Source organism: Amblyomma maculatum, chromosome 1 (assembly GCF_055883805.1).
Source record: "Amblyomma maculatum isolate TAMU_Amacu chromosome 1, ASM5588380v1, whole genome shotgun sequence".
Taxonomy (NCBI): Eukaryota; Metazoa; Arthropoda; class Arachnida; order Ixodida; family Ixodidae; genus Amblyomma; species Amblyomma maculatum.
Window position 1 is genome coordinate 407,484,274 of NC_139344.1, and position 72,089 is coordinate 407,556,362.

General features: G+C 45.6%; 2 protein-coding genes across 2 annotated transcripts; one reads left to right on the forward strand and one right to left on the reverse strand.

Moving 5' to 3' along the window:
* Positions 1–14,030: 14,030 nt before the first annotated feature.
* On the reverse strand, positions 14,031–30,726 carry LOC146208829 (uncharacterized). The gene is made up of 5 exons (XM_084587327.1): positions 30,444–30,726; positions 28,208–28,347; positions 24,722–24,798; positions 22,453–22,539; positions 14,031–14,220 (listed from the first exon to the last, which is right to left on the reverse strand). The coding sequence occupies exons 1-5, from the start codon at positions 30,540–30,542 to the stop codon at positions 14,102–14,104; spliced, it is 522 nt and encodes a 173-aa protein (XP_084443453.1). The 5' UTR covers positions 30,543–30,726; the 3' UTR covers positions 14,031–14,101.
* Positions 30,727–45,848: 15,122 nt separating this feature from the next.
* On the forward strand, positions 45,849–51,402 carry LOC146208830 (iris-like). The gene is made up of 4 exons (XM_084579413.1): positions 45,849–45,958; positions 46,652–47,057; positions 47,998–48,408; positions 51,010–51,402. The coding sequence occupies exons 1-4, from the start codon at positions 45,849–45,851 to the stop codon at positions 51,400–51,402; spliced, it is 1,320 nt and encodes a 439-aa protein (XP_084435539.1).
* Positions 51,403–72,089: the final 20,687 nt, after the last annotated feature.

The window sequence follows — 72,089 nt, forward strand, 5'->3', positions numbered from 1 at the left end:
AACTGGATTCCAAGGGAAGGAAAGCGTAGCAGCGGGCGGCAGAAAGTTAGGTGGGCGGATGAGATTAAGAAGTTCGCAGGGGTCAAGTGGATGCAGCTAGCACAGAACCGGGTGAAGTGAGAAATATGGGAGAGGCCTTCGCCCTGCAGTGGGTATAATCAGGCTGTTGCTGCTGATGATGATATTAGGCATAGCAGAGCTAAGCCATCTTTATTTTTTTTTTTTTAGACCAAACCTCGAAATCCGTCTGTTGTGGGAACAGTCAATGATGACACGGAGACACTTTCTTGAAAACAAAGGACGAAACTGTATCGAACGTTTACACTACATAGGGGGAGGTTAGGTACAGCACACACACACACACACATCTCTCTTCTTTCTGATTTACTTATTTATAGGAAGGGAAAGGCGCGGTAACTGTCTCACTTGTTTTCTGTGGACACCTCAACCGCGCTTTAAGGGAAGGGAGGAAGGTGGGAGTTAAAGTGCAAAGAGAGAAAGAAGAGCCGTAGTGGAGGGCTACGGAGTAATTTCGACCGCCTGGGGATCTTTAACGTGCGCTGACATCGCACAGCACACGACGCCTCTTCGTTTCGCCTCCATCGAAACGCAGCCGCCGAGGTCGGGATCGAACCCGGGTACTCCGGCACAGTAGTCGGGCGTCTTACCACTGCACCACACCGGCGGGGCAACTCTGTTCTTTCAGTTCTCGAAGCAATGTGAACGTGATCCGCAGACGAGTCTCTCTCGGCGCCGAGGCGAGATCCCACTTATGTTTCGACTTTATATATATGTTTAGGCAGCCCTACATGGATTTACTCAGCAGCCATGCGATCCACGATTCAAGTAGTTTGGGACCTTGAATGCCGTAGTGCACCGTTTTAATAACCCTCATTTTGGAAGAGAGCAAAAAGACTACCAGGCACCAGATCACAAGGTAAACAGCAGAGGGATCGGTTGTCGAAGCATCGTGTTACTCTAGCTAGAGGTTTCGTCAGCCGAGCAAGAGCCACCAACACCTGGGGAGACGCTCGAGATCGTATGGTCGCTTACCACGAGATCATTATGCACTACCGTGAACAACGTCTTACCTATCCCCCTCCACACAAGCCTCTCACTAAACTGCAGCAGGTGACGTGGCGCCAGCTGCAATCCCAACACCGATCCTCTCTCCTGCCTACTTCGCCTTTGTTCACCCTGGACTGTTCCCGCCAGAGTGCACCCTCTGCGGTGCTTCCAAAGCGGATTTTGCTCACATTCTTTATTCTTGCTCTGAGCATCTTCCACAATCCGAATGGCAACTCACAGACCTCGAGCGATGGGAGGCTGCTGTGTCCAGTTCTGACCCGGCAGTCGAACGGCAGCTGGTGGACTGGGCTTTGGAAGTCGCCGGGAAGCATCACCTGCCAGCCACGACACGCAATAAGAGCCATCCCATCACTAGGATGTTACAACTAAGGCTCGCCTTAATAAAGTTTGTCACCACTACCACCGGCTCGGCTCCCGCGCCACGCAGAGGATGAGGTAAATCCCTTGTACACAAGGCAGAAAGGCAGGGGCATAAGAGTAATACTCTGCACACAGTCATTTTAAAAGGCGATTAATTCGATAGCCCGGCCTCGGCGGCCACTTTTCGATGGAGGCGAAAAGCAAGGCGCCCGTGTGCTGTGCGATGTCAGTGCACGTTAAAGAACCCCAGGTGGTCGAAATTTCCGGAGTCCTCCACTACGGCGTCTCTCATAGCCTGGGTTGCTTTGGGACGTTAAACCCCACAAACCAACCAACCAACCTTTGAGATATTCAATTGCGATTGAACTCGACGGAGTTGTGCCGCTTCTACACGGCAAACCCACGACCTACTGTATATTGACTATAGAGGCTAGCCTCTATAATATTGACTAAACTCGAAGGCTAGGTATTGACATAATTCTGGTGTTTGGCGCCAAATTTTTGTGGCGCCACTATCGCTGCTTTCGGTTTTGCTCAAAGAACTAAAATCTATGAATCCAAAATCAAATATAACTGTTACCATTTTTCTTAGTAAATGCAAGTGTTTAGTTATTCAAAGACAACCTTATTTTTTTTAATGCGTTGACGTTCATACGGCTGTACTTTTTATTGTGTTTGCTTTTCTCGGCGGCGCATGTTACAGTGGTAGAGAGTACATAAATAAAGTGCCTTAAAAAGAGCAATGCTATTTTAAAATTACGGATAATAATATTTTACCGCGTAAACTGAAGACATAAAATAAAAATTACGACGGACTTCAGCCATTTAGCAACTAAAGCAGTGAAAGGGAAAAGCCTGAGAACTTCCTTGTCTAGCTTCCTGCCATCTGCAATCCCACACTTGAACGTGCGCCAAGGAACGCCACGCGACAGCAGCCCCATAGCGGGACACACTGTCCACAACAGCATGAGCCGTCAAAGGCTTTCGCCTTAACGCTTGTTCATGGTTTTGTATCGTAAACGCGCGAGAGTCGAAATTACTCCGTAGTCCCACACTACGGCTCCTCTTTCTCTCTTTCCACTTTCACTCCCACCTTCCTCCCTTCCCTTACGGCGCGGTTAAGGTGTCCACAGAAAACAAGTGAGACAGTTACCGCGCCTTTCCCTTCCTATAAATTAATCAATCTGTGCATGTGTGTGCGTGACGCTCCTCGGGTAAGCGCAGCAACATTGCGCGACGTTCGAAGGCCTTCGAGATCTCGATAAGAGTTCTGAGCTGTTCCGTTGCCTCGGTAAACTATTGGCTCAATGGCCATTGAAAACGCCTGTGTGGCAGCTTTCGAAGGCCTTCCAATCGATAAACAGTCGGGTCGAGGGCCTTCGAAATGCCCGTGTGACAGTAGTATAAATCACTGTACACGCTCGAACTTCAATCCCAGGAGAGAAGAAAACATAACACCGCCGTCGGGCGCAACAACCTTTGGTCCGTATCAACGTTACGTTGGTCCATATATCATGCGTTAGGACCGCACCTATTCCAACTGGCAATGCGTCGCATTCGAAGATTCATGGCTAATCGCCGTCAAAATAGGCTGTAACCGCTTGGCTTTTTTGGGCAGCTCTTTTGCCTTGTCAAAGGCACCCAGCTGCTGGTGGTCCCATTGCCATTTGTGTGGAGAGCTCGTAGAGCGGCGCCAGAGGATGCGTTCTTGAACTTGTGGCTTAAGTGACCAGTGACCGCGCACAGCTGGCACATCCGCCCCCATTGAGCGGCCGTTGTGGTGTGGGGCTCGCGGACTCCGAGGATGGCATCAATGTTTTCTGTCTTCGGCTGCACTCAGAGAGCTGATTCGGTGACCGAGCAAGTCAACTTTAGGAGGCTAAAATTTGGAATGTCTTGGGCACACTCCTCTTGGAACCGCTGCACAACTTTTCGAAGGATGGTGTAATATACGTATATGTTAGTTTTTTTTTTTTCAGCAGCAGAGATGTCGAGATAGACGCACGCCTGACAAACCTTGCAGTATTGCCTCCACGCACCTCTGAAACAGACGCCGATGCCGACGAAACACCAAATGGTAGTCGAGTAAAACAGAAAAGCTCCTGCGTGTTCACGGTTGCAGGTAGCTGATCATCTTTGTCCAGCCACGGAGCGGACGTGGTCCAGCAGAAGCTGGTTGTACGCGCCGTGGAGGTCGATCGTAGTCAGAACTTCACCATCGGATACTACGCAGTATGACAGGCTTGGTTAACTGTGACCTTGAAATCTCCATTATTCTGCCATTGTGTTTCACTACTGCAACTTTTGGTGCAGCACATTCGGAGTGGAGCATAGGTGTGAGGACGCCCCGCAATTTTACTAGCTGATTAATTGTCTCGGCTACTTTTGAATGTAGCGCGTACGACACTTGACACTCTTTGCAAATAAAACTTTGGGACAGGCGCTTCTTTTGGCTGAAGGTGGGCGAGCGGACATAAAATTCTGTTAACTAGGCCCGGACGTCAACGTTATGTACTGAACTTGAGGTACAAGGAAGAAGATTACTTATGAGAGCAAAAAAAAAAATGCGATATGTGGCACTATTGTTGCCGTACGCGCCGATAACGAGAGTGCCAAGCCAACCCATTTCCTAATCATCTGAAATACTGTATCTTACATTAAACCTCGTGCATCCTTATCAGCAGAGTGGTGCGCTGACGTAGGTACGCAATTGTTGAGATTTTTGTGCCTGTGTGCTGGCGTTGAGAGCACCAATACCTTTATCGCAGTTTTCTTTTTTTTAAGTTTGCGGGTAGATGTACTGTTAAAAGCAACATCACGTGCAGGGCAGCAAACGCTTAAATCCTGCAAATCGAGTACTTTGGGGGAAGACTGAACAAAGAAAATACCACTGCTCCCAATACCAGCTAAAAAAAATCGACTAACGTGCGCAGCAACCCTGCTGCATGATTCTACCGATAAGCAACTCGCTGCTATTGCAAGCTTTCGGACGTGTTGATTTTTATCGGTCACTCCCTCTACGGGAAATGGAATGTGCCCGGCACTTGCTATCTGTGAACATGGCAACAATAGAGCCATGTGGAGCAAATTTTCTCCTCTGGTCACGAGTCACTTGTGCTAATCTTTTTTAGTCGCAGCTGTACGTGCACGCCGGCTTCGGCTGGCACGTCGTACACTGGTATACATCGAGTACGTTGAGAGTTTTGATAAAGTCGCGGCCGGCCCTTTGCAACAAGGGGCAGTCAAGCTGCTTGCGACGGCACGCCCGCCTACAGAAACCTTCAGCCTTAACACTCCGCGCGCTGGAATAAGTTCCCCGATGAAGCAACTTAACTTTAACGGAGAGTTCAGGAGCTTGGCCAGGCAGCCCTATGTTTTGTGTATGTTTGCCACCTGATATATACGGGCGACCCTGTGTCCGCGGCCAAAACTCCGTCCCTCTTCAGCGTATATACGCACCAGTGGATTAACTGTACTGAAGGCTGCGGCGTAATCTGCCCAGCATGAACAGGTTCTCGGTATCGGCCTCGCAGACGCTGTTACCTGTCGGTCCCAACATACTAACGGTTTAAGGCACCAGCACTCTGAAGGTATATCAAGCAGCTATCTGCATGACGGAAGCAGGGCCCTCGCAAAGTACCCACGACGACGGTGCTTCTAGCATACAACAGTGCGGAAACGGCTTGTTTCTGCGCTGTCCCCATGGTCTTCAGACATGAAGCACGATCACAACCAGGCTCCTTTACTCGGTGTGCATTTCCATGTCACCGCGTACAAGTCTTCGTCTGACGTAACCCGGCCTATACCTTTTGTAGCGAGAGCTACATTGGCCACAATCTCGCCATTTCGCCGTGCATGTCCGAAGAGCGAAGAAAGAAGCGGGAGGTGGTAGCTGGCAGCTGACATGGCTGAGCACTAACTGGACATAGGGCTTCCTGACATTACGTTTGGCAGGAGCTGCCAACTCGGGCCTCTCCTTTCATACAGGAGGGTGATATCAGAATCTGCCTGCCAAAACTCTTGCATTCACTCCCTAGGCCACGCAGGCACGTTCGTACGGCTCTGTTAAAGCGGGGCTTTATATATATGCTGGCTGGATAGCTTACGCTATCACATCATCGCGAAGGTGGTAGTGAAAACAAAGAGAAAGGGGTGCTGTAGTGGAGGGCTTCGGACCACCGCGCGATAGAAGCTTTCGCGTTATCGCACTTTGGCGATCCAAAGTGCCTCCTATGGCATAAATAAAGCTGAAACCATACAGTAAACTACGTGCAAAAGCCATGTCTTTACTTTCAAACCGAACCTAAGCATAGCCATGCTGATCGCGTAACTCCAGGTTTAACCACAAGCTGAACAACAGCTAATTCTTTTCTTTCCCATTTGGCATTTCTGCTGCTACTATACTATTTATTTGGCTTCGCTTCTGGTCAGGCCAGCTTTCGCTAAAGCTGCCGACATACACTGGAGCTCTGCAACCCGCACGAACCCTATCTCATAGCATCCTGTCCAAACTGTCTCCAAAATTGCACATGTATATCTCCTGAGGCTTCTACGAAGCCTACTGCTGCAGAAGCACACCCTAGCTATGCCGAAGTTCGTTCACCGCTGGTGCACAGCGTCCGGCAGTCACGTCACCGTGTTGGTGCTCATAGCTGCGACGAGCAGAGCCCATTTCTTCTTATCGTCTGTAACGCCATGACGCTCGAATAACACCTGCAGACGCGCTTGATACGCTGGCCATTTGTTGACTGGCTCATCGAACGGCGGTGAGCATATGTAGTTGGTCATTCCGTTTTCGGGGGGGGGGGGGGGGGGGGGTCATGGAATATGCTATTCTCGTTGCCACGGAAGCGATCTGACGCCTACACTCGGGAATCCTAGCAAGGCAAAGACCAACTTTATTGCGTTCTGCATTTATTATCTGCCAAGGCGAGGGGAAGAGTATCCGGGGAAGAACAAAGGGATAGTGGCCGAGAGCTGTGGTGCGCTGACGCATAGCAATGGCGAAGTGCTCTTGAAATTCCCTCCTCAGACAACACACTTACGTCCCAGGGACATCCCAGGGATTCCGATTATGGGAGTTTCGGATGTCCTAGGGAAGTTCGGAAAAGACCCACAAAAATCTCCAATACATTCCAAATGAAACAAGAAGTGACGACGTCCCAAACAATACCGAGGTGGGGCGTGTTTGGAGTATTTTAGGAGCTTATTGGGACATTGCTTAGGAGATTTTTGTCTGGTTATTCTAGGCCCTGTCTTGTTGAGGCCTCGTAAGAAGCATGCAATTAATGAATCTCAGCTCATGTTGGTGTTATGAGCAGACTCAAGTTGCCATCTTTAATTTGTATAGGGGCAATTAGAGCAGGGATGGTTTGGGAAGAATTGGAGGCAGAGTTGAATTTCAATGGGAAAACCATTATGCTGGAGGGGACCATTCTCAAAATTTCTAGTTATAATTATTTTCTTTTGAACTAACAATTCAAAATTATAATCGCACAAAAACATTTTACCTACTCATAAACGCCCATGTGCAAAGCAGTATTCGGGGACGTTGAACACTGCATGCTGCAACCTGTACTATACAGGTTTTCTGCATATGCCTCTATACTGGGTGTTACATACTTGCATAGTAACCACACAGCGAAAACCTTGCGGTTCTTGAGAAATTACACACACAGAACTTACGCACATATTCACACTTTGCAAAGAACAGAGGAGTCACAATTTTGAGATCACCACACTTCTCAAGCACTTTAATATATACTCCACAACAAGGGTGTCTTGATATCTTGAGGGTGCAAGCTATACACTGCATATGGACAAAGCTATATAAAAATATCTCTTGAACAGTTATATATTTTGTTATCAGTACAGTTAACCAATGTCACATGTCACCATTTGTTAACTGAACCTCTTCATTTCTTTGTCGACAATGAAAATAAAGCCTTTAGTTAGAGCTGGGGCCGTATTACGGACCGCTCTATAATTGAGAGCGCTCTAAAACGCCCGCTCCTATTGGTCGCCGTCGCCATAATGAAAAGTTGCGTCACGGGATGCTGCGATTGCGTCGCGGAGGCGAAAAAACAGATGACGTCGCGCACCTAATTATGCCCGTGGTTTTAGACTAATTTTTTAGAGCGCGATGAGACGGTCTAAAACGTTTTAGAGCGAGTTAGAGAGCGAAAATGGCGGCGGCGTCCGCGGTGGAGTGGTGTGAGTGGTGGCTGCGGCGCTGAAGCGGCAACGCCGGCGCGAGCAACGACGAAGGGCGGTGTGTGAGAATGCGTTCTACTTGTTCGGCGAGTTGTTCCGACGCCCATTTCGACTTGAAAATGCGAAAGCGGAATGGTGGTGCGATGATTGCGCAGATGAATTGTGATGAAGCTCGCAGTCGACCGCTCTTGACGGTGCGGCTGTCATGCGTGCTTCGATCTTTTTTTTTTTTGCCTCCGGAGGATTTCGTCTCCACAGGTAGTCGGCCTCTCATAACTGACGGTGAGCAAGTGCGTGCGTCAAATGGCTGAACTCAACTACTGCGAAGTTGGCGCTGAAGGGTGGTTGGGCTCCGCAGTGCGCCCAAAGCAAAAGGCGAAGGCGACAAACAATGCAAAACGAATGAAAACGAGCGAGGTTGGTAGTGTACGCTCAACCGCGTTGCTTTTTCCCGTGCTCGTTCTAACTAAAGCATTTGTGTGTGGGACGTTCGTGTGAACATAAAAGTTTATTTTCTTGTGCTCCGCGATCGATCTTTCTTTTGTTTCTGTTTCCTAAAGAAAAATAAACAAAGCCCCGATTACACTGCTTTCGATATGATTTCTCCGCGCATTTAGGACCATCACACAGTACCTTGACATCAGACGATGCGCAAAAGCCGGCACTATGGCCGTGGAATCAGCTATTTTACTGAAAATCGCCATTTTTACGGTTTGTTTACCTCTGCCAGCGCAATCGCGGCAAAAGAAGCTACCCACGAGAGCGTTTAATTGCAAAATTGTAGCTGCTTCTTGATTTTTTTTATGACATTGAACTTTAAATGCGGCTTCTTGAAAATATAAAACTTTAGTTAATTTATTCACACGCTATATCTACAAAAAAGTTAGCAAACGGCTCCTTGACGTGCGAATAAACCTGTTGCCGTGAAAATAACCGGCCCGGGCGGCACCCTGGCGATCATTGGTTGATTCCGATTTTCGTCACGCGTTGACGTCTCGCCGAGACGTCACGGCGTCGTCATTTTGACGTCACGCTCTATAACTTTAGAGCGAGAACCGTAATTCGGCCCCTGATTTGTGTTCTTCGGAGAAGTTGGGCGCCACGTGCTAGTGGGCGCCACGTTTAACTGTTGCAATTGGCATATGCCCTTTTTGCGAACACGACTCCCCTTGAACCTTACCTCTCATATCATGGTAGGTTGCATGTAATGCAGCATATTTTGTGACCGCCTATTATATATATTTTCCAAATGAATCAATTCCTATGCATCAGCTAATGCAGTTATGAGCTTACATTCACTGTACATTTCCACTGAAAAACCACGATGAACAATCAATTGCAACCCCTCAGCATAGCCTCTTGGAAAAGCGCAACTGAAATCTAGCAACTGTTGTGTCATAGCAGGGATGGCGGCAATTTCTAGTTGTAGTGATGGTGCCTTTTGTTTTTGACATCAGGCGAATTTGTGTGGTTCTTTTTCACTAGCTTTCGTGCGACAGGGTGCATGATCTCTTACAACTGTCCTAGAATTTATTTAGCAAGATCTTATAAAAGGACAAGTAAATGGGACGTCCTACGGAGATCCTTCTTTGGAGCTCCGGACATAGCCCAGAAGGGAGCTCGCAGGGACGTCCTGTGGATTACCCTGTTAGGATGTGGGAGGTAGGGATTTAAACGGGACGTCCCGGGGAATTGGTGTTGTCGGGGTCATTAGGAGGCTTATAAAGAAAAGGCCGGACTTGAGCAGAAGCGTGCGTACAGGTGCAGTCTAAAGTAGATGGCAGGCGCGAGTGTGTGACAAAGTGTCGCAGCGCTTTCTAACGCCGGCTCTGATAATTATAGCTCGGTTGTCAGGAAGCGGTGCACGCTATCAGCAGACAGCATACGGTGATACGGTGATAACTTTCGGCAGCTCGAACGTATGCTTGTGGCATTTCAAATACGACATCACAGATTTCTAAGGCGCTACTTGCGACGTGTTTCAAGGGCAATTTGCGCCGTTTGAAAATAGAAGTTGGCGCATGCGGCCTCCGACATGCCCGCCAGAGAGTATAGCACCATAACAGTTTTAGTCACACGCCGGCGCGTGCGTCCTCCGGCATGCCGTAGGCCACGTGTGCCAGCTGCTGGTTATTTTAAAACGATGAGAGTCGCCTGTCAAACACATCCAAGGCATCGCCAGATAAAAATTAAAGAACACTGCAAAATCTGCATTGGAGTAATGCGACAGCACGGATGCTGCTGTTGGTTGCTTCTAGTTGCTTAATTCACATCTTGTTTGCCCATTTTAGTCTTTGGTAATTTCAAATTGCGCGCCAATCCCTCCTTGTGACCTTTTTCGGCTGTACTTCTGGTTGCGAGACGTCACATCCTCTACCTCACGTTAATCCACTTCTTTTACCCATTTTAGTCTGGTACTTTCAAATTGCGCGCCAATCCCTTCCTATGCCCTTTTTTCGGCTCTACTTCCGGTTGCGTGACTTCACATCCTTGACGTTATATCCACTATATCACCCTTATCTCTCCGCTTTCACTACCGCATTCCTCCCTTCCCTTACGCGCGGTTCAGGTGTCCACAGAACAAGTGTGGCAGATACTGCGCCTTTCCTTTCTTGTGAACCGGTTATTCTAATTAATTACCTAATTAACTTATTAGCCTAATTATTTTTCCGGCAACAACATTACGTCACCCTCTATCGATTGACACCGCTCATTAACCTATACCACTTCTCAATTACAACTGCTGCGGACACGGCCTGCAGAACACGGCCTGCGTACACGACACGGTCTGCGGGCGCGGTCTGTGGACACGGTCTGTGAAGGATAGCTGTTCCTGGCCCTACGGGGCTGGGACTGGTAGGTCAACGCCGCATGCGGCGGGGGCTAGCCAGCTACCGAATTTTTATCTGTTGTAGGCCGTCATTGCACCGGCTGTTGCGGCGCGCGTTTTTCTCTCCCTCTTCTTTTTCTTTCTTCTCTACGGTCTCTCTTCTGTCCGCACGCCAGGTGGTCGATATTACTCCGCAGCCCTCCACTACGGCTCCTCTTTCTTTCCACTTTCACTCCCACCTTCCTCCCTTCCCTTATGACGCGTTTGAGGTGTCAACAGAAAACAAGTGAGTCAGTTACCGCGCCTTTCCCTTCCTATAAATCAATCAATCAATCAATCAGGGAGCGGAGGTGGCTCAGCTACAAGCCAGTAGCAGGCCCGTGCATTTTCTTCTCCCACTTACTACAGCCGCAACAACAACATGGTATGCGGGCAGAAATCTGTGAACATAACGAAGTAATGCTTTTGCATTAAATAATTGGTGTTGCATTTGAAAAGCAAAAAAGTATCCCTTCGAGCTACCGAAAAAGATCGCCGTAAGCTCAAGATAAGATTCTGCTGATAGCGCGCGTCGTTTCCTGTCGACTGAGCTAATTAATCAGTTACCAGAGCCGGTGTTAGAAAGCGCTGCAACATGATTTGCAATGCTATCATGACTTCAATTTTCTTTTGACTGCACTTGTTCGTATCTTCTGCTCAGAAAGCGCCCACGTTTCAGTCAATTTGTCACCGTAAAATATGAAGTTATCGCTTCTGATCTGACCTTCAAATTCATCAAGGCGTTTCCGAAGCCAAACTGATCGGATCATTACTCGAATGACACTTTGCAGATTTGTGACGCAGAATCTGTTTTTCTCAATTCCTTTTTACCATAATCAAATCATAGTGCGTGACGTGTGTGCCTGCATTGCAAAGCTGTCATTGCGCGTGCTCATACTGCACGAAGCGCTTACAGTTGGTTCGGTCGAGAGACCGTCACTCCAAATATGAGAAAAATGTGCTGAAACAATTACGGATTTGGTTTGATTTATGAGGTTTAACGTCCCTAAGGGAATCCGGCTACGGAGACGCCGTAATGGCTGGCTGACGAAATTTCGGCCACCTGCGATTCTTTAACGTTGATGATGCCGTTATTAATGTTTAAGGTGGATGATGACACTTCAGAAGTATTAAAAAAGGGCATGACTTCTCTAGGTTACCTTGAATTATCTCAAAAGGCATGCCGTCGCAAATGTAAGCACGAATAGCAAAGATACCAAAAGATGGCAAGGTGCTAGTAGAGAGATTTAGCTTACCGTGATCCGCAATCCGCCACCGTGACCCTCTACCGCGCGTGGGCGGGGCGCAAAAGCTGATTGGTCTCGACGCGGCAGGTCTATGAGCCGACGTCTACCGACGTCCAGTATGTGGCGCCATCTATCGACGGCAAGGGAATCTGGGCATGCGCAGTGGAACGCGCGGTGGCGGATCGTGGTAAAGGATCGCGGATCACGGGAAGCTAAATCTCTCTAGTAATTCGGAAGTCCGGCTCTTTCGTTCACCCGTGACGACGATGGCTTGAAGTCTCCTAAAGTAATCAAAAGGAACCCTTTGTTATGTCACGAGGTGTGCTTACGCAAGAAAGCAGCAGTGCACGCAGGAGTGGCTGCAAGCAGTGCATGATGCCACTTAACGACATACGCATGCACCACCTTATTTTAAAAAAACGGAGAGGGCCAGTTCACATAACGCTGCCAAATCAAAGGTCCATTATTTTAGGCCTCCGGATTGGTCTTCCAAGCTATAGATATGTGAACTTGAACGCTTTAAATGATGTGAAGCCAAGGAAGCTGAAGGAAGAAAGAACTACCTCTGGCCCGCCTGTACTATTTTCGCCGTTTGATGACTATATATGTCAGGTCCATCTCCCTGCCTTGAGGACGTTGGACACAGAATCAAGGGCGCTGGGTGGCAAGGGCAATATAGGTGCTGTCTCTACCGTATGAGCGTTGCAGCTTGCGAGTGACGCACAGGTTATCGGTTCGTTTAGATCAGGGATATCGAAAACGCGGCTGGTCGAGCTGTGTGATGAGCCACTACCTCCAAAGCTTCCAGCTTTTGTTCCAAAAGCATGTGCTGTCATCATTAGTAAGCTTTCCCTACAGACTCATCTTCGGACTAAACTGAACTAAAAGGCCCCGTCTCCTGGCAGTGCGCGTTCTTTGTGGCAATGAAATGAGGCACTGGCGCCTCAGTCTTCTTGAAGCACGGGCGGACGTCAGCTACCTTCAATAGCGAGGTGCCAGGCTACCGACCCATCGAGCATGAGAAATCGTTAGAAAGCGGAGGTGGGTTGCAATGCTTAACGGAATAAGGATTCTTGGCAGAAGTCGTGATCAGATGGCACGTGAAATTCTTGAAGCTTTCTTGATGAAAAAGAAGGGAAGCACTTGTGTTACCGACTCTTCTGTATCCCTCCGCAGAAATGAAGTTTCCTTTCTTGATAGTTTTTTTGTGACGTTATTTTACTGTGCGACTTTTCAGAGCGGCAGTCTGTTGTTTAGGCGGGTTGTTAATTTTTTTTATTGGTTTTATCGTTTTTGTTTTTGTCGTTTTTTGGTTTATGACTGCTTTTGCTTCATTTGTTTGACTCTGCTTTTGCTAGGATTGTATTTTTTTTATTGTTGGTTTTAGGTTTCGGACTTCTTTTGCTTCATTTGTTTGACTCTGATTTTGCTAGGATTGTATTTTTTTATTGTTGGTTTTAGGTTTCGGACTGCTTTTGATTCTCTTGTTTGACTGCTTTTGCTACGATTGTTTGACATTGCTTTTGCTAAGAGACGGCCTTTGTTTTTCGTTTCTAATTTCTTTTATCAGAATCTGTTAGGTTATGTGCAGGGGTTAAAAGCTTCTGGTGTGTTATCCTGTTGCAGCCGCTTGTTTTACACGTGTTTCGTTCGGAGCGATAATTGTGATAAGTCTCATGCTTAAGCTGAATGTATAAATATGCCACTTTTACGGTTAATGACTAGTTCGTAGTGTGCGCATGTGGTGTCCCTTTCTTGTTCATGTCCTTGTTGCGCCGCCGTTCATTTCGTCATGCACCAACTCGCCCGAGAGGCGGTTATTCTGATATACCTACCCTCCCTTTCTCTGCAGGTGCACATTTTGTTTTCGTTTAAGGGCGCATTATTATGGTTATAACTGCTTTATCCTTTCAGAAGCCCTCTCCGAGCTATCCCATACGGCCGTCCAGAAGGGGCGATCGTCCGGCGTTTAGAGAGAATGGAGTACTTACCGCTTTTATTTTCCACGAAGAATAGGTACAGTGCAGTCTGGGAACGAGGCAATCTTGGCTGATTTCACAGATTTTTTTGTGATTTGTTTTCCTCCTTATTGCTAGTATTTATTTATTATTTCCTTTATATGTTCCTAATTTTGAGCTTATGGCCCACGAATATGAAATTTTCTCAATGCGGTCGAGATAAGGAACACGAGTTTGAGATTTAGCGTTTAAAATAAAGCAAAGCCTTCGGCAACAGCACTCACTTTTCTGCAGCTTTATTTTCGTCAAAATGGTCTCGCACATTTCTTCAATAGCTGTACTCTGCAGGCGTTAATGGTCCGATTTCACTTGCAGGCATCATCCGTGTAAAGCAGCACGATATCGCCACACTTCTCGTCGAACGCAGTGAAGCATTCTTCGGGAACAACAGCTTGTGGCTCCCGTGACACCCACAGCAAGCATACTGTTCAAAGAAGAAATAAGAACGAATTAGGGTCACGTCGGTAGGGTACATCCTTGTACGTTCATTCTTTTTTGCTATTCTTTTTAAGGCTTCACTTCCTGAAGGCCTCTGAATGCATGCGCAATTTTACTTTTTTGTTATTATTATTATTTTTTTTTTTTGCTTGCTGGAATTGCAATATGGGATAAAGCAGTATATGACTCGCTCGGGGAGTCGGCAGTGCGCGACGTTTCTGTCCATACTTTACCATTGATTTCTGGAAATTTATTTATTTGCCAGTGTTAGACGAAATACTTAGACTATGCCTGGGTAAAAGAAATCAGTAGGGAAAAAATCTACGATCGTATTAGTCTTCCCATTCTGCCACGCGGACTATACTTTGACGTCACAGTAGTTGCTGGGCTGATGAAATCGAAAAAGTAATGTAAAAATGCAACTATAGATTTTTTAGCTGTTCTATGCTGAAACCGCGTGGTGATTCACGTACAGTATCATTAACGAGAAGAAAAATGCAACTAAACTTTGTTGTCTTAGTTGTCATGCCTCGTTAATATGAACCCTTTGTTTCCAAATCAAAACTCTCCATAAGCATCTCATCCGTAATTACGAACCACGCTGAAAAAAATATATTTAAAAAACAAGCTATGACTAAAGTCTGCTCGCTTGTGTAGTGGTGGCCACTGACGTCGGAATCCGTTTTCTAACTGTGTGTTCTAGACACCTCGATTGAACTTGAAGAGTTTAGGGAGCTTCAAAGAAGTGCTCCAAAGAGATTTAAGTACATTGCATCTTCAAGTGATCATGCGGAGACGCTACGACACTGTGCAGTGCATGATATTGTTGCGAAGAAGATCCTGCCCGACCAACCGCAACTACCGCCGTCCCGCCCCCAGCCCGGATCTGAAGACAAAGCGCACAGACGGACTGACCAGAGACGAAATCGGAGCGAAGACCCGAACGACCCGAAGGACACGAACACGCAACCCCAGCCCAGCCACCCGACGCGACCTCGAGCCACCAGTTCCATGGATGCTTTGGCATATGATGGTTGAAGAGCTCAAGGGGAGGCGGATCACGCATGCATTATCGTGGTCATCTTCTTCATGGCGGGAAGCAAATCAACCTCTTCTATCTTTTCTTCAACATCCTCACCGACACGTCACCATCGTCTTCAACGAACCGATTGGGACGATCGCTCGGTAGCCCCGGGAAGTGCAGCGAAGAAGATCGGCAGTGGCACGAGAGGAGTTCTCCGCTAGGTCAGCCAATAAATCATCTTTCACCCCTGTCGCCATGTTGGGCCGTCTTCTTGCTTGTCGCAATGTAACAATATGTATGCACTGTATATCACACACACACACATATATATATATATATATATATATATATATATATATATATATATATATATATATATATATATATATATATATATATATATATATATATATATATATATATATATATATATATATAATGGTAAGCATGTTTTAATTGCTCGTCTCGTTTTCGTATATGCTGCCTTGTCTGTAGCAATAAATAATTTTGTTGCTAGTCGGGGCAAGTGTCGATCTCGCTCAACAGTTTCGTTGTTTTCGCGCTATTACATCTTTAACGTCAACTGAAACCAGTTTCGCCAGCGGTCGCGAGCCCGAAATGCACGTCTCTCGTTTCTAAACACGCAACGCAGAGACTAGGGAATTGGTTCTGTAATCGCTTTGTAGCAATAACAGGGCGATGCTGGCATAGTCCTGTTGAAAGGCGAGGGAACAGCCTTCTGTACCCGGGCAGCAATATCGTTTACAGTGGTCGTCGAGGCGACGCCGGGGCACAAGGATGCTGTACGAGACCGAGGTAGGACATTGGGCGCTCCCAATATACACCTTGGCCTGCTGGCTGTTCCTGGTGTGTCGTTCTTCACGGCCACGGCTATGACCCGAGCTAGCGGCAAAGCGTTTGGCTCTGAGAGCAGAGCCAAAGCCCCGTTAGAAACACCCACAAGGTGAAGCGGAGATCTTGCATGGTTGGTAGAGGGCACTCTTTATTATACCCACTATTACGTCGTAGATGTATACAGCAATGTCAACTTCGGATATTATGCGGCGTGCTGTCGCATGGCTAAGGAGGGTTTGGAAGATGTCTATGCGGGAGATGCGTGCCACCCTCCATTGCAATACCGCACAAGAACTAAGCATAGATTTCGGTTTTGTTGTTATTCCGGTTGCTAAACAAATAAAGAATTTTTTTTTTCCAAGCGAATAGAAGATGCCAGTTCACTTGAGCGTATTCGTCTGTACATATAACATCAAATCAAAATTTATGCTTATTCTTTTGGTGCACGTTTCATTTCCTGTTCAACGCTAGCATAGAATGCTTGTTAGTTGTGCACACGACACGGCGAATCACTAAGTGTGTACAAAATTTGCCACAAAGGAGTGAAATTGCATAAGCAACTAATGAATAATAATAATAATAATAATAATAATAATAATAATAATAATAATAATAATAATAATAATAATAATAATAATAATAATAATAATAATAATAATAATAATAATAATAATAATAATAATAATAACAACAACAATAACAATAATAATAATAATAATAATAATAATAATAATAATAATAATAATAATAATAATAATAATAATAATAATAATAATAATAATAATAATAATAACAACAATAACAATAATAATAATAATAATAATAATAATAATAATAATAATAATAATAATAATAATAATAATAATAATAATAATCAATCAATCAATCTTTATTTAATGTGCGCAGGAACAACCATGTGGTCTTTGTGCTGCAGCACAAAAAAAAATGAAAAAGCACAAACATGTTTACACACACAGAGAGAACACAAAAAAAAGAAATAAATAATACATGAAATGAAACTGAGACGAAAAGTATCACGGAAATTAAGCAAACAATGAGTATCATCACTTATATACACAGTGAGAGAATTTTTTAGCACACCAGGAAATAAAAAAAAAAAAGAACGGTAGGTAGAAGAGGAAAAAAAAAAAACAGATGACTGACATTGATTATAGTAATATAGAAATATACATAAAATAAACAACCATTCCAGGCGCAACAAGTGCATGGTACTTAAAACACAGGCTAGAAATACAGAATAATACAATAAAGAAGTAAAATTGAACAAGGGACAGTAAGATTCGAATATAAAGTTTAAAGTTGAAATATAAGCAAGAAACGGATAAAAAGTAGTTCAAGATACAGACAGCATTGAACAGGAGAAAAAGCAAAAAGTGAAGTAAATACAATTTAAGGCTAGAAAGTGGGAGTTATATGTGATAAAGTACTATTTAGAATACAACGCTACGAACATCCAATGTAAATGAACAGAGCGAGTTTTGGAAGATGTCAAGGTGAGGACAAAAAGAGTTAAATAACCACTGCATCCTGTCCAGAGGGGAGTGGGAATGAAGAGGAGAAACCTGAAATGGTCTGAATTCCCTCATGCTCTTTCGCGGAACGCGCAGTAGGATGTACTCTAAGAGCTGAGGGCACATAATGTGGCCATGAAGGAGTTTGTACAGAAATATGATATCAAGTCTGATACGACGGCAGTGAAGGGAAGGAAGATTCAGTTGGGCGCTCCTGGTGGAGCGAGAGGGGGAAGTTGCAAAAGGAAAGCGATAATGAAATATCCGTAAAAATTTTTTTTGTACTCTGTCAACCTTGTCCAAGTTCGATTTGCAAGTGCCATTCCAAACAACCGACGCATACTCCAAGACCGGGAGGCATATGGACAGGTACAGTTTTAGGAACGGAAGTGGAGTATGGAACTCTCTCGAAAGTCTGCAAACGAATCCGAGTGTGCGCATAGCCCGCTGAGCAATGCGTTTAGTGTGAGAGGAGAAGCTGAGGGTGCGGTCAAAAAGTACACCAAGGTCATTAATTTCATCAACCCTATCCAACAGCACAGAATTGACAGAATAATGGTAGAGAAAGCTATGTGTTTTACGAGTAAAGGACACAACCCTAGTTTTGGAAGAATTGAGGGTAAGTCGATTCATCGCACACCAATCAGAAAAAGCAGATATGTCCGATTGCAACAACACGCAATCTTGAAAAGAATGTATTACCTTGAATATTTTTATATCATCAGCATAAAGAAGAAACGAGGAGTTCTTTATCGCCGAGGAAACATCATTAATAAAAACGGAGAAGAGAAGCGGGCCTAGTACTGAACCTTGAGGAACTCCACTCGTTGCAGGGTAAACGAAAGAAGTCTGTCCATTGACACTGACAAAGCAGGAGCGATCAAGGAGATAGTTGCGTAGGAGGGCTACGAGAGAGACTTCAACGCCAGAGAGTAGAAGTTTTTCAAGAAGTAGTGAGTGAGTAACAACGTCGAAAGCTTTGCTCATATCACAGTACACAGTGTCAACCTGACCCCTCTGAAGGACTGCTGCAGAGGCATACGTCATAAACGTGACTAGGTTGGTGGAAGTAGAGCGACCCGACATGAAGCCATGTTGATTCGGTACTATGATATGTTTGAGATGGAAGGAAAGTACGCTGTGCAAAGCTAATTCGAAAAGCTTAGAGGTTGCACATAGAAGAGAAATCGGACGATAATTGGAAACATCAGTTTTGTTTCCAGACTTGAAGACAGATTATTCCAGATTATTATAATAATAATAATAATAATAATAATAATAATAATAATAATAATAATAATAATAATAATAATAATAATAATAATAATAATAATAATAATAATAATAATAATAATAATAATAATAATAATAATAATAACAGGAAACTAAAGACGGAGTATTTGTTACACTGTTCTGTGGACATCTGAACTGCGTTGTTAGGGAAGAGAAGAAGACGGGGGCGAAAGCCGAGAGAGAAGCCGTAGTTGAGGGCTACGTCCTAATTTCGACCACCGGGGGGGGGGGGGGGGGGGGGGGGGGGGGTCTTTAACTTGCACAGACAAAGCATAGCACACGGACACTTCTTTGTTTCGCCTCCATCGATACGCAACCGCCGGCGGTCATGTTTGAACCCGGTTACTCCGGCACACCGTAATCGGTCACCTTAACCGCTGTGTCATCGCGGCGGGGTTACTGAATAGAGCAGATATTAAAGATTAACTGCATCACTTTTCGAGAATTTTTGATATTCACGGATTCAAATTTACATAGGCTATAGGTTATGCACGCGAAGTATTTTTGCGCTAGCGTTCAAATTGATGGCGTAATCGACGATTAAACCTCGAGCTTCTCCTCATAGCAATGAAGATTTGGGGAGAAGCTTGGTGATGACGTCACGGACGGTAATATTTCTGATCGTGTCCTTCACCCTCGTCCTGCTGCACCTTTTCTGACGGAGCTAATCAACATATCTAGGGATTCGTTTTCGGCAGCCTTGTTTTTATTTCTTCAAGCCAAGTGTGTCTATGCAGGAAACGTACCTGTACAGTCAATGACGGCATCATGGGTCCCCACCCGTCGCTGTGTACTGCGGTGAAACCTGATAGCCGTCGCTGTTTTAATTGTTAATTGCGCCATTGTTTCAAACGCTAGCGCCAATATATTTCGCATGGTTTAAGTGCGAGCTATAATCATTCATCCGCTCAAAATTCATCGATATCTGAAACCGGGGCAGCTTCCCTTTAAAGCAATGGATACACTTATGATGAAGAATACATGCTATGAAGAAAAAAAATATAAATATATAACAATTGATTTGCATCAGTAGTGTCAAAATCTATTGACAGAATATCTACATGAAGGTAATGAAATCCTCGATCAAACAAAGTGCATTCGATATGAAATCGGTCATCAGCGATTGACCTGTAAAAACAAGTACAATTTGTTTACTGCTTTTGTCATTTTTTACTTCCTACAGCCTACACCAAGTTCATCAAATATCTGTGGCACGTATAAAATCACTTCACGTGTTGCCGTTATCTGTAACACATCAGGCCTTAACGTATTTTTCGGTATTTATTACAGCTAGGTTTTTTATACGCACTTTATAGGCATTTGTAAAAAAATGACGCGTGAGTGCTGCTTAACAAAACAGTTTCCGCATTTCCAGTATACCATGCAGGTCTTATCGCTCCTGCTTGTCAAACTGCTGCAAAGTACTACCTTAAGTTACTGTTCACTATTGTTTTAATTATGTGATTTATAGCTTCCAGTTTGTGTTCCGATCAAACGCCATATATTGTATTACCGCCTTTAATAATTAATTCAGCCAGTGCTTTATATATGGATCGACTTAAGTGCACTATCGCTTTACACCGTGGATTGTATATAATTACTGACACAGCTCTAAGAATATTGCAGATATGCTGCACATGGTTTCATGTTATATCCTTATCAATTATTCCTTTGGACTTTGCCATAGATTCAGATGGCATGTGACAGTGCATAGGTTACAGTGAAAGAAAAGCAAGAAAGGGACGCATTTAGAACTAGTTCGTGTCGGTCTCTAAAACAAATAAGCTTTGTTGTTGTTGTTTTTTGTCGATTTAGACATCTTGAATATTGTGCCAGCCAGTCTATGGAAACAGCGCGCTATGGAAACAATGACTGAACACCACGCCTCAGGTCTTTTAATTTTAGCGCGAGGCATGTAAGCAATTTTAGTTTGAGTGCACTTTGTATCAGGCTGGCGAAGTCTTTTCTCTTTCTGCCTGTCTCATCCGGGATGTCTCAGACGTATTAGTCCTCTCGAAAGACGAGCGCGAGAGTGCGGGTCCGTTCTGAGCTGTTGTAGCCGCGTTTCGATGGAGATGAAACGAATGGCGTCTTTGTACTGTACAATGTCAACGCAAAAAAAAATGTCTGATCGAACTCATTGCGCAGTCCTCCATTACGGTGCCCCGAATAGTGAATCCAAATTTGTGAAGTTAAAATCACGTGTACCGTGCTCCTTGTGATTAGCATAGTTTAATTGGTAGCTGTAAACTACCGAAAGTGTCTGGTGTTGATCTTCACGTAGTCATGGTGCTTTTCTGATCTTGGTGAGTTTTTCTGTAGAGCTTGTTTCTTCTGCAGTTTCAAATCGCGTTCCATTATTGAGGCCAATTGAAAGCTGGAAGCCAAAATTGTTATTACGTAATAACTTCGTTTCGTAGAGTTCATATATGACGTGATTAAAGCCTTTATATAGAGTGCTGTAGCTGTCATCGTCCAGGAGAGTCAATTTACTGTAGTTTTAACAAACGACAATTGTTCCGAATGCCAGGAACCGGGAGGAGTGCGGTTCGCTTGGGGCGTCTAGTACGTATAAGGACGTGAATGTGGTTTGTGTAATGGTCAAGACGTGTCCTATGTGGCATGTTCACATGGAAAGGATCACTATGTATAGTGGGCATATATTTGCGAATATACGTGTCCTATGTTGTCACATTTCTTCGTGGGAGTACATTGCAGGCATAAAATTTATAGCGGAGTGCTCGGTACCATGACATCATTGTGTATTTTCTAGACTGTAGGTACCACAGCACTCACTGTGAGTTTTCTAGACTACGACATCTAGAGTTGTTGTACGAGAAAGATAAAATCTTGTTACATGCCGTATGAATATTAGATACATATCTCTTGGTCCTTTCAGAAAAAAGAGAGTGTTTTTTTTTTTTCTTTTTCAGGAAATGATTGCATAGCTGTTTTCTTCACTTCGTTCGCGAACAGGGAAGTTATGAGAGGTTACTATGAGAACAGGATACGTTTGGCAGCTGTTTCGATCTTTAAGTCTACTGTTCTTTCACTGCATTCCTGTTCCATAACTACTTCTAAGATATCTCCGCGATGCGTTACACGGAGGTTGTAAGGCTTTTCTGGGAGAGAATGTAGCAATAAATTTGAAGTAAACAATGCTTCATGGCTTCTCAGTACAGCGAAAGACGAGCATTTTGAGCTCAAACGCTATCTTTCTAGATTGGTGTGGTCATCTCTACAATGCATCTTTGAAATATATTAGTGTGATGTTATCACTGTTGCCCGGGAGGGTTGTCCGTTCGTCAGTCGTTGGCGGCTCTCAATCGTGTCGAACGAATTGCTTCATTGTATACGCCTTGAACATTGCACTGGTTGTGTAAACTTCGATCACTGTTCTCCTGGACTTCGAACATGTCTTGCTCACTACACACCTAGGCATATATTTTGACCTAGTATACACCAAAAAAAAAGAAAAAGAAATCCGGTACAAAATTGAAGGCGAGTCACTCACTGTCCTCGGACATAAACTTCGTCTTCTCAATTAAGCAATTCTTGTAATCACTGTAAAGTGCCTGTGTCGGTACTGGTCCAAAAGTATCTGAAAAACAAGTAATAAAATTGTATCTAGCTTAAAGACATGGCGTGCGCGAGAAAAGAACGCAGGTTCCTTTCCCATTCCGCTTTCGTACATCGGGCTGTAATTCACATGGAAAAATTGTCGTTGTCAACTCTTGATAACGGAACTAATTGAAAAACGTGGGTATTTCTGTCACTGCTGATTTTGTATCGGGAGCGCTGTGTAAACACTGAGCGACACGCACAAATACAAATATCAATCGCTCAAGCACAAAAATATCTCAGGTGATCAGGAAGTGAAAATCGCGCCGCATTATCGAACAGTATGCACAGGATAGCGGCAAGGTGTATTCATTAAACGGAGTATGTTAGAAGCAAACGAGTGTTGGTAATAAACATTCTTTCTTTCTATTTCTTGTATCTGCACGATTGTACCTCAACAGACAGTTCCCGTTAATTTAGCGTTACGTAAACCTGGTTTTCAGCTAGCGAAAATAATCACACATCGCAGTGCATTGCTTGTTAAAAAAAGCAGCTTGAATTATTTTAGTTGTAATTAATAGCACCTGCTGACGTCTGTGACATTGGAGCATTATTTTTTTTTTCCGCCGCGTTAATGTCTTATTTAGCAAATTCATCTTGGGCGCGTACTCTGCAGACAAAAAAATTGGAAATAATTCAATAAAAGCAATCATAAATTAATTTGGAGCAATATTTCAAGTCTGTGAACACACTAAGCGGAGGACTAGGACCTCGTCGCATTGCAAGCAGGGAAGACACAACGGTGGGGCAGGACTTTGCATGTGGGCAAAAAAGCCCAACACACTGGTGCTTCCGTTTTCGGACTTTGATCAGGCTGCAGACCCGAGATTCACATCTTTGTAAAGATCATTAAACATCCACTTTTGCTTGCGTATCGTGTTGGCGTGATCAAACATGCAGCTTCTAGTCGCTCTCCACTCGAGCCCTTGCTAACTGCTCAGGAGTGAGTCTCAGCTTTAGAGATGTCTTTTTAAAGTTTTTACTACGTCCATAGATTTCTATTTTGGCTGGAAGAACTTAAACCAAGATATTTCCAACATATTCCGCACTGACATTTCACGTTTTTCGGGCTGTACTTAAAGACTACTTACAGTTCAGGGCTAGAAAGATTCAGCAAAGCCGTAAAAACGGTAACATACTCCCAATTCGAACCATTGATCAATTTGCTGTCGCCTTACTTATCAGATATGCTGGCCTTCTCGATTAGCTCAGTTTGTAGAGCGACTGCCTGGGAAAGACGGTGGTGTCGGGTTCGATCCCCGTACCAGGACCAAATTCGCTTTTTTATAAACGCATTTTATGGGAAAGCTGTAAATCTTTCCTTTGTTGCCGTGTGGCAGCGCTTGGGTGGCATGACAATAAGTAATTACTCCCTTACTACAAATCTACTCCACCTCGTTGATTCCTCTAAAATATTCGACTAACACCTAAACATGCATATTATATCTATTATAATCTAGAATTACCTTCTAATTGCTGACGCTACCTGCATAATACGTCGATGTGGGCAAACCGTCTGCATTCGGTTCCGCTTATTACACAACTTTGTAGCGTATGGAAGAAGGTACTTTGTGCCTATACAATCCGCAGCTTTAAAATTGACTGCAAAGCAGACGCGTCGGCTAAAGCAGGCGGAGGTTATTGCCAAGAACGCAAGTTATATCTCTCTGATGTTATACAAGCATTGCGCTATAAAAAAAAAAAAAAGTAAGATAGATTGCTTACTTTCTGAGCTTATCTTACCAAAGTGTAGCACGAAAAGCAAAAAGATTTTGATATAACGGATCTTTAAAACCAGAATAAATTATTGACTGAACTTGACTATAAGGCTTAGTTAAATGATTTGAGAGTGGCGTCCTCAGTTGTATTTTTTACGTGGAGGTAGCGGTGCTTAGCATCACGCTTACGCTCATCGTGCTGCACGGTTTTCAATCACGAGCCCCGTCGGAAAGGGCAGTTATTCCGTGACCCGCGATCATAGCGTTGTCTGCGTGTGGGTAACGTGCCCACTCTTGAGGGTCCCAAGAGGATTGCACCGGGTCGGGGCAACATGCGAACACCCTTTAGTGCATGCCATCCCTCTCATAATTAAAAAGATGAGGCAAGCTTTTCACATGTAATATGTGTTATTTACCCTTTATATACGAATAAATATCGCTTACCGGAATCAAGTCGTATGTAAAACACCCCCCTGTCCGGAGCTTCTTCGCTAATGAAGTAGTCGGCGAGGATGCCTTTCCTGTAGAAACAAAGTAGTACTTTTTAGGCACTATCTTTGTCATGTTAATAGAAAATACTCAGTAATATAGTATTTGCTACTTCCTTCTGTAGTGCGACTGTTGTTGCCATTGAGGCACTTTAACACAGCAAAAGTACTGATTGTGATCCTGCGTGAGTCAGCAGCCACTTTCGGGCGATGCCAGCGTCCTCTGAACAGGTGGGATGATTTATGAGTTTTAACTTCGCAAGGGGGAAACAGCGCAAGCTAAACACGGACAAAAAGGGGAGGACGAGACACACACAGCGCGATGAACCAACTAGCCCGCACCGTTTTGTTCGAGTTTGAACTTCCCAAAGCGACTCAGGCTATGAGAGACGCCGCAGGGGAGGACTCCAGAAATTCCGACTCCTTGGGGTTCCTTAGCGTGCTCTGACATCGCACAGTACGCGGGCGCCTTGTTTTTCGACTCCATTGAAAAGCGGGTGCCGCGGCCGGAATTCGATCCCGCATCCTTGAATACTTCTCAACAGGGTCTTGAAGCTACCCGCATTGATAAGTTATATATTGTGGGGCCAGAATCGCCCTTATTGATCGGAAAGATCGAAGAATAGGTCGTGGAGAGGGAAGAGGGTTCATTTTTTCAGAAGATGTGATCGCTGTAATTTTATTCCGTCCACTATTGCTGCCCCTCTTTCCAAGAATCATCACAAATCTGAGAAACAAAACTGATGTTGAGTTGGCTCAGGCTTAGTTTGTGAAGATAAGCATTCAGCAAACAAAAGGTAATAAGCGATGAAGGGCATGTTTGGTCTGCTTTCTTCCCCGTTTCTTTACTTCTCTTATATACAGCAGGGAATAAGCGGTGCAATATTTTAGATTCCCGATACTAATTTTTCCCCGCACGAAATCTCGCGTATCAGCCCGATAGATAGATTACAAAAAGTCAACAGTCATTGGCATAAAGGAAAGTACGGATGCTTGTTTAGTGTGTGTGTGTGTTGATGGATGCGAATTAATAATTAATCGGGGCGGCTATTGGTTACAAAGTAGAGGAACAAACAACCGCATGCATCCAATGGGATCCGAAGTCATGTGCACGATCTCCGAATTTCGCCTCTAGTGTTATAACACTGAATTACGGTCACTATGGCAAAGGCTGTTTAATATTTCACTTTCGTAGAAGTTTATGATACGTGTAACGATTCCTGGAGATTCTTCACTAGCGCCACCCTCCACCATAGCGGCGGACGTGGAGCGTCCTGTGATGCTTTGGAGTCAGTGGCTGTCTGCTCCTTTGTTGTATATCTCACAACGAAGCCCTGATTTTCCTTCAGTTTGTCTGCCCTGGCTAGACAGAAAGACAAAGTAGTCACAGTTTTTACACAATACCAAACAAAATTTATCACAATAATAACTTACAATGTGTTCCTAAGACATAATTTGCCAAGAAGTGGTTCCTGCACTACGTAAGGCATCGACAACATTATTCTTTTTATACCGAAAGGAGGCATGCGTTTAAACAACAACTTTTCGTAAAACATAACGCCATAAGCACTTCGCTAGCCCGTCTATTCAAGTGGTTTTTTATTGCAATAATCTCAGCAGGAGGGACTCGGCACTTCATATAAGGGCCATCCTCTTATAACAATTTCTCACAAACCTTGGGACCTGTGAGCGTTCCAAAAAGATAACACGCACCGTTTTCAAGGTGTCTGCCTTTTGTCATCCCGCGAACATGTTGTATGGTAATAAACTGATAAAAGATTTTGTGAATGTTTCTTGGAGTTAAACGCGCTTACACCACCAGGTACATTCAGTTCGCATCGAGTATTCCCTATGCCCCTTTATTCAAATTGAACAAGTGATCAAGCATTCGTTGCCTATTTCGGTAGCATGACAGTTTTGAGATTTGAATTACCTATCTAAGGCAGTCTTTTCTTTTCTCCTCAGTTATATATTTTTATTACAAGATCTTCCTTGAAAAAATTGGTTTCAGTGTGAATTTTTTCACCTGATGTTCTTAATTTATGACAGTCTAGTTGCTTCCTTGCGATGGAAGAACAGACAAAAAAGTGAGAAATGTAGCCGTTAAATGCATTTTTGCTTTAAAAAGATTTTATAACCACGACACTCCTCAGATATGTCGTGGCCTTTGGTGGGTCCTGGGAGTGCCCTCATGTAGAGGCGTAAATTATTTGTAGTCTCCGCATAAGGTATGAACGGGGTTGGTATGGTTGCCTCGGTAGAACCGAAGGATCGAGCGGAACCCCGGGGGAGGAACGCTCGGGCAGCTGCTTGAGCGGTCTCGTTCCCCTCCACCCCCTGGTGACCGGGCACCCATATAATCTGTTCTTTACTAGTAACCGATTCTGAACTGCTCGTACGTGCCAGGAGTGCCACCTTAGACGGCTCCAAACCAGATGTTGTCTAAATCCCGCCATACTAAAATACATGGACCCGACATTCACGGGTAGTGCAATTTATGCGGGCAGTATGCTGACCTATACCACACGGTGTGGGCTTGCCAGCAAAATACAAATATAGAAGTTATAAAACAGCCAACTAGGGAGGGCTGGGAGGCGGCCGTGTCCAGCGTAACCTGGTCCAGAGAGCTCGGGCAGTGGCGGCGGCCAATGCGGTCCTGGAATAGGGTCTGCCACGCAGCTCCACAACCATACGCACCTCCCTTTCCCAAATCATTTTAGTGTAAATAAAATTTTTCTCCTCCTCCTAACCACCGCAGCGATCTCGTGCATATGTGGACACTTCGTCTTCCTCACCTTCATCATTACGGACAATACCAGGCTCATCCGTTGTTGTTCTCTGCTACTTTGCTGGTAAGCTAACAACTCCAGAAAAGCGTTGGGCCCGAATTCGTTCCGGGACAAACCTTTCTTTAAGATCAAGCCTTTTCAAAGCTACAGAACCTGTGTAGCCATCTCGCTGCTATTTCCAGGATACGACTCTGTAGATCTTTTCTGATTAAAATCAGAGCCGCTTTGGAGCATTCTCCTGAACGCACTGTATGAAATCAACATGTCGCTATTACGCCTTCTGGCAAAAAAAGTGTAAGCATATAGCTTTAAAAAGAAGCTTTGAAATAATGAGCCGGAACGAGAGGCCTTCGATAATGATAAATCGGTCAATGTCCATCAAAACTTTGTCACACTCAGTAAATTCATAGATGAGTGGTAAGCTGAGTCCCATGAAGCACTCATGACCGCCGTCTAATGTGGAGAAATTAGCGGCATGATATCATCGTTGCTTAAATCTCTGCCAAGGTTACTTGTATAAATTATTCCAGTGAAAAAAGTGAGACAGCTCAGGCGTCAAGCCAGTTCGTTATTGCTTTTGGCGTTTGTACACTGCTTTCGTTTTTCGACGATGCGTTTCCACGGGAAAATGGGGTTCATAAATCTACACTCACGTCTGTCCTTTCAGGTACCAGGTGTATGTTGCTGTGCTCGCAGAGGCGTTCAGCGCTGTAACATCAGCTGTCACGCACTCCAGCAGTGGTGCATACCTTGTGGCTGCTAGTAGCACTACATGTGGCACTGAGCCGATAGCCTGCAGGAGAAAGCGAAATTATTGAATCACAAGTGAAAGAGGCTCTCCTTTCATTCCCTCCTCAATCATTTTGCTGTGAAGGCCTAGGCGCAGATAAAATTACTCAACCAAACAAGTTCTCACAATGTGATAAACTGAGAACATGAAGCTTACATGCCCAAGAGAGGCATGCAAAACAATCTGTTCTAGTTTGCTTCTTTCTTTTTTTTTTCTCCTGTGTTTTTCTATGTCCTGGTTGGCTCCGCGAATCTCTTCTAAAGCGCTCAGCCTGTCATGCTTGAAACGAAAGGATCTTGAACAGCTTTACAGCACAACATAGAGCGAGGTTCACGCCACCGAATTTATTTATATCCTCCAGAAAAATAAGGATGTGGGTCTTTTTGAGGGGCTGTTTGGTGCATGCTATGAAAAGGAACGGAAGCGCGAAGATGAGTGTGACATGGACGAGCGCTTACTTACATCTCTTTCTTGCGGTTGTTTGAGACGGTGATTCTTTGTGTATTATAAATAGCAGAAGATAGTAATATGAGCTTCAAGTATCAGCTAAATCAAGCATGAAAAAGAGCTTGACAGGAGAGCATGGTGGTGATAAACGAGGTAATGAAAGGAAGAGGAATTGTGTCCTCCTCTGCTGTTGTAAACAGTTCTGACGTCTTCGAGAACGCGTCTGCAGTAGATTATTTCTGGCAAAATGCTGAGAAGGAAGATAGGAGTGTCCTCTGTCTCGGTTAAATAATGACAGCACGTATGGTGCGCGATCAGTGCAAGTTAGAAGTAGACTGACAAATTCGCAAGTTCATATATGTGAAGTTTTCGTAAAAGCTAGCTGGTTTGCGATGGTGTCACAACCAGGTTTATTTTATTTTCAATCCAACAAACAAATGAAGCATACAGCTTTTTCATCATATTTAAAGCGTATCTATGTGAATCCTAGCGATGTTATGTGGGCCCTAGAAAACACAAGCTCACTAAGACATGTGCCTTATAGCTCTTTCAATGCATACATTTCAGCCTGCAGTTGTTTATCCTTCATTGTACGGAAGAATGAGTTACGTTTTTTAGTGGCACATCTGACAATGGCAGAAATGTTTGCGGCTAAGCCTTTTTTCGTAATGTGTGCATAGAAATATTTATTGCTCGTCACTTAAATATTGTTAGAGCACCGAGTGTAAGGAAATCAAATCGCGCAACTAAAATATTTTTGCGGGGCTTGACATCTGGCACCTGTAATTACAATTAGTAACCTTGCTATATGGCATATTTTAGCTAGTGCTATCTCACCACAAACTGATCGCTTCTGAGGAATAGTGGGGCTAGAATTACTACAGGCTCATGGCACATAACTATAAAAAAAATCAAATATACATAGGGTTGTCCCTGTCTTGTATTGTTGTGAATTATGATTTCACAAAAGAAAAAAAAAACTTGACGTATACTAATCGTTTATACGCACTTGTTATTCCCACCAGCTGCTTAAATACTGCCCTCTGTGATCGTTATTCTTTCTTATCGGGGTAAAGTCTCCCACACTGAAGTAACCATTTCTCCTGGCATTGTTACTGGCGTAAAATAAGTAGATAAGCGGCAAGCCGATGAATACAGGAGACAGAACATGACCGATGACGATGGTAGATGACGTTTAATGCATGTTCGCGGCGGGCCTAGCGCGAGCGCTCCTGCCCGCGCCACTGCCCGCTTCTTCTTCCTTGTCGTCCGTAACAATATTTAGGTCTGTTTCCGATTTTCCGTGTTATATGATGTGTGCTGGTGTACTGAGCAGCCGAAGCTCTTCGCTGTGTTCTTTTTCTTATGCTGGCGAATGGCTTCAAGTCTAAACCACATCACCTTGAATTTTCTCATTTCGACTTTTTCCTCATTTCAGGCCTGAGATTAGGTTAGACAATTTTCTTGTTCCAGAACGATCATGCCAAGAGCCAAAGAGGCGTCAGATCTCAATATAAAAGACTGACCCCTCTGAAAGCACAAGGCAGATGAAAAATTGTCTTTAACAGTGTTCAATACGCTTATTGAAGAACTTCTCTACAGCCCTCTCTGCTGCCTTTGACGAAGATCGATATAACAGACGGAACACTTACTTTGATGGCATCAATAGGTTCGTCGCTCTTGCTTTCACTTCCACAGGATGAAGGGAACGTGAATGCTCCGAAGAGCCACAAAAGGGCGATTAAGCGCATTATGTCCAGCGGCTCCTTGTACGCACTTCGTGACAGTGCTCTTTAATATAGCGAACCCGCTGAATAGAATTGTACGCCCATAACCAGAAAAATGAAATAAAGGCATTATAAAAAGGGAGGATGTGCTTTTCTCACTCGCCTTTCCATATGCAACGCGTATAGCGTGTACTGAAAACGCAGCGGATGTGCGGGTCGGGGGCACATATGTATGTACCCTTCAACGAGGCAAAAACACCGGCATGAACCTTCGCAGAATGAAGTTTCAACCCCCAACAGGATCGCTGCTGGCTGAACAGCTGGCGTCAAAAATTGTCGAGGCAATTGAGCAATGGACTCATAAAAAACGGTCTGACAGAGGACCGTAGGATGCGAGGCGACAAATCTCTGTTTCCAGTTCTGAATCTGGAGTTTTTGTCAAACGATAGCAACCAAAGGAGGTTGGACTCCGGGCCATGTAGTGAGGCCCTTGTAACGTCCGAGGGAGATCTATCTTGTGGGAGAGTGAAGACGGTACCTTCGAGAGATTTCGAGCGCTGGGTGTGCATAATGAGAGACACTGCGTGGCCCAGAAGCAAGCCCTGCAGTGCCGTGAAGTTTTGACAGAGAATGTAGTACATTTACTACCTTCCCACTGCGCCTTTGAGATTGATTCTGCCCCACGTTTCGGTTCGACTGCATCTTGGGCATCTGGAGGGTTTGGTGTGGGTGTATTGGTGACAGGCTCGTTGGCGGAGGCATCGGCTTCGTTTGCCACAGTACACGCCGCTGGATGAGAGGACAGGGAGTCTTTCCGAGCACTTTTCGAGTGGTGAAATCTGACACGCCGCACTGTTTCGAAAGAAGTATGACTATTGCTGACATTGCTTTGAAACACCTTCAATCCGCTTCCACGCGTTTCTCTCTTGAATCTGTTGCCGTGGTAATCTGGACGAGGTGCAGTGAAAATTGCTGGTGGATTAGCTACGGTTAAACCTAGCGTGCACGCGATAGTTTCATGCGCATCCCTCTCCTCGCGCTCCCTGCCGCAGCAATGGCCTAGCGCGCTGCGCGCTCCTCTTTATATCGTCATCATTATCATAATCATCAGCCGGACTATACCCCCTGCAGGACAAAGACCGCTCCTATATTTCTTCAATTATCCCGGTCCTGTGCTAGCTGTATCCACTTGACCCCTTCAAACGTCTTACTTCATCCACCCACCTAACTTTCTGCCGCCCCCTACTACCCTTCCCTTGCCTTGGAATCCAATTTGTTACCCTAAGCGACCATCGGTTGTCCTCTCTACGCACTCGGCCCTGCCCATGCCCATTCTTCTTCTTGATTTTGTCTAGAATGTTATTAACTCGAGTTTTTTCTCTGATCCACTCTGCACGCTTCCGATCTCTTAACTTTACACCTACCACTTTTCGTTCCAAAACCCTCTGCGTTGTCCTCAAGATAAGGAGAACCCTTCGTTAGCCTCCCCGTTTCAGCCCCATAGCTGAGTACAGGTAAGATACTTTCCTCTTGAGCGATACCAGTAAGCTGTTGTCATAATCTGCGAATACTTGCCAAATGCGCTCCATCTCAATCTTATTCTCCTAGTTATTGATCTTTCATGGCCTGTATCCGTGGATAATACCGTCCTAAGTAGACATATTCGCCTACCACCTCCAGTGTTTCGCGACCTATTGTGAACTGCTGCTCCTTCGCGAGGCTGTTGAATATTACTTTAGTCTTGTGCATATTGATTTTCAAGTCTCCCTTTCTGCTATTCCTGTCTGGTTCATCAATCATTATTGGCAGTTCATCCCCTGAGTATACTTAGCAAGGCAATGTGATCAGCGAATCGCAGATTACTGAGGTAGTCTTCATCAACCCTTATCCCTAACTGCTCCCATTCCAAGTCTCTGAATGCTTCCTCGAAGCAAACTGTGAATAGCAGTTGGAAGATCGTGTCTTCTTGCCTAACACTTTTTTCATGGGAATTTGGTTATATTTTCTTTATGCATAAGTATGGTTGCTGTGTACCCCACTATAGATATCTTCCACAACTTTCACATAGGAATCGCCTACACCCTTATTTCGCAATGCCCGTATGACTGCCGAGGTTTCTACCGAGTGAAATGTTTTTTCGTAATCACTGAATGAATGCCTCTTTATATGCTTGTCACAACGTGACCCCAATTATCACGTGAAAAAGAATTGTATGCCCACGTCATAGTTCGTCAATTTGACCTTTGATCTTGATCTTTGTTACCATGGGGTACAACGCCATAGCTACATGACACGTGTTTCGTGGTTTGACCTCTGGCTCACTTGAAGGTCATGTTCCTCTGCACGCAGCCTTGGCTTTACATCTTGTAGTGAAGAAAAATTCACTTGCGAATTTGGCACACGTAAAACTTCATGTTGAGCCAGAATAAAACATTTATGCAGCAGAATTGAATCCGCTGGGGTGCATATGAAGAAACAAAGAAACATCAAAATCTTTGGAACACTGAGCTGACAAATAAAGTCGTTAGAGGAGCTAGGGGCAATTTGAAGTTGGCCTCTATAGATATAGATTAAAGATGCTACTTTACCTGAAAACAGAGGTCAAGGTATTGAAAAAGGTAAAAAAGTTAACTACAGGCGTCGCCATCACCGCTGATTCTGTTTCGGTGTAGATGTTGCGTGGTTGAACTCAGGAAGGCGAAGAAAAAAATCGAAATGCTACGAGTCAATAAATCTTTTAGAGCCGGACGACCATCAAAGTATCCACCAGTTCAGAACAGGAAGAAAATAAAAAAATGAATGAGGTTTCTTGGTATCTGCCTGAGCCTGCAAACCTGCCGCTCTCACTGAAATGACGTCTATACCCTTTGCAGCGCAAAATGGTGGCTTTGTGCACATCATTCGTAGTGTTTGTCGGAAACGGCCAGAAATACTCGGGTTTTGCTCCGAATGTGCACGCGCCACTAGAATATATATATAGTTCAGCTTCCAAACAGAACTCCCACTGCATGCTTCTAAACGGATGTATCATCCTCTCAGAATTTATGCTCTCTTTCATTGCGAGGAGTGAACGGCAGGCGGCGTTTCTGAAGTGCGGATCAAAGGAAACAATTATTTCGGGTTGTCATGTTTGATCGGTGGCATGCACCTTATTTCCGGCACAGAAGGGCGATCTCGCTCACTGCAAAATTTTGTGCTGTCGGGAACAGGGTATTTGTCGTGTTTATACATGCCGAAATGAAGTGACGTAGTTTGCTTGGCAAAGTGATAGCATGGCCAGCAAACCAATTTCTGTTCAACGGTTTTTGAAAAACAGAATAAATTATTGCCTAAACTTCATTAAGCCTTAGTAAAAAGATTCGGGAGAACCGTCATCTGCCGTCTGTTTTAGGTGGGCGTAGCGGTTCTAATAATTTATGCATAGAAATGACAGAAATCGCAGAAAAAATTGCACCGTCTCAAAATGATATCAGCATCGTTAACAGACAGATAAAAATACATTGCAGACACACGTTCAGTTTAGCGCTACACGATTTGCCAACTTTTTTCCCTAGGGCTATGACTGAGTGTACCGGGCTGCGGAATGAGCTAGTGAACTTGTCAGTGTCAGAATCTTCTGTATCAACCGTCGTTCCTTACTAGTGATTGCTGCGCATCTTTTATTTGCGACCCTTTTGTAAAGTGACATTTTGTTAATAAGTATCGATTTTCGGCGCATAACTTTATTGGTGTTAATTCTCTGTGACTGCTGCGTATCTTTCCTACCTTTTAGAAGTTCCAATTTGCTAATAAGTGCTTATTGTTCAGTGTATCCTGTTTTTGGTGTTTTGCATTTCATTGATTTTTCTTTTCTCACCACAGTACGACATTGATCTGCAACGAATAGAACTTTTATCATATTGTAGCCACCCCTCTCTTAGCGGACGGAATATTTCTAGCGGTGCTGAATAAATAAATAGAAAACAAATAGATTATCAAACAAAAATAAATACATGACACTAGAAGCGCGAGGAAAAAGGTGTCTAAAGGACACACTCACATATGTGAGTTCGTGTAAGGGATCTTGCCGTTATAACGCCGCGAAGATCTCTGATTTTCCACATGGCACACATATGGCATTCGATGGAACACATGGCACACATGGCACACATGGCACACGAGACACATGGCATTCTTTCATTCTTTTCGACCCATCGAGGTGGCTCATGGGCTTTTGCGCTCAGCTCTTGTGCACTAAGTTGTGTGTTGGAATCAAGGTCGCAGAGACTGCATTGCGACAGCTAAAAATGTGGTTGTCAACAGACATCAATGAGGCTAAGTTGGTCAAAATTATTCTCTTTTCTCTGGCTTGCGCCTTACGTACAAGAGTATAATAGTAATAGTAATAATGATGGGAATAAATTTATTTATACCAAATTTTTTTTCTGTTTTTCACTCAGCAGATCCCCCAGCCCCACTGCATTGTTGCCAAAGGCTTGCAGTGATGAGGCGGTGGTCCTGCGATATTTCAAGCCTTTCCGGAAGCTAAAGCTCTATATAGGAGCTTTCAAACTAGGGTTATGTTACTCATGACACACAAATCAGGAGTCTGGAACAGATGCCATCTGTGACTGCTACTGACGAAATTTTAGCTTGTCTTATTGGCATGAATTCAGTCATAATTTTTAGTTCTTTCGGCTGGCCTGGTCACACTTGGCTGACATTGGTGCCGGTACGTAACAATTATACGCACCTCTATGTTCGTTCTTACAATCAAGAAAATGTGATAAGCTTTTTGCAGATAATATGTGTTATTTAGCCTTTATGTACGAATATCGCTTACAGGAATATACTAGTGTGTAAAACACACCCCTGTCAGGAGCCTATTTGCCAATGAAGTAGCTGATGGGGATGCCTTTCCAGTACCTTTTAGACAGTATCCTATAGTTGTAAAGGTGGACTCCTGGAATGGTTAACTTGTGGCATCCCCGAGACTGTGGACCATATATTATTGGTGCGCCCAGTGTATGCGCGTGAAAGAAATATGATAGCCATTTCCTTGAAGTGTTTGGACAAAAGGCCTCATCAGCTTGACAGCTCTTTGCCGTCGTTTTATGCGCCACTGGACTTGATTCCGCTTGTAAAGCAAACTGCCGTGCCTGTATATATCTTCATTTACCTTCTCCCATATCATCATCCATCATGATTCTCTTTCTTCTCCCCTTCCCCAGAGCAGACCAGATTTTAATCATTCTGGCCAACCTTTCTGCCTTTCCTGTCAATAAATTCATCTATCTGTCTCTCTAGGCATTATCTTTGTCATCCTAATAGAAAACAGTCAATGGCATTGTTTTTGCTACTTTCGTCCGTCATGCGCCTGTTGTTCGTATCGAGGCACCTTAGCCACCGTTTGGTCGATGGCATTTAATTTATTCCCTGCAGAGAAGGGCACGTAAATAGTGCATGCCGAGCGACAGTTCTATCCGTACAGACAGGGTGAATCCTTCCACCCGCCTCTTTACTTTGATCGCTATACAGGCCTCTGTTCATGAGTTGCTGCTTAGCTTGCCTGCAAATATTCTTAGAGTTTATCTTTAGAGCGAAATTCTACTAATCCATTTTTGCCATGATGAAGATAAAGAGTTCGTCAACGCTTCGGCGATGTCATCAGGCTGCGTGCAATCATCCAACAGAGCTTTCCGCTCTATATAGTTAGGTTTAGAAGAGTTAAACTCCACCAATTTATTTCCCTAGATTGAAGATAACGGAGAAAAGACTAGAAAGAAAAGAAAGAAATAAGCATTTACAAATTTCAGGAAGAAGCATCATGATGAAAACACAATCGATGTTCAGAAAGTTGTACGGTATATCAAGTCTCATAGCAGTGTGAAAGCACACTTTGCTTCCAGTGTGAAGACTTGAGGGCAGGATAGCAAAGTTGCCTTTGAATTAACTTAATTCGTGGCGGTGCGTAGTTGCGGCGCACGCCCCAATCTGGCTACTAAGAGGAAGCATGAAAGCGAGATAGGAGTCGCACGCCATGACATGGCAGCCTAGCGTTCGAAAAATAAATAAAAAGATTTTTTTTTATTGTATGGGTTTATCCTAAGTGTGGTTTAACGTTCCACTGCAAATCATTAATATGACAGACGCCGTAGCGAATGATTCTCGAGCAATTTCCGGCAGTTGGAGATCTTTTACCTTTTACGTGTACCGACATCGTACAGCACGTGGACACCGTTCGCGTTTTTTCTCCATTAAAAAAAAAAAAAAAAAAAAAAAAAAAAAACGGAACGAAAAATTAATTTGCGCATTTTGCTGTCGTGTTATCTCCAGGGCTGGAGTATCTTTTGAGGTAAAACAAGCAACACGCGTCCCGCACGGCAGAAGTAAACCTCTTCGTTATTACAAGCGACATATACATACCAGGTGTCCTATAGGAATGCTACTAAGCCGTTAGGAATAAAATAACACCATCTTTGGGCTTTGGGGAGTCGCTTTGGATAGTCTGGAGCATTTTCGTTACTGTGCGAGATTAATCGGGAAGACATAATTTGCAAACTTTAAATTTTTACCGTCAATAACGCTTTGCCATTAAATAGTTTTTAGATCGTCTTCTATTACAGCGGGCTATATGTTTGCGTCACAGTACAATATGCCATGTACATTTTTCCTCACATTACCGTTCCTAGATACCATCTTTGTGCAGCATATACGTTCTCCTTATGTGATGAGGCGAAGGCGTTGAAGTTACCATTCGGACAGTAGGTCATTGAGCTAGTTTGTCTGCAAACATGATAAAAAACGCAGTTTAACAGACAACTGATGCACCGAAGAAAGACACAAACACAAAGCGGGTTGGGGACGATGCTACATTGGCAACTGAATTATTAAACATGCGCACCTTCTCTCTTCACTTCGTCTCACTACAGCTAACTTCTTTCTTCAGTGCTCTGTTAGTGAGCGTATGAATTCCATCTCCTTCTTCAAAAAGTATATTGGCCAGACTGGGAGATGTGTGAATGTCAGCATCAAAGAACACGCCGCCGCTATATCGGAGAAGTCTGCCACTAACCATGCGGTGCACTGCAAGACTGCAAGAAACAAATATGTCCAGCTGACCTTCATAACGTTGGAGTTTTGAAAAAGAAGGATAAGTTGACTCGAGTAATTTTGAAAGCCTGATCGATCAAAGTGTCGGTGAACAATTGGCTAGTACGCCTTAGGTTTCCTTATTGAAGGATTGAAGGAGAAGGTGGAATCCCAACGCATATTGGCAGGATAGTGACGGCAAAAGTGTGTGTGTGTGTGTGTGTGTGTGTGTGTGTGTGTGTGTGTGTGTGTGTGTGTGTGTGTGTGTGTGTGTGTGTGTGTGTGTGTGTGTGTGTGTGTGTGTGTGTGTGTGTGTGTGTGTGTGTGTGTGTGTGTGTGTGTGTGTGTGTGTGTGTGTGTGTGTGTGTGTGTGTGTGTGTGTGTGTGTGTGTGTGTGTGTGTGTGTGTGTGTGTGTGTGTGTGTGTGTGTGTGTGTGTGTGTGTGTGTGTGTGTGTGTGTGTGTGTGTGTGTGTGTGTGTGTGTGTGTGTGTGTGTGTGTGTGTGTGTGTGTGTGTGTGTGTGTGTGTGTGTGTGTGTGTGTGTGTGTGTGTGTGTGTGTGTGTGTGTGTGTGTGTGTGTGTGTGTGTGTGTGTGTGTGTGTGTGTGTGTGTGTGTGTGTGTGTGTGTGTGTGTGTGTGTGTGTGTGTGTGTGTGTGTGTGTGTGTGTGTGTGTGTGTGTGTGTGTGTGTGTTCTATGTATCGCTGTGTTCAGCTGTGTTTTTAAAAACACCACATGTACCATCCGGAGATTTGTCTTCGCGAAACAAACACGCTCATTTCTTCAGGGTACTCATTCTGGGGTTCTAAAAACGTATGTGATGCGTCCAGATCGTCCACGCTGTAAGCCCTGTCACGCAACATGGCTGCTCCACGACGAAACTCGAGCGTTGACTCCTTACTAACAATTTCAGAATAGGGTGACCTATTGGTTAAGAGTATAGAGGAATAGAGGGGCGCGAGTGTGCATGCCCTGAATACTGCGCTGAAAACGCGAAAGGCGTGGCTAATTGCTGTGAGTGTTCCCTTATGAACTTCGACTAATTTTTAAAAGTGCTCAACGGGCAGTAATTTTCATTACGCGTCCGTCTACGTAGGTTAAGCGCACAGACGATTATCAGCTCATTTTGAGTTTGAAGGCCTCGACATCCGCTAGCATCCGCTTGGTAACCGACGCCATGTTGAGAAGTGCGAGCAGAGCGGTGATTAACCGGTCTTAAAGAACGTATCTAGCAACGGCCAGTGTGAGCATACGCGGTCGTAAGCTAGGTAAACGGATTTACAGCAGCTATGCGCACTGCGATAATACGACGGTGTGACTAGTTTGAACGCGGCTCTAGATAGCCAGTGCACCGACTCCGACAAGCCGAAATGCTCCATGCTCGATTTTGCTACAGAACGCAGCTTCGAGCTCATAGAAGAAGGAAAGAAGCTCTATTTTCTCCAAGTTTGAGCTGTACCCTCCCCCTTAGCTTCGATTTTTCTGCCCTCCTGGCAGAAACACTGCTTCACCTACGTGTCACGTGGCAATGCTGGCGGAGAGCGAAAGCGACTGTGGCAACTGGATGGGCATGAGCTCACGATATTCTGACTTTGCGCGTCGTCTGCAATCTGCGAAACGCACATGTGATTGCGGTCGAGCGTGCGCAGACCTGTCTCTTTTATAACATATTGCTTCAATGACTCGACGGATGTAGCATCAGGGTCAAATGAAACGCGAACAAGACAGTTAACACCAACAGCAAAATCGGGAGGCCTTGTCTATCGGAAGCTGGGCTGTGTTTTATAACGCATAGACAAACACTGCCGTAGTGCTCCGAACGTATATAGGGTTTAGTTTTTTGTGTGTAATTTTTTCTCCGGAAAGTCAGACCTTGTTTCGAAGGTTCACTTCTCCTAAATTACAAACAAATGAGAATTCAGCCAACACATTTTCTCTTTCCTGTAAGCTAGGAGGCAGCGACATGTGTTTATCATTAAAAAGGCATATAATTTATTTTTACTTTATTTGCCATAACTTGATGCATGATATTAAGACATGGTTGGTTGTGGGCTCATGGCCACATGCTTCACATGTAAGATTTTTGAGCTTCGTGAGATGTGCACGCGCAGATCGGAGGTGACATAGGTTTACTTTGATAAGTAATCTTGATTAATATATGACATAAATCCGTGCAGTGTGTTTTTATTTGTTCCACGAAGCCACTTATTTTACTCTCAGATTACTACATCAATTTTTGTGAGGCATATTTGGGTGTCTGATTGCAACATCATGGCCACGTGTGGCACATTCATCAGCTCTCTCGATCCCGTTGATTCTTACGTGCCGATTGGCCCAGCAGAAGTTTATGACCTGCCTCTGTAAATTTTTGAGATGATTTTGTAAGCTAATTTCATAATTTTGTAATACTTCTTAACACATTTCTGTTATGGGCTGGACTGCATTTTTGGATTGCAGATTCTCGATTGCAGATTTTACCTCACGGTTATGGCAAAAAGCAGGCCGAAAATACTGGAGGCCTACGCTGGTACAGCGGCGATGACCAGCAGGCCGATGAGCCTGTCGAGGCGAGAACCGCAATGAGTGACTGTACAACTGAAAAGCTAAAAGCGCGAATGATACGCTTCCATACGAACAACGATGTTCTTTGGGTATTTAGGGGAGGACTACACACATTCTCAGCCTGCGGCTTTAATTTTCCCTCATATCGGAGCTTGCACATCCGTCGGTTCGAGGTAAGCATGAACCGATCGAATGGCCTCCACGGAGCTCTCATCATACACGACCGAAAGATATGGGCTGCCGCAATTCGGTTTCGTTACATGGTAGAAAATCGCGTTTGCTAGGAGTTAATCTGCAGTTCAATGCTGCTTCCGAGAGACTTGTACTAAGCTGTCTACCAACGAAAGACATTTCTGATCGTAAGTGTCGAGGAATGACAAGAAGTCATTGCTGTCGTAAGAAAGATGATTTCATCAGTGTAAGAGTCCATCACGAATTGTGAAGGGAGCAGGCTGGCGGCGGATTGCGGGAGACGTCGAAATTGCCAAAGGACGCTAAAGAAAGCCGAAAAAGGGCTCAATCCAGGGATCTTTGGGCCACTCGACTGCCATATCGGTGAAAGACAAAAACATGTACCCAAAAACCCTTTCAAGTGGTAGCGGGGAGCGAAACTATGCATCAGCGTCAATATGCTTCTTTTCAGAGCAATACACCACACGCATATCATATTTTTGAAGCCGTAAGACCCAGCAAGGCGGATCCTTAAGGGAGGACAGCCAACACAGGTAATGGTGGTCCGATACGACTTCGAATAGTCAGTCTTTCCCTATGGCCCAAACTATAGGTAGGGATTCCTGCTCAGTAACTGAGTAGTTTAGCTCCGGCTTCGTGAAGGCGTGGCTCCCGTATGCTACAACATAGTTAGCAAACCCTACATTGCGTTGCGCTAGAACAGCATTGGTATTTGTGACGCTGGCATCAGTGTGGACATCAGTAGGAGCATCGAGGCCAAACGCTGCAATATGGGCGGCAAGGTAAGCACACAGTCTGCACAGTATGCTGAACACTTCGTGACATGCAGAAAACCAGCCGGAGAAGTCATTGCTTCCACGAGGGAGGGTTGTCAAGGGTGTGATGATGGAAGCAAAATTGCGGATATGAAGCGTCGGAAGTCAAACCAGATGGCAATGAAACATAGATGTTACTTCATCGTAGATGGTTTTGGCAATACAGTGACAGCACGAAGTTTAGCTGGGTCGGGAAGCACGCTGTCCTTAAAGAGAACATGACCTCAAATTGTCAATTGGCAGGCGGCGGAACGACATTTCATTAAATTCAGTAGGAGGCCAACTGCAGCAAGACAATGAAACATATGTCTCAATCGAGCAAGATGTGCCGCGAAATCAGGCGAGAAAATAACAATGTCGTCCAAGTAGCACAAGCAGGTTTTCCACTTGGGGTCGCTCAATATAACGTCCATCATGCGCTCTATCGCGACAGGTGCATTACGAAGTCCGAATGGCATGTTGTTTGAATTCGTACAGTTTGTCGTCACGAAAGCTGTCTTGGCACGGTCAGCATCGGCCAGCGAGACTTGCCAGGATGCCTAAAGATGAGAAAAAGTCAGCTATATGCAAACAATCAAGTACGTAGTCAAACTTGAGCAAGGGATAGACGTCCTTGCTGGTGATTTTATTCAAGCGCCGTTAGTCAACGCACAATAGGATTGAGTCGTCTTTTTTTTTTTTGGTGACGAAAACGACGGGAGAGGCCTAAATAAATGAATGTTGAATGACGCCACGTTTAAGCATGTCGGCCACCAGCTCGTTGATGATGTCACGTTCGGTCGCGGAGACGCGATACGGTCGTTTGTTCAGGGCCGAGCGTGTACCAGTATCAATACGATGGGTGCAGCCGATGTGCGGCACAAATGATGATGTCAGAAATCAAATGAACGCAACGGCCAGGCAGGCAAATAAGGTGGGTCCGTTGAGTCGGCGTGAGCTTGTCTTCAATTCAGCTGACGAAGAATACGCAGATACCCGTAAGTGGCAAGGGGAATCATCGCAGTTGTCTCATTCTACCATCGAGGCGAAAGGCTGGACGCCTCCCAGACATTCGCCTCAAAGAAAAGAGTAGGGGCAACTGAAGGGACTGTAACGGCCATCGCTATGCAGATAGCTTCACCAGTAAGCACGGCAAATGGCAGAGGTAGAAAGTCTCGATGTGTGAAAGTCCTCGGAAGGCGTGAAGGTGAATGGCTCGTCTGAAAGGGAGTCAAAGGAAGCAGACAGAAGGACGGCAGAGCATGGCTGGATTGAAACACCATCAGCCACAGTTAGTTTTGCGCACGTGTTATAGGTCATCTTCTTTTCAAGATCTTAAATTTGTCCTCCCGTAAACTTTAAGCGAGCAGAAAAAATGAGTACGATATATTTCGCGTCACTCTGGTTTCTAAGGAAACCACGAAATTTGAGATATTACCCTATTATAAGCCATATTGAATGTGTTCTGGATATTTGATCAAACCTGTAGGTTTACTGTGATCCGTTATTTGGGTTTTCTCTATTATTCACGCAATACAGCTCTGCAGCATCAAGACTTGAGAAAAGCCTTTTAGGGCTTCCGGGGGAGGGGCTGGCGGGGACGTTTATTATAAATACCAGGGCATCCTTCGCTGTTCCTGTTGGGTGTGTTGTGGGGGAGGGGGGGGGGGGGGGCTGGGGTGGATGGCCCTGCTCTAGGCTTACTCTGTGTGGGCTGGGCAGGCGCTGAAGGCCGTTACTCTACCCCACTCCGTCGCACCTCATCGGCGAAATGTGTTTTGCTGTGCAGGTGAATTCACCTTGCGTAAGCGCAAACCGTCTGCTTGATTAATGAAATAACTATGTTACGTAGTCTTGTGCTGATAATTTTTCTCTTTTTTCTTCAGGGCGGACATTACCTAGGTAGAATATTCCCGCTCGTCTCCTTCGCAGTCTGTGTTGTATGGCTCAGAGTCCCATTTGCCTGAGTGATAATCCTTTTATGCGCATTTAGCCCAGTTTAGGTGGCCACATCTGCTCGGTTCACTGTGCTCACATTTCGGACATTTAATTTTCGTAGGTTCGCCATGTACGAACGAGACTTGTTTTCTATAGACCTCCTCTGTTAGTTCTGACAGTCTACTTATTTTAAAAAGAGAAAGAGGACAAAGTATTTGGTGGATATTTCCATGTTGCCTTTCCAGGCCGGTAGTCGCGGAGATGGCCGGCATTACCGCCCCTTTTCGGTGTTAGACGTACACGGCTGCGCAACCAGATTGGGATCTGGTCGTCCAGAAAATGGTGAAGAGTGCCGAGAGATGCTCCCGCGCCCTGTCACCGAAGCATTTTACCAAGCCTACAGGGATGATATCTAGGCTTTGAGCTGTGGGCACAAATATGCCAGCGAGGGCCCGGTCGATGGCCATCTTCGGTACCTCCCACCTGCCGCCATATTGGGTGGAGGTATACGTGTGATGAGGTGGCATTGTGGAGCCGACATGTGGAGAGAGATCGGGATCATAAATCTTCTCACCGGGCTGCGTGGCGAGTCCGGCTACATCCAAGACCTCCTCGCCTGTGTTCTCGTCGATTAGCGTTTGCGCAGGGTGAGCGCCGCCACACATACCCAAAACTTTCTTGGCCCGTTTCTTCCAGCCTTGACCAGTGCCTGGAGAAATTGGTGGTCGCTAGCCGTCATTTCGGTCTGCACAAGCAGTTGCATTTCTTTTCTACCTGATATATTCATCTCTGGCCATCTGGGAAGCATCGGGGGAAAGGCGCTTCACTGCTCTTCAGTGAAGGCGGTTGGCAGTTCTCCGCGCCTCCAGGGCAGCCCGCACCTTATCATCCCACCACCTCTTCAATCGATGCGCAGGTCGGCGACTGGCCGATAGCTCGTGTGCCCACATGATGGGACGCAGCTCTTAAACCTACGCCTCGTACGAAACCGGTGGTGCACTAGAGTCACTCGATAATATTCAAAGTACCGCGAAGGTCTCATCGCGTGCTGGCAACCATGACCGGCGAGGCCATGAAGCTTCCGACTGCTCGAGGCGCGCCTCTGGCGCGGCGGCTATATTGAAGTCAAACGTAGAGGAATTTTCGAATCAACATAGACATCTGCATTAATTGCCTTGAAGAGCACCGCAGCTACTGTGGAAGCAGCAGAATTTGAGAACTGTGAACGGTAAGCTTGTATGGAAGGCTGAGCGGCGGTCTACGTACATTTGGATCATTCCAGTCTTACCGAAAAGGTCTATCGATTAATCCGACACCTTGTTATTCTATTCTGTCGGGATTTTCATGGTATTGTAATCACTCGCATTTTCTAGTCTTCCTCGATTATCACCGTAAATGATCACATTGAGTGATTCTCTATGGCGATGAAGATGCCAACAAACTGTACGTCGTCGCACATGCGCGCGTACACTTACGCAAGCTAGCTCGTGCTTACTGGGTAAACGTCTTTATTGACGCAATAAAATCATTATCAGTAATCATTATCACTCATCACTAAGCATTATTACTAGTTCTCAGTCAGATGCATTCATTAAAGTCGTCGTTTGACGTACTGGTCGTTTCGTAGTCATAATGAGTCATGCCTAGTCATTGTAGTCATTACCACTCATAGCTAAGCATTTTTATTCAGTTCCTATCAGTTGCGGTTGTTTCAAGTCTCCGTATTACATATTGGTCATTTCGTTGTCATGATGAGTCATACCTAGTCACTGACAACTTCGACTTGCGGTTCGCAGTTTATTTCTTGGCACGTGTGCAATGTTCACTCTGTTTTCTGCAGATGCGGAAATAATTCCCGATGATCTGAAGCCCCTGGGGAATCGCAGCGCATTTTACCTTTTTGCTGTCAGATGTCGTGCTCCTCGCGTGTGCTCGACTTTTTTCGTCACTTTGCTGATAAAATTTCTGTGCTAATTGTGGCACTCAAAATTCATTTATATCGTCTTCATTTCACTGCTAAGGCTGATCGGGTCGGCGTGGCGATAAAGCTTTAATCTCGAACAGATACGTTATAGGTTTGGTTCGGTTTGGTTTGGTTTGTAGGGTTTAACCCAAAGCGACTCAGGCTATGAGAAACGTAGTAGTGGAGGGCTCGGGGAAATTTCGACCACCTTAGGTTCTTGAATGTTCACTGACATTGCACAGCACACGGGCGACTGGCTTTTCGCCTCCATCGAAGATTACAGGCTTCAACCTATCCGCCCTGACGGCGGCCTGGAGTCGTTGAACCCGGGCGACGTGTTCGGGCGGTCGGATTACACGTAACAGTAGTAGCAGCAGATACATTTGTACCTTGGCTGGGTCGGAACAGATTTTTTTTGCACGGTTGACTAGCGATGCAGCCACTGGACGCTTATTGTGAACAAGAAACCGTATGGGACCTAGACCCGAAGCGTGTCTTTTTTTTTTCGTTTTTTGACTCCGCCAGTGGCCCAATCTTATTATGTTAGTACGGTACCAAACATTTCCCGGAGAGGCTAAAGTTCCGCGCCTACCACTGCCCGACTCTTCCACGGATTCCGTTGATAATGCAGACTGGGATAAAAAAAAAAAAAAGATATTGTCCAATGAGGTACACTTCATAAATTTATTATTTATTCACTCCAATGAGGCAGTGATTCATCTTTTCTCCTGTCCTGGCAGGGGAATGCCAAGGGCGTCGAGGAAGAAGACAGTCCACGCTCACGAGCCTCGGCGGCCCCCATTATTCCGCCATGGAGAAAGGAGCCAGCCAGCCCCGAAGTCCTCGCGGCGTCCAGTCCTGCGCTTCTGGGACGCAGAGGAGTGCAGCCCAGGCTTCTTCCGATGGACAGCAGAATGTCACGTGAGTATCCCACTTCCCTTCGGCGAACTGCCTTCGTGTCTTCAGCAGAGTCTACTTGGGTTGAGTCCTTACCATCGTATTTGAATGCGATATAGCTGCTAATCGCGTCGTTAGAAGGCGCTACTTTTAATTTTAACAATACTTGGCAGCTCATTCTCACAAGCCTCATTGTACTTCAGCAAAGAAAGTTTTTCGTTCTCTGCTCCAGAAGCGACCTGCTGAACGCGTGTCCGGTGCCCGCGTTGTCAGTGCCTAATGGTCCGATGTCGATGCGATACTGCACTTTCCGCATTGGGTTACATATCTGTTAATATTTTCTTACCAGCCGTGCGTGTATTCGTTGGGCGCACTATGCGCGCTGCTTGTTGAAACGATTAAATTTGAAGGTGATGAACTTCTCGCTAAGCAACAGATGCAATAACAAACCACCTGACATACAGGGCGCTCGACAACTGCGTCCAAGAATGCGGGACAGAATCCCGACCGCGGCTGCCGCTTTTTGATGGAGGCGAAAAGCAAGGCACCCGTGTGCTATGAGAGTTCAGTGTAAGTTAAAGAACTCCAGGTGGTCGAAATTTTCAGAGCCCCGCACTACGTCGTCTCTCGTAGCCTCAGTCTGTTTGGCACGGTAAACCCCATGAACCAAACTATCTTTTCTGGGGTGCTCACATGAAGCTCTGCTTTCCGTCGCAGCGTGTCCCCCGAGCAGGTGGCCGCACTGGCGCCGTCGGCCAGCAGCGCGCTGCTTGCCTTCGCCCTGGAGCTGCACCAGAAACTGCGCGAAGTGGGCGGCTCTCGAAACGTGCTCTTTTCGCCCTTTCTGGCCGCTGGCGCACTCATCGCCCTCTACCACGGGGCTAGGGGACGCGCGGCGCGACACCTTGCGCGCCTGCTGCACCTGGAGTGCGATGCGGCGAGCGCCGTGGCCTACTTCGCGCACTGCCATGAGCGGCTGTTCGCCTCATGGCCTAACCACCACCGACAGGGCTTCAACGCCACCCACGACCTGGCGCTAATCCGGGATCGGAACCTCAACATGCTGACCGCATACGTGGCCGCGCTGTCACCCTGGTGCCGCACCGAGCCGGATTTTTTCGAGGTGATTTCCTGTCCAGCCATTGCAGTTAGGGTAACCTAGCGAACGCCTAATACGGATAATGGTTGCGTTCCTTTATGTCACCTAGCCCATAGGTACATTTCGAGCCACGAAAACTATACATATATCAGTATATCATTGTGTCATCATCTTGTAGCTCAGATATTGATAATTTATGCCAATAATAGTGAATCACCCTGACACACGAGCGTTGCATCATTCTTTTGTTTCACCCTCTCTGCTGCTCATTTATTTTGTTAATGGCGAAAACCTATTCTCCTTGATTGAAGAGCCGAAGGAAGTACTACTTATGTCCCTCTAAGTATGACACATGCTGTAGACTGCGAAAACGGGAAAGTTCATAACCATTGGGCTAAAAGATCGTGGCTGTTCCACGAACACTGATTCATTGTCTCATTTCACTCACTCGAATGCACCTTTGTCAGCCCGAAACAAGTAAGGGGCAGAGCGAGAAACGTTCATAGGTAAGCGCTTAGAACAAATGCAGAACTTTGCACTTGTCCATGTTTGTCTCTACTAAAGTCCAACTAAGCCCAAATAGCCCGTTTTACCACTGAAATTGCTGTTTATTGCTGAAAAGGTAATTTGCTATGTTCATCCTGCTAAAACCATCATCTTCACCAAGCGCAAAGTTTAGATAACTCGAGGAAATTTACAGGTTTTATAAATTAAAAAAAATGTAAAAGTGATCTATGAGTAACACTCGGTTTTGAAGATATTATTTATCCGACAGAATAGTTTGCCGACTCTCAGAAAGGAACATGTATCAAGGCACAGAATGCCTTTCGGATTTGGATTCAGGATTCGCACCTGCACATTTCTGTGGACATGGCTGGAGAGGTAAGAGTTCTTGGCTTGTCTTCGCGACCATTGTTGGGCCTCAAGTAGAGCCCGAGCGTGTCCTTGCGTGTCCCACCCGCAGGCCGACATGGGCAGCGCGGCGATCCGCATGGACCTGTGGATCCGCGCGCTCACCTCGTTCGCCTTCCGCGAGTACACCGTGTTCGGGTTCCCTCCCACAACGGGCCGTGACCCGGTTCTGCTGGTCTCCATTGCGGTGCTCTTCGTCAAGGGCCGCTGGCGACATCGCTTCGAGCCGGGCCACGGTGACTTCCATGAGAGCCCGACCAAGATGCGCGCCGTGCGTGTGATGCGGCGCCGAGGCCGCTTTCGCTTCGGCGACTGTGGCGACCTTGACGCCCTGGCGCTGGAGATCCCCTACCAGGACCCAAACAAGAGCATGGTGATATTCCTGCCACGCATGGAGCGACTGGCCACCTTCGAGCACAGCCTGACACCGGCGAAGCTGCTCCGCTGTCTGGCCAACATGAAGGTACGACGAGAGTGTTCGTTCGCTTGAAGAGCACTCGTTGAAGCTGTGGATATTAGTGCGGAGAGGACTACTTGTGTTTTGTTTTCTATAGAATTGCCTGTTTTAGTCGCCGGTCCCCACTAGGTAGCTGCATGCCGCATTCCCGCCTTCTAAGCAGGTGTGTGAAGGCGCCGGAAGCTGGGCAGCTTCCGTGAAGTCTATATTCACTAGCCACAAAGGAAGCATCGGGTTTAAATTTCTTCTTACCTCGTCTGTAACAAAACTTTTTTGCGATATTTTTGGTTTATTTTTATTTCGTGTGAAGATATTTTGGTTTCTGAGTCAAAGGGAACCATCGGTGTGGTGACAGAAATGATTCTCTTCTTACGACTAGGCAGCTCCGTCCATGGGTTGTAGTAATCGTGACGTCTTCGTTTCCATACTCTAGCTATGTTTGCGGATATGGAAGTTAGTGTAATGTCTCATCAAATACTATGCTTAGCGTATGTCCACATTCATACACTATTTCAAAAGTGTCAAATGATGAGAAAAACATTGTTATACACGTAAAATTTTCGAGAGCGCAGTAAACCGAAAATGGAGACCATTAGGTGGGTTTGTGAATGATCCTGACTCAAAAGGGGGCGAAGCCGACAACAGATTCAAGGGGAAGGAAGCACGACCCACTTTCATCCTGGGTAATCGAAGAACTCCTTTCACCTGGAGGCACTGCGCATGCGCGAGGAGGAAACATCTCGCTGTGTATTATTTTTGGATTTTCGAAGTCCACGTAGCCGTCTACTTTGTGACCACAAGAACCGCTTCACTCACGTGCGTATTTTATTGTTTTGTTTGCTTATTGAGCGCCGTTGGCCACGTTGCAGGTGTTGCCTTGGGCGCAGCAGCCTTTTCTGTTGTCGGTAACTTTGTCGTCTAGTTCCTTCATGCGTTCGTGATGTCAGCATGTCAATGCAACCGCAGCCACGATGGTGTTTGGTTTTGTGCTCGTGACCTTAGAATTCTGTCCCCCTCTCGCAACACTGCCTCTGTTTGGCTACGCTGCTGCGGCTCGCGCCATGAATCCTTTAAGCGTCGGCTCATTGCAGTCATGGTGGTGGTTACCTTTTGTTCTTGCGACCTTCGTGTGCGGTCGGGTTCGCTCACCACGCCGACATTAGGACGACGAAATTAGGCGTTGGCCAGCGCCTTTTTAGATTCCCATGCACCACCGAAGTGCAGTGTTTCGCTGTGGGAGCACTGCCCCTGTGTCGTCTCTTTGGAAACTTGTCTGGATACTAGGTACGATAAAGTCCTAAAAACTGACACGCAGAAGAGCAGGTACATAGTGGAAGGCAGTGGATCGAGCACAGCCGATACGAGTGCACTCGTTGATCTTTTATCGCTGTGTATGTATTTTACGCATGTTACATTTTCACGAACGCCACACGCTTTTCTTTTAGAGCGAAGGTTTCGATCATATGCAGGATTTCAACAAAATACATGCAAAAGCTCAGTGGTATATTTGCATAATTTCTACTGCTACGGTCGCATGCGCTTGCGAGCTGCCTTAATGCACCTTTCTGCGTACTTTGTCATTGCTACTGAGCGCTAGTCGCGTTGGATGTGAGCCGGTTGATGGCTGCTTTCCGCAAGACTCATATATGCTTTACGCGAGCGCTCACGAACGTTTTACCATTGCAGCTGCGAGCTGGTCGCAATGGACAGACGTGAACACGTCTAGGGCGACTAGTTCGTAGCAGAAATATTGCAAAATACGCGAAAAGAAAAAAACGCATGTGAGCACTCTACGCACTTGCGCGCTGCATGAGACCTCCGAAAGCGACCCTCTCCGCACCTTTACCTCCAGCGCGCGTTTTAAGCCGCTCTGCTTCGCGAACGACATCCATCCTCCTTTGATCAATGGTTCAATGCATTGCCGCCCCCAGCTGTTAGGGCGTAACTGAAGGAAGACTCGGCGCTAGCGTCTGTTATGCGGGGACCCATACTTTAAACATAACTTTAAATACAGCAGTTTCAAGAGGATGGCGTGTCAGTGCGATATAACCGTTTTCTAAATATCCAAAATTTGATTTAGTTTTTTGAAGAGCAGGGAACTGGAAATAAATATAACCAAAGAAACGCGTCAAGAGCGGCAGCTGAAAAATACAAGCACCAAAAACCTGACGAATTAAAGAATTGAAGACGGTAGCTTATCGGCTTTCGGATGAGTGAATGGGAAAGAGCTGCAACTCTGTCCTCACCGGAGGCGAGATCCAAGGCGCCTGTTTGCTGTGCGATGTCAGTGCACGTTAACTTCCGCAGCCCTCCACTGCGGTATCGCTCGTAGCCTGAGTCTGCGGGACAGTAAACATCACAAAACCAAACACTTCTTGCATCGTCAGAGTGTCAAAGCCTTAACGTCAAGCATTCACTTTTCTTTAAAGGTACGAGTTCCTACATTTCGCCTTAAAATAAAAAAATATGTATTTGTTTAGAACTGGTGGTGACCGTGTGTCAGTGCTTATATTATATAATTGTTTCGAATATATAGTTACCGGAGGTCAGAGACCCGTTAATGAAAAGCGATTATGTAAAGGGGTAATGGGAAAGCTTTCTGCCCAGGAGAGAGAGGTGGAGGTGACGATGCCCGTGCTGAAGTTAAAGCGACACACAGAGCTGGCACCCATCGTGTCGCTGCTGGGCACACCGGACGTGTTCAAGAGTCGGGGCCAGTTGGGGGGAATCAGCGACGACAAGAGCCTGTTCGTGTCGACGCTCACCCACGTGACCGTGTTCCACGCCAACGCCAGGGGAGGCAGGGCAACATCGAACGAGGCCGAAAGTATCACCGGCGCCTCCGCTGTGACCCCCGCTCAGGCAACTGAGGTGGTCAAGTTCACCGTTGACCGCCCCTTCATGTTCATGGTGATGACCAAGGACCCGGACGCGGTGCTCATCATGGGCTCCGTCAGGAAGGTTGCCTCGAGGAAGGTCAAAGCCCTCGCCGCCTCTTGAGACCCTTCGGGGCCTGCAACACCTTCACCAGCCATAGCGCTTCAGCGGTTTCCGTCAGGAAACCAGGAAAGAGTAGATGACAAATAGAGTTGTTCTCAATCTCTTTTATTTTTCTACAGCGCTAGCTGCACGAACGTAGCCCAGCTGGTGGGTTTCGGGCCATCTTTCCGTCCACGGGCCCAATTCTATAAGCGAAAGGGTTCACAATTATCTAGGCATTCACAAAGCTGCTTGCAGGTGGACAAGGTCGCTCTGCCTTTATCTCCACCCTTCGACAAACACCAACTTGGATCGAGATGGAGGCCGTCATGCGACGTATATTTCCCCACAGCAATAGATCCGCCTTAATAGGCCATCATATGCCATTGCGGCTGCTTGTACTTGTTCAGCGCATGCAGTTTGTTGATTTTGTATGTAATTCATGATCTCATCGCTGCGCTATTTTGCGAATGAGCTGCTTCTGGGAGCCTGTCATAGCTTTATAGTAAGCGTATACGTATTTTTGTTTGGGTAATGGTCATATGATTTCAGGGCTCGAGTTCCTTTGGCACACACAGGGCGTTGTGTCCTGTGGTTTTTCTGTATTTGTGACCTGTGTTTTCCGAAATGAACGTTTACCATTTACCTAAACCCATGCTACTGGCTGTGCACATAAGCTTAACTGTGCCGAGGTAGATCATAACGACCATGAATGGCGATTTAGGCAATATAAGAGCGTTAACGCATGCTGCCATATAATGAAACATTATTTAGCCGAGACGAAAGCCCTGACAGTAACTGATGTCTACTGATGGAAAGAACACCCTATATAATGCAATGTACAGCGGACGTCACTCCTCATTCCTTTCTTGCGTGACTCCACGTTGTACATGACAAGATTAGTAATATAAAAGGAAAATAAATTACATAACTAATTACTTGGCTGAAGATCGCAAAAATGTAATGAAATCACATTAGAATTACTTGTGCTGAGTAATTCATATAATTTTAAATTACCTCTTAGTTTTCATGCAAAAACTAAGTAAAGCTATAGTAAACAACGCCACAACTTTTCCCCAGACCGCGACGCATACATTCTTTCGTATTCCTTTCAAATTCCATCACATCATTCCTAAAAGAAATTAGAGCTCTGCAGAATCTGCATTGGAGTAATGCGAAAGCATGGATGCTGCTGTTGGTTGCTTCTAGTTGCTTAATTCACTTCTTGTTTACCCATTTTAGTCTTTAGTACTTTCAAATTGCGCGCCAATCCCTTCCTATGACCTTTCTTGGCTCGACTTCAGGTTGCGTGAAGTCACATCCTTGCCGTTACCTTAATTGATTGATTTAATTAACAACTTTAGTGTTTAATACATTCAAATGTAGGGCCAAGCCTTTGGCCAATGAGACAATTTTCGCCCTTACATTTACATTTTTGCCTGAAATAATTACTTAATTAACTTATTGGCCTATTTATTTTTCGGACACAACATTACGCCAGCCTCTAACGATTGACACCACTCATTAACCGCTACCACTTTTCAATTACAACTGCTGCTGACACGATTTTGCGTGTTTAGCCTCTAATTAGTTACCGAATTAATATATTGGCCTAATTATTTTTTGAACACATAACATCACCCTCTATCGATTGATACCACTCATTAGCCTCAGCCACTTCTCAATTACTCACAGCTGCCGCGGACACGATTTTGCGCGTTTTGTCTCTAATTACCTAAATAACTTATTGGGCTAATTATTTTTTCGGACACAACCTTACGTCACCCTTTATCAATTGACACCACTCATTAACCTCTATCACTTCTCAATTACAGCTGCTGCGGACACGATTTTGTGGACACATTCTGCGGACGTGGTCTGCGGACGGAAATCTGTGAACATATCGAAGTAATGCTTTCGCATTAATAAGACAACGGAAACAGAACAACAAAACAAAAACAGAACAGAGCATCTGGCAGGCCCGAAGCTGTCTCCACCCTTCGAACGTCTCGAACAAGCTATTTAAAGGAGCGAACAGCGACGAGTCCAAGGCAAACGGTGGGGGTTGTTTTCTTTTTTTCCTGTTTTCTGTTGTTGGTATTGACCAACAACGGAAACAGGAAAAAAAGAAACCCCTCATTTTCCCTTCGAACAAGCTAGGTATTTATTGCGTGTGTGGTCTCAAGAATCGATCTCGTACCTTGCGCTCAGTAATGCTGAACCATGGACCCATACGCCTGCCTGTTGCGCCAGTTGAGCTTAGTTATTCGCAGAGGTTGGCGGTGTAGTGATTGTCCATTGTCCACTTCTCATAATCACAATCATTACACTACAATTTATCAAAAAAAAAATAATTAAATTACAGTAATTCAGGATGGAATTCGCTTTTCGATAAGTTATAGCGTAATAAATAATTACAGTAATTGAATTACTGCAATGTATTCTCCATATTCAACGGGAGCGTTGTGCGGTGCTTGAAAATACGCGCGAAGTCGTGTGGTTGTGATGTAACCGTGTTCCTGGGCGCCATTTTTTCTGAACATCGTGTTTTACTGCCAATAAGCCACATAATACGTTCAATTTAATAGTGCTTGCTGTCAAAGGCTGCTTTCAGGTTGTCTCTGCTCTTATTTCTCTGCTCTTATTTGGGTGTCGTTTCGCCAGTACAGAGAGATATTTATTGTTCTACCGGCATTCCAGAATCGCATGGGTTTGCATGCATAGGTTTCAGTAACAACTGAAGATTTGGAGCCGGTAGCTAACGTTGTTCTAACCGAATTTTATTCCATCTCTCACAGTAATATATATCATTTGCAAATGATGTGACAATGACGATCAGTGACAAAAAATACTGCAGTTAAGGAACATTAGTGCGCATAGACATTGTTTGGAATCATCATGTAGCATTTTAAAGCTGATTAAAACGCTTATGTACAATAATATAAACGAGAAACATTAATTACCGCTGTGCTGTAGCACTTTAGCCATCAAAATCTAAGCCAAGGGTCGACTCACCCCAAAATTCCATAAATGTAAACATTTAGCTGGCACACCGGAGCTCGGATACACAGTGCGGAGACACACTCAGACACATAGAACATGCAATTGACGTAAGTAAGGTTACGCGCTCAGTTACAGCTTTATATATTTCCGAAATAAACGCGCGGAGACGAGCGGCCACCAAGGAACATCTAATATAAGATGATCGTGTATCACTGGCAGGACTGGGCCGCTGCTGTGACCGAGAGTAATAGCGTTCCACGAGAGCCTGCATTGCGAATAGTTTTACACCTAAATCAATTATTTTTAAAACAAAACTAAAGGTATATTATTCTTGGTTTTGACTGTGCGCAGAATATTTTTTTTTTCTGGTGTCGAAAGTACACATTGGATTCGCTATCGAATGCGAATGAGTTTCCCAAACTAATTCGATCGCGAATCTCATTCGAACATAATGACATTAATTTTTTTTTTTGTTTAACAGGCGAATAATCACATAGCATCTTATTCGAAAGTGTGCGGCACATGCGATTCGAATGACATTAAATTTGCTATTGTGACAGGGGTATAAGTTCTTATACACTGTGCGTTTGCAACACATGTGCCGCACCCTTTCTACATAATATCACGGTTGCTGCTTGAGACTACTGCATGATTGCTACAATGAGCTCTTCTGTATGTTTGGTGGTGGTCTACCCCGTACATCGACTACAGTTGTTACGAGGTTAATTTACACATAGGATGTTAGGATGCGCTGGATGTTAGCACACCAAGAGCGGACAGGATCAGCTTCCACCTCCTCTTCTGCCTCTCCCGCCACACCTTATCTTCCTCCAATACAGGACCGCGAAGTGCGTAACGATATATTTCCTCAGGCTTCTATCGGGACAGCGTTCAGGGTTCCACGTCGCATGCAGAAAACACGGCGTTGGTTACACATGGTTGACGGTGCTGTATAAACCCTGATTTGTCGAAGGAGTTATGATGTCGCAGCCACATGACCTCGTGCAGGAATTTCAGGCCCCCTAAAACGCTCATGCCAGACATGACGTCACATGTGGAATAAAATTGAGCAGAGCATGAAATTCAATCGAAATTATAGGTCGCTGCATGTCTGAAAATATTTATATTTGGTAAGTATTTAAATTCGCTTAAAGGAACATGTCAGGAACTTTCAGGGGGGCCTTGAACCCACGACCCTTTAATTGAGCCAGACACGTCTACCGCCTAGGTCACGCCAGCCTTTTTTTTTTCTCCTTATTTTCGATTTTTACGTTAAATGTCATGGTTTACAAAAGATAAAACATACCAGCCACACTTTGGACAGCACGGCACTGATCTTTTTTTTTTTTTTTTTCAGTGACATTAGTCCATCCAGTACAAAGGCCACGCAAGGAATTGTGTGTAAGGTCTGTCTATTACGGAAGACTTATATGGCTTGTGAACAAGCGGGGGTTCATATTTATTGTTACGGGCTCATGGGCCCGCCCAAGCAAAAGTCACCTCAGGACCCCGGAGCACTGGTAGAACTCTACCGGCGGCGGCTGTTCCCCTTCATTCTCTCTCACGCGCACTCGCACCGCGCTTCCTCGTCTTCAAGCGTGGCGCTTTCCAGCGGCGTGCGCTGTAACAGAACGTCGTGTGTTGTTTCACGCAAAGCGATTTTTTATGGCTATATGCTAATGAACATGCGCTTAAGTGAAGAAGGCCGCATCATAACTTTAGCGGAGATTGTGTCCGTAATTTTTATTTCTCCGATGAAGACCTACGAACCTAGGAAGACCTGGCAAAGCAATTAACGCTTCGTTCCTTACTTTAGGCGAAACACAGTACGGTGTACAAGGAGAACAGCAAGCACTCGAACAAACTTTCAGAAAAAGCCTGTGATGCGGCAGCGTTCCTAATCCATGGTGGCTGCTTTTGAAAGCGCCGATTCGCCTCGTGGCAGCCAAAGGATATCCGAATTCCACACAGATGCTGATTTTTAAGGCCTTGGCCATGCCCTCCGCTGTTCGCATTTTTTAACGCGATAGCATTCTGGACAACGTACTCGGGTGGGTTGCGTTGTCAAACTAATTCAAGAATCGGGGCTAGATTACAAACCACTCTGGATACAAATCCAGCCGCAAATCGCTCACAACTATATATGGCTATTTGTTGTCCTGTCCACTGGACAGGGCTGACTAACAAAAGTTGTAGCATTGTGACAGTTTTGAAACTGGGTTTGTAATGAAAGCAGTATGCCCTTACTTCTGACAGACCCGCATTGTTTGCGTTTCTTTGCTTTTTTCCGTGGTGAATGGTGAGAAAACGGTTTAGGCTAGAAGTTTATAGAGCTTGGTTGACTACGTTTGAATGTTTTTTTTTTTTTCGAATAGAGTCCAGAAAAAAGTATGGGCTCGCAGGTCTGTGTGACCCACATTCAGGGATCAAATACTACAGGTCAAACACAAATAGCGCAGGGACAGGACAGGGACGAGACAAGACACACAGAGCGCTCGTGTATGTCTTTTCTCGTCCCTGTTCGGTTCATGCGTTATTTTTAAAGCGAAAGCCTTTAATGGCTCATGCTATCGCGGACAAAATGTGTCCCGCTTTTGCGGCGGCTCTGATTGGCCGGGATGGGGTGACGTCATAGAGGTTTCGACCAATCACAGAGCACCACCACAGTATGCGCGAATTCGTGCCTTATATGACCATGTGGCAATCAATTGTCAAGTAATAATTAATTTATTACTGAATAAAATATTATTAATTACTAATTGACGAATAATTAAGTATGTTTTATAATTAACCAATTAATGACAAATTAATAATTCAAATAACTAATTGCCTGCCTAATGTCTAATTCATTAATCCTAATTAGTGCCAGCTGAATGCGGCACTCGGGACTTTAGTCGCTAAAGTCCCTCGTAATTTCTTTGTTTGAAATGTGTTACCAACAATCCCAAACTGCCACTTTATTTGAATATAGGATGTTGGCCTTGCCCCATTGCTTGGGGGAAGAAACTAAAATGACTCTTTCCAGGGAGGTAACTTAGACGGTTAGCGGAATGGCGCCAATAACATCCTAGTTTACAGGCTGGGCGACTTAGCAGCAACATGTGGATTGCGAGGATAGTAGTGACCGTAATTAATGGGAAAACGCAAACATGGCATCGTAGCCGTTTTGAGAGGAATGCAGATTACTGCTCCGTTAGAGGAAGCTTATAATGGGTACAGTCAGGGACAAAAGTCTGTGCGGCGCGGATTTGTGGAAAAACATTTCTTTGGCTCTCTAGTTTGTCGTCTGATATTTTTTCTCTGAATATGTGTGCACGTTCCTTTGTGATTCAGCCTATTTGATTCTCCATATTTGCCCGACCGCACAAAAAGAAACATCCTTCCCCGAACTCGCGTCCCGCAAAAGTCCCTGACTGCTCAAGTTAGCTTAGACACTGATTACCGATATGCGGCATATATAAGTTTAAGTAAGGCGAATGAGCAAATGCAGGAATCGGCGACGCCAACTGAGTCCTTTCTCCAAGAGCAATGTGGTGTTGTCAGGCGAGGCTCATTGCAGTGTAGAACAGAAAAAGCTGGAATATGTACTCTAACGGGTCGACAACCCATGTAATTGCTAAAACTGTTATTTTCATTACAAATAGAGGTCGAAAATTGTGGGGTTTAAGCATGGCCTAAATCTAGTTATACTTTCCACAGCAAGGTAGTGGACGATTTGACTGTTTGAATTCGGGGAACGCCCAAGGTATATGCTTTATGAGTAGTGGCGATGAGGCCCTTAACACGGTCTTTCCATTGCGCGATCCTTTACACTTTTAAATTGGTCTTTTTTTTTTTTTTCGATGTGAGGGGGGGAGGCTCAGAATCTTTTACGTCAAGGAGGTAATTCGGACTCAGAGAGGCAAAATCACAAGTTGTATCTCGAGCAGTACAGCATACGCTCAAAATAAAGCTCAATGTGTAAAGTTATATGAAGCATGCTCAAGACGCCGATGTCACTATGATCGAACGGCACTCGTTTAAAATGAACTTCCTAGAAAAAATACCAGAATTTAACTAAAAAAAATTGTCGAAAATGATTTTCTGCGGCAGTTGGAACGCAGAACCCAGATAGCTAAGACGTCGCATTTTACCAGAAATACGCACCACCGAGTCATCAGTGCTCCTTTCTCAAACAGGAAATACGCTAGAAAACCCCTACCTAGTCGACATTCCCATTGCTGTAGGAGCGACACTAATACTTCAATGCAACCCCCCCCCCCCCCCCCCTTCACTTTCTTCGAGTGGACCCACTGCCATTGATCATCCCGTTTGTTGGCATATTCTCATTGGCTATCAGCTGGTGACTGTAATGCTCCTCTCTCATAGCTCACTTAGACATCACGTCATTCCTGAAGTTTGACTCACTGAGTTGTCGGCCTAGAGTAATACGACCAAAGCAGAAAATGACGTCCGTTCTGCGAAACCCAACCGGTGGAACTATCAGCGCATAGCAGAAACTGCAGTCGAAGCGTCGGCCTTGTCGGTCACGGCTCGGGACGCGCGCACGTGGTAGGCGCAGCGTGTGTTCAGCCGCCCGTGTCGTGGTCCTCGTGCGCCATTGTAGTTGCGGCCGAGTAATTTGCTTATCTGAGGCCCGACGAAGGCCAAAAATGAGGAAAGTGGCAGAGCCACTCGGTCGCCTTTCGACCGTCGCTTTCGACTCAGAGCAGAGTGTCATACCCTAACGACACAAACGACGGCAGCGACTAGGCACATTGAGCACACGTCTTGGCTTCAAGACCACTCGGCTAGGATTGTGATAGGTCGACTGAGGCGGTGAAATACAGGTAAGAGATCTCGAAGGAAAAGTTTCATTCGCGCAAGGCTGTGAAGAGCTATGATCTGCTGCTGTCCGCAAACTTGGTTGTTAGGCCAGCGAATGGCAAGCGAACTTTCATCTGGGGACTACTGAACCGAAGACCCAAGTTTGATCGCAGCCGCGTTTCGACGAAAGCGGAATGCCAGGTGCCTGTTTACAGCGTCGTGTGTGTGCACGTTAAAGAATTCTGGATGTTAGAAATTAACGGAGTCCTTCAATTGAACACCTCGCATAGCCAGAGTCGCTTTGGAACGTTGCACTACACAATCACACCGAACCATATTTTCTGGGGCGTGATGCGAGCGTCCTCTTGTGCCCTGCTGCTGCGCGGTTAAGCAAACACGAGATGAGCACTCTTATCGGCGCAAGTGATGCTAACAGTGAGGTGCAGGCTTAGTTACACCATTCCCCTTGGCTGCTGGTTTCAGCCATGCTTGTCAACCCGCACTTTGAAGCATGGCTTTAACAGGAATGATTATTGGTCACCACATCGCTTATGAAGATGTGTTTTACTTGAAAATAGATAATGTGGAGAAAACAATGCTTAGCGCCTCGATAGCTACCGCCGAGCTGTAACAAGCACTGGGATAACTAATTATGCATGCGCACCAACCTTTCGCGTAAAATTAGTATCCATTAGTTGAAGCTTATCGTAGTCTTGCTTCAATTACAGAGCGCCAATGCATTTGATTGTGCTAGTTCTTCAGTGCTACTAAGATCTGTCAAGTATCAATGATTAGTACCAAAAATAAATTCAACCCTTGGCGCGTCTCCGTCATAGAAAAAAACAGCACTGGCAGACGAAGGATGAGAAGGAGGACACACAACTGCGCTTTATTTGGTCATCTAAAGTCACTCTGGAATTATCGCTAGGGCATCACATTATGGCTTGTAAGCAGTGGATAAAGTTCGACTCGAGTGATCATATACTTTCATTGGATTCTTTCGTTACTTTCATGGCCATAACATTACGTCGAGTAAGTTTTTGCGCAAGTAAGTTGCAGAAAATATTTTAGCGCTTTTTGGTTATCTACGTTACGGTTTTCACAAGCTTTTCACGGTGTGTAAGATGTACGTGCACTGAATCGGCATTCTAATGATACGTAACTTCTTGCATTAGATATTTTACCCCTATGGGACGCCACTGCAGCATGTTCAACTGGGGTGATTCGACTTTAGACTAAAATGACACCGGGTAGCGCCTCTTTATTGCTCGTGGCCTAGCAGGCTACATTCCCGTGAAATGAATGAAGCGACAGCTCTGAAAGTTAGCTCTGCGCTGTCGTGAGCGAACAGCGGTGACCCGGCGTTCACGGCATCAGAGGGGGTGCGATGAATAGTCTGCTTTTGCGGCAGATCGTTGCAGCTTCTTTTGTTTCAGCAGTAGCCACACTCGGACTCTGTAGTTTATCCGCAACGCCCACTTAAGCACCTTGCGTCGGCGTCAGTTATCGCGGCGAAAAACTGTCGTTCGAACACCATGAATTATGCATGCAGCCATTAGTGTCACAATTTGAGTCCCAAAAGTCATAACAGGCCTGTTAGCTTGTGAACATATTTTTCGCCTCTGCATGCCACTTCACGCGCGATAGATTGAGCTTATCTCCACCTTTGAATAGTTCTATGAGTTCGTCAAAGGAAATCCGGTAGCTGGAAAAAAAAATTACTGATGCTCATTACACTTTTTGTAACGTGCGATTGACGGTTGTTATCGCTGAGGTCTAGCGTACTTTTAAACATCTTTAATGTCACGGTGAGCACCTTCGCCGGTCGAGGAGAGGATAACAGCTGGCGAAGAGGGAAAGGGCTCCGACCTTCAAAGAAATATACAGTACTTAGGCCGCAACTGCACCGAGACTGGACTTACATCCGTTTCGCTACAGCCTCAAGATGATAACAGTATGCTATTGCCGCAGCCGATCTCCCTGCATGCTTATATGTAACTCTATCGGGTTTTGCCATTGAGTTTCTTACTCTTACCTAGAGGAAAAGCTGTGCTGCCGTCTATGGGAGTTTACATGGAGTTTCCAGACGACCAGTTAAGCCACAATGGGCGCTCAAAGCATCATGGGCTGGAGAGCTACTGAGTGCAGCACTACAACTTTTGGTCAAAACTAATGCAAAGATAAACGTTGTTCTACCGTAAATAATGTCCTAAGATTGAATATTGTGACTATAAATTGCAAAAAAAAAGATAGAAACAGCATGTCAGTGGGATACCTATTTATCCAATATAAGCGATGGCTCTTTTTTCTACTGGCTTAGTTTTGAGCAGCACAAATACCAATATTTCGCACTTAATAGGTCAAATTTGAAATAAAAACGTTATAAAATATTTATGGTTGTGCAATCACTTAAGGGAGTTTTTAGTGGCATTTCGGGAAACAAAAACCATTTATTGGCGACGTCTGCTTCTGCGCCTTCGCTACTATGGCTTTCGCGGTCTATGTACGCACCTTCAGATGATGATGATGACGAAAAAGAAACATCGCAGTAATGCCACTCTACGTACCCGAGAAAAACCGACTGTCCCGCAACAAGTAGCACACCGGCCCATGATTCTTAGCGCGCCCATGATGGCTGAAGTGCAGCGCCCTCAGCTTTCCCTCTAGTTAGGGTAAGGAACTCTATGGGTTTTGCACTGCACGTCTTCATCTTCATTACCTTTGATCTTTGCTTCCTAACACATTAATGTCGCACTGTCTGTTAGGGTGCTCAAACGATTCCAAAACTTTAAGTACGCTACTTTAAGTGCCCCAGTTACCGATTTCGCCGTCTTTGTCTGAAGTCTATGTCATCATCATCATTATCTATTATTTTCAACATGTCGTTGGGGGTCCCCAGACGAAAATGCTGTTGAGAAACAGCTTGAGGGTGCCTGGGGGCCGTACAAGGCAGCAGCGCACAAAGCATGTCTGTGCATTAGCATTTAAGATTAGCGTGTCCTTGAAACCTTGCCTTCGAACCGAATGCGAAGTCAAGAGCGGCGTGTCTAAGCATACACTTCGTATTCTGTCAGCTTAGTTAAATGGGCTGGGATCATAAGCTCTAAAGACACCAGTGTTTCAACGCTACACAAAATTAATTGTGGCATGTTTGAACAATCCACGTCAAGCCAGATCACCACAAACTGCAGTCGTGACTCTTTCCCAAAGGCCTATCTTCGTGCAGTATTTTCAGGGCAACACATTTGTTTCAAAATCATAGATAAACAGCGCTTTTCAGAGAAAGACAACACAAGAGTGGACAGCGCGTCTGAAAAGCGCTGTTTATCCGTGAAGATGAGCCAACTCGCCTTAGCATCCACCCTGATTTCACAAGACAACTACATATCCTGTTGACTTACCGTACGCCATATTCACAAAATGGGCGCAGAGAGCAAAGCTACCAAGCTAAACTCTGTTAGAGAAATCAGCGTTTAATTTATGTATACAGTCTTTTTCAGAGTTTAAATGAATAGCCTTCTTCACAGTTCAAAAAGTTTTCTTGTTAAGGATAAACCGTCCGAAACCTTAGTAGGCGGGAAACGGTTTGCGTGTTCAAATTTGAATACATTATTATTGAGAATCGTAATCTTTTTGTTTCGTGGTTATGCACCTTTTAAACAATTAAGCGCATTAACTTGCGCGGTTGGTGCTTTGCTCGCGGTTTTCCTGGTTCACAAAAATGATCCCGTTGCTCACTTGACCATGTCCGGGCTTGATTTTGAAATAGCCTTTATTCCAGTATACGTACCGGTGATACATTACACGATGCATTTATGCTGCAGGGAAAAAGGCAACTTACTTTAATATTGTTACTTAGCTGTATTCGCTGTTCGTGATGAGGATTAAGAAGTGCAACAGACTCGGAGAAGACGACGACGCTGAGTGTTGTGAAATCGGTGCCCTCATCAACGTTAGTTGTGCGGACAGCTTTGGGACTGTAAATCTTCCACGTAACATCTCTTGGTGGAGGTGAATCTATTCGATCCCCGCTGTCACAAGCTGGATCTCCGCAGCGGCCGCCACATCGGAACCACCACGATGACTACCGACGCCTCTACCTCTACAGCCGCCGCACCCGCTGTTGTAATGGCCCACCCCCGTGACCCCGGAACCTTCTGCGGGACCGACGACGTCGACGTAGACGACTGGCTAGCCCTATACGAGCGCGTGAGCAAGCACAACAGGTGGGATGCCACACTCATGCTCGCGAATGTAATATTTTACTTGGCTGGGACCGCGCGGGTGTGGTTTGAAACCCACGAAGACGAGCTAACATCTTGGGATATTTGCAAACAGAAGCTGCACGACCTATTCGGAAAGCCTATTGGCCGCCACATTGCCGCCAAAAAAGCGCTCGCCTCTCGCGCCCAAACGTCTACGGAGTCTTATCTCACTTAGATCCAAGACGTCCTGTCTCTATGCCGCAAAGTCGACCAAGGCATGCCTGAGGAGGATAAAGTCGGCCATATAGTAAAAGGCATTGCCGACGATGCCTTCGACCTCCTGTTGTGCAGGGATTGCTCCACCGTGGACTCTGTGCGACAGGTGTGCCGACGTTTCGAGCAGGCGAAACAGAGGCGCATATCTCACCGTTTCGACCGGCTGCCGAACACGGCTGCTAGCTCCTCCTGTATCGATATCCCGACTCCTCGACCGCCTGCTAACGACAGCACTTTGACACGCATTGTCCGCCAAGAGCTTGAGGCAATGACTCCCGCGGCCTCGCTGTCGCATACACCCGACAACATCCTGGCTACCATATCACTTATTAAGGCTGTTGTTCGCCAAGAGGTTGCGAATATGGGCCTCCCTTCTACCAGCACCACCGACACCACGGATTCAGGACCTGCCCCTCCAGTAATTGCTGCCACCTCAACCAACGCCGGTTTCTCGCCCCGATATCGTTACCGCAACCCAAATGAATGGCGTACCCACGACAATCGCCCCATCTGTTTTACTTGTTCTCGCGTTGGCCACATTTCTCGCCACTGCCGTAGTCGCTGGTACACGCCATCTCGTCAGTACACCTTCGTCGACCGCCGCGGAGACTATGCCCCTCGCTATTCCCCACCTCGCCCCGACCAGACCCTTGCTGACCCCGGTTCCACTGTCCGTGCTGCCAACCGTTCACCATCCCCGCAAGCACGACGTTCGCGTTCTCCTCTTCCTCGCCGCAGTTCGCCACCGTCATATTCTGGCCACGTACCGGAAAACTATCCAATGCAGCTCCTGGAGGTGACGCTGCATTTATGACCCGGACCGAAAAACCTCTGTTGACCCCTGCCCTACAAAATAACCGCATCGACGTCCTTGTGGATGGAGTTCCCGTTTCTGTTCTAATTGATACAGGCGCCCAACTGTCCGTTCTCAGCTCTTCATTTCGCCGTCGCCTCAAGAAAGTCCTTACGCCAGCCGTCTCGTCCACAGTTCGGGTCGCCAATGGCAGCCCTGCTGCCGTGGTTGGCATGTGTGCGGCGCGAGTTGCAATTGCTGGCCGTCATGCCCCCGTGTTGTTCACCGTCCTACATGAATTCCCCCACGACGTTATCCTTGGCATTGACTTCTTAACAGCCCACTCTGCCCTTATTGACTGCTTTAGCGGCCTACTTCGCTTGGACCTTCCGCTCTGCTCTGAAGACCCCTCCTGCTCACCCGCCTTCGATCAGCCAGTTTAGCCGCGTTCCTCCTGAAATTGCCGTTTACATCCCTATGTCGCCATTTCCACCCGTCCCAGATGGCGATTATCTCGCTTGTCCCATTACTGATGTCATGCTGCAGCGGCACGTCACCCTTCCTCATCTTATTGTGCACATCTCCCAGAACCGCACCACTCTCCCTGTCTTTACCTTCAGCTTTTCAACTCAAGTTCTGCCCGAGGGAATTTCATTAGCTGCGCTGTCCCCGATTACCGATTGTGCCATTTCAGCTCTGTCTACAGATCATACAACTGTCGTCCCTGCCAACAACCCCTCGTCGTCCACATCGCGTCCTGATCCACTTAACAGCATGATTGCAGCTGATCTGCAACCTGAATTCGCCGCTGAGTTACACAAGCTTTTGTTTACCTACAGTGACCTTTTCGACTTCGGTACCCACCCATTGGGTCAAACGACAGTTGTCACCCACCGCATTGACACCGGTGACGCCAGTCCTATTCACAGGCGGCCCTATCGTGTTTCGCTTGCCGAGCGACGCGTCATCCGAACAGAGGTCGACAAAATGTTGGCGAACGACATAATTGAGCCTTCCAGTAGCCCCTGGGCATTCCCTGTTGTGTTGGTCAAAAAGAAAGATAACAGTTGGAGATTCTGCGTCGACTATCGTCATTTAAATAAGATAACCAGAAAAGATGTGTATCCTCTTCCGCGTATAGACGACGCGCTTGATACTTTGCACGGAGCCAGCTACTTTTCGTCCATCGACCTTCGTTCCGGCTACTGGCAGATCTCTGTCGACGAAAGAGACCGTGAAAAAACAGCGTTCATCACCCCTGGCTGCCTTTATCAATTCAAAGTCATGCCTTTTGGCCTATGTAACGCCTCTGCAACTTTCGAACGGATGATGGACTCATTGCTGCGCGGCTTCAAGTGGACGACTTGTCTTTGTTACTTAGACGACGTCATTGTTTTCTCGTCCACTTTTGACAGCCACCTCTCTCGCCTTTCTACCATTATCGAGCTATTCCACCACGCCGGCCTTCAACTCAACTCAAAGAAATGCAGTTTCGGTCGTCGGGCAATCAAAGTGCTTGGTCACTTGGTTAATGTTTCCGGTGTTCAGCCTGACCCTGACAACATACGTGCCGTCAGAGATTTTCCTACTCCGTGTTCATCCAGCGATGTGCGAAGCTTCATTGGCCTATGTTCTTATTTCCGACGATTCGTCCCGAACTTCGCAGTCCTTGCTCGTCCGCTCACCCAACTCCTCAAGAAAGACGTTTCATTCTATTGGGGGCCTGAACAAGTTGCAGCTTTCTCAGAGCTTATTGCTGCTCTAACTACTCCACCAGTCTTGACCCACTTCAACCCTTCCGCCAATACTGAACTCCGTACCGACGCAAGTAGCCATGGAATAGGAGCTATACTTGCTCAGCGACAACACGGCCGTACAAGGGTGATTGCGTATGCCAGCCGCCTCCTCTCCACACCCGAACAAAATTATTCTATTACAGAGCGAGAGTGCCTGGCGCTTGTCTGGGCTATTACGAAATTCCGCCCTTATTTGTTTGGCCGCCATTTTACTGTGATAAGAGACCACCATGCCTTGTGCTGGCTTTCCTCTCTCAAAGATCCTACTGGCTGTTTGGGGCGCTGGGTGCTACGATTACAAGAATACACCTTTTCCGTCGTCTACAAGTCCAGCCGGCTTCAAAATGCAGACTGTTTGTCACGTCATCCCTAGTCCTACAGACTCTGACGATGATGCATATGTCTTGTCTCCGCCTTTGCCAACATTGCCAAGGAACAGCACTTAGATCCTTCTCTGCATTCCATTATCCTCCGTCTTACCTCCGACCGCCCTGACCCATCTCTCGCCTTATTTGTGCTCCACGAGAACACACTATACCGACGTAATATGCGACCAGATGGCACAGACCTTTTGCTCGTCGTTCCCCAACACCTGCGTTCCACCATCCTTGAACAATTCCATGATGCTCCCACGGCTGGCCACTTGGGTGTCTCTCGCACATACGACAGCCTGCGCCGACGTTTCTACTGGCCGGGGCTCTACCGCTCTGTCCAGCAGTACATTGCCGCATGTGAACTGTGTCAGCGTCGGAAGAAGCCCACAATTACGCCTTCAGGTCATATGCAGCCGATACCCATACCAACTGACCCGTTTTCCCGTATAGGCGTTGACCTCCTTGGCCCCTTCCCAGTTTTCACCTCGGGGAACAAATGGATCGCCGTCGCCACCGATTACGCTACTCGGTACGCTATTACCCGAGCCATCCCGACCAGCTGCGCCACAGACGTCGCTGACTTCCTTCTAGAAAACGTAATTCTTCATCATGGTGCTCCTCGCGAACTACTAACTGACCGTGGCCGCTGTTTCCTGTCGCGAGTGGTTGACGACATTCTCCGTTCGTGCTCCGTCGGCCACAAATTCACCACCGCATATCACCCCAGATCAACGGCCTCACGGAACGTCTAAACCGTACCCTCACAGACATGCTGGCCATGTATGTGTCTGACGACCATCGAGACTGGGACGTTCCTCTCCCCTTTGTCATATTCGCCTACAATTCATCTGTCCATTCTACCGCTTGATACTCCCCATTTTATTTATTATTTGGCCGACACCCGTTACTACCATTCGGCACCTCTCTACCCGCGGCAGACGCCACCAGTACTTACACCAGTGATGCTGTCACCCGCGCTCATGATGCCCACCGGATAGCTCATGCCAGGCTCTCTGCTTCCCAAGACTCTCAAAAGATCCGGTACGACAGCCGCCACCGTGATGTCCACTACTCTCCTGGATCTCTCGTTTTGCTGTGGCTCCCGTGCCGTCGAGTGGGCTTGTGTGAAAAACTTTTGCCCCGTTACACTGGCCCTTACCGTGTTTTGCGCCCCGTGACCGACGTCACCTACGAAGTTGAATCTGGGGTTCCGAAGTCCCCGTCCACAGTTCCAACCTCCGAAATAGTGCATGTGTCCCGTCTAAAGCCCTATCATCAACGTTCTATTTCGCTAACATAGACCGCACCGGTACTGTGCTTTCCCCGCGAGGGGGTAGTGTTACTTAGCTGTATTCGCTGTTCGTGATGAGGGTGAAGAAGTGCAACAGACTCGGAGAAGACGACGACGCTGAGTGTTGTGAAATCGATGCCCTCATCAACGTTAGTTGTGCGGACAGCTTTAGGACTGTAAATCTTCCACGTAACAATATAATCATATCCAAGTTTTATTTTTCAGTAATCACACACTGGAAGGATTCATGACCTAAACAAACAGAGATATGGTTTGCCAGAGGCCGAGGAATCATTTACATGGCAGCTGACGGAAACTGACAAAACATTATGTGATAAAAACAATAGAACAGAGCGGACATCACATAAAAACAGTATACAGAACATATATATGTCTATGAGCATGCAAACATCCAGGGAAAATTGCATAATAAAGTACAAAAGCCACAGAATAAAAATCTGCCTTCTTAAAGTAAAAAAAAAAACTTTAAAGCGTCAGTTTGAAATGTAGGCCATATTTTTTTCATAAATTTTTTTCCGCAGTTCTATTTAATTACAACCGACAATTATTTACGTTCATTCAAAGTGTCGGGGACATTAAGGGTTAGCTTGTAGTTTATGTGAAAACGTGGTATTGCCCAGATATCGGTATTTCGTGTCTGCACATTGCTACTGAGCTCTTCCACTGATGCGAGATATTTATAGTCTACAAATTCCAGAGGATAGAAAATATAGTGTATGCAATAGGCGAAACTCGTAAACATGTTCCGCTCGAATGATGCCACGACACAAACGCATCCTGTATTGCAGGCATGCGTCTAAGATCGGTGATTACCATTTTCTTCCGCAAGCAATGCTGTTTATGTTACCCTTTATGCTAGTAGCCCGGACTAGGTTGCAAGAAATGTTAAATAAGAAACGAAAAGAGCAAATTATATTTGCATTTTTGCTTTATTGTATAGAAAACACTGGCACCGGGAAAAAACGCCAATTACTGGTGAAAGCTTTTTTACACAGGTAATGACCGTGAGTGTAACAATTCAAGAGAGAATAGAAGTACACCCCAATAATCTTATGTTCATTAACGATTAGTATCTGGTCGCATCCCAAGCTCGGAGCAGCAGTAATTTGTGCGTCTTTATTTCTGGCTCGGAATAGGATCGCTTTTGTCTTGGCACAATTTATTTTTGTACGGCTTATTCTTGACATGCTAGGACACAGTCATTGTTCAAACTGAGCGAGTCGTCGCCTCAATACAACTGTGTCGATAAGCGAGTCCAACATTTCACTTATCCAGCCAATCACAGTAGACTAGCTAAGTGGCATCTAATGTGATTCTTCCCTGAAATCTTCCAGTCCCGTAGAACTTAAGCACGCAGAGGCATTGCTTTTCGACTGTCAGCGAGTGAGGTCCGCCACCTAGTCTTCGCAGATGTGGGTGGTTGCCTGGCTCGCCGCGTAGCCAGCACAAATGCAATTTAGATATGTAAAAATGATACTGAAGCTCTACGTTGATCGTATTAACACAACAGTATCAGGGCTACGGTAAAACGGGAAACAAGGAGTCATCGTCGTCAGTGTAATAAGTATCCGTTTTGGTCAAAAAATAGGCTGTCAAACCTGAAGTGGTGGGTCTGAAGAGCGATTTCAGATTTATTACGTAATTAAGGCATGGAATATATAAAGTAAACTGATTGAAGCTGGAAAGAAAATTGGTATAACTGGTTCAGCAATAGCGCCTCTGACTCTTGGATCTCGGCTCAGAGAGGCCGTCGCCAGTTTGAAGCAGCACTTCATACGTATTTCGAGTGGATTGTAGCACACTGATTACAATTTCGAAAGAAAAAGTAGTTGTTTTTTTTGTCAATGTGGTGAAGAAAAATTGCTAACTGGCATCAGTAATGCTGGCCTCTCAAGCCCTTATTTGCGAAGCTTAAGTGTCCCCAAATGACATTTGCCGCCGCTCTATGCGGTCGTCCTAGCTGCCTCCCCCGCCATGAAGGCCCGGAGTTTAACTCGGACCTTCTCATCATTCTCTAGTTTGACCTGAGTTCGCTTGTTAACAAAACTATAGCTTAGATCCCGTTTGGGAGCACGTTCGGGTCGCACCCAGCCTGCTTGCCACTTAGAGCAAAGCCTTGCTGAAGGACACTAACAATATTTTTGTCGAAATATAATAAGCGCAGCAGACGTTATCATTGGCGAATATGAGCACCACTGCCGAAAACACCTAACTCTCGAATTGCATTATCATAACAGTACTGTAACTTATCCATATTGCAGACAGCAAAAAGCTGTCGGAGCGTAACTGCAGCGGAGTGCGAGGTGTTGGCCACGACGGACGACGATGACAAAGCGATGAAGAGGAGCACGTGCTGTTTACTTACATAACGTTTGTGCCATCAATTTAGAGGAGAACAACAACAACGTGTGTGCGCTGACATGATGTGAACGGTTCCATAATTATCACGGTTCGGATCAATGGCACTTCCTTTATAGTAGTATCAAAAATATTTTCTTTTTAAAAGGCGTTATCACTAACGCCTTTCCTGACAAAATCTAAAATGTTTGGTTTGGTTTTCCGGTCTAACGCACCCCATAACGACTCATGCTATGAGGGACGCCGTTGGTGAGGGCTCTGGGTGATTTCGAGCATATAGAATTCTTTAATGCACATACTATAGCATTGCGTTCCGCCTTAATCGAAACGCGGTTGCCGAGGCCGGGGTGGAACCCGGGAACTGAACATTTTGGCACTCTAACGAACTCCCACGGCTGATGGAACATCAGCAGGTGAAGGTCTTACATGAAAACCGGGTAATGAAAAGTTCTGACATCTGCATTCCTCCTCTCTGCCGAGGTTCAGCTTAAGCCAGCCTGTGGTTTAATCAGGAAGCGTTTTTTTTTTTCCATCGAACGTGTATGGCGTCACGTGTCTTACCTCGTTTCCTACAGCTAGTATGCAAATAACGTAGCGTTGCTACAGAGACAGCAATGCATCGTTCATATACCACATCAGCTTGTAGCACTCGCTCAAATTCTTCTCGAGCAGAGACAGCCAGCGTGAAAGATTGTAAATGAAAACTTATCTACTGACTAGCGGGGATTACCCCATAACCGGGAATGGTGGAGCAGCGCCTCTGGCGGCACCTCACTGTATACGAGGTCCACGTTTGGCAACCGCACTGGTTAATTCTGTTCAGCTGGGACTCACTGTCACTACTCTTGAAAGCAAGTGTCACCAGTTTTGGCATTTGCCTCATATTACTTCATACATCTCATTACTTTATATTCGCATATCATATGTTTTATTTTAGCACAAGAATTCACGTGCGCACTGCTAGCCTTCCGTTGTATAGACAAATAATACCTGAAAGAAAAGACACACCCTTGACGCGCTTGAGAAAGGCACTCCATTCGGCGAATATGTAGATTTTCAGAGAAAACGTCTTAATATGGTGACGTCCGATATTGCTTTGATGACATTAAGCGTCGCTATCGGGATCCATTGCTCAGTGTTGAAAGCGTGCCAACGCAAGGGCAGGTTGCCCTTGTGTTGCATATTTTACCTCGATGTTTTACACTCTATTATTTTTGCGCTTTCCGCGCTTTCTATGCTTACTCACTAACACCGCGCATGCAAGGATACAGTCCCGGCGAGACAGGCATAGCAGAACAGACATACGCGGTGATTTCTTTCACATTTTATAGATTTGTACTTTGAAAGCTTTGACAGATACTTCGGTGCGGTATGTGGCGTTGGTTTGTACAGAAAGACGGTTTTAATGTTCGTCCTGAAGCATTATCATTACAGCAATAATTAACTACGATCGACAAATCAGACGTTATTTTTATCTTCAAGACCAATATTTTAAGTCATAGCTAGCACAAAAAATATTTAACTTAGATACCGAAGGCCTTCAGGTTAGAAAATATTAGCCATGAGTGTAAGAAAACAATGCCTTTGATCAGAAATTTTAGTTGGCTAAGATATATACCGTGCAGGATTCCTTGAAAGTTCTATGGCTGTAGGATCTGCCCGTCAGATAAATAATAGGGGCACTTAAATGTCATTAAAGGTACAAAAGTCGTTGTTGTTGACACTTTTTTTTTATCCCTTATAAAGATTTTGAGCATCGGTGGTATTAAACTACCCGGCTATATT

Coding starts and splice junctions, on each gene's coding strand:
- LOC146208830 (XM_084579413.1), top strand. CDS start 45,849: ATGGAGAAAGGAGCCAGCCAGCCCCGAAGTCCTCGCGGCGTCCAGTCC. Junction 45,959..46,651: donor GATGGACAGCAGAATGTCAC/GTGAGTATCCCA, acceptor TTTCCGTCGCAG/CGTGTCCCCCGAGCAGGTGG. Junction 47,058..47,997: donor CCGAGCCGGATTTTTTCGAG/GTGATTTCCTGT, acceptor TCCCACCCGCAG/GCCGACATGGGCAGCGCGGC.
- LOC146208829 (XM_084587327.1), bottom strand. CDS start 30,542: ATGCGCTTAATCGCCCTTTTGTGGCTCTTCGGAGCATTCACGTTCCCT. Junction 24,799..28,207: donor TGGTACCTGAAAGGACAGAC/GTGAGTGTAGAT, acceptor TTGTTTCTACAG/GAAAGGCATCCTCGCCGACT. Junction 14,221..22,452: donor GAAGTTTATGTCCGAGGACA/GTGAGTGACTCG, acceptor TTCTTTGAACAG/TATGCTTGCTGTGGGTGTCA.